This window comes from Podarcis bocagei (genome assembly GCF_964188305.1).
Source record: "Podarcis bocagei genome assembly, chromosome: 2".
NCBI classification, from domain to species: Eukaryota; Metazoa; Chordata; class Lepidosauria; order Squamata; family Lacertidae; genus Podarcis; species Podarcis bocagei.
In genome coordinates, this window is record NC_138126.1 from 17,534,494 (window position 1) to 17,592,387 (window position 57,894).

The following is a 57,894-nucleotide window of genomic DNA, read 5'->3' on the forward strand; positions in this document are numbered from 1 at the left end:
TACAGTGGTACCTCGGGTTACATACGCTTCAGGTTACATACGCTTCAGGTTACAGACCCTAACCCAGAAATAGTACCTCGGGTGAAGAACTTTGCTTCAGGATGAGAACACAAATCGTGCTCCGGTGGCACGGCGGCAGCAGGAGGCCCCATTAGCTAAAGTGGTGCTTCAGGTTAAGAACAGTTTCAGGTTAAGAACGGACCTTCGGAATGAATTAAGTACTTAACCTGAGGTACCACTGTATGTGGAAATTCCAATGTTGCAACAGGATCGCAGACACAAAAAAAACACATACAGCTCATGATCAGTGATTCTATACTTCTAGTATTATTATTATTTTTTGCATCAGTCCACAAAAAGTTCTGCCCATGGGCAAATGGGCACCAGCTCCAACTTTCCGTGAGCTCTTTCCTCCACGAAAAGATTGGCGTGCCGGTGTGGCAACAGAGCCAGATTTAGGGGGGTGCGGGTCGTTTCCCCACACAGGCCGACGAGCCAAGGGGGTGCAAAACTGGGAAGATCCACAATTGAGAAGATCCACTAGGGGGCGCCACATTTTGGCCTCACGCAGGTTGCCATATTACGAAAGATTTTCCAAGTCCGCCCCTGGTGGCAAGTCCACAGCCTTGCCAGCATTGGTGTTAGCGTCAGGCCAATCCATCTCTCCCGCTATGGGGCTGCATACATCCTAAACAGTCCGCCGGAGGAAGTTCAGGAAGAAGGTCTTCGTCTTTGGTTCCTCCTCTCCTAGACGGGCCTCCTCTCCAAAGAACGAAAGGCAAATATGGCTGGTTTACACAGGCCCGTTGGGTTGGTGTCTGTCAGGCTGTGACAAGGTTTGGTAAAGCAGGGAGCGGAGGAATCTGGGATATGAGTCCTTCTCCATCAGGCCGTATATGCGTCTCTGAGCCTGTTCGAAGCACGAACGAGTGGGTAGCAAAATGTTCCGATTTGTGATGTCTCTGGTCTGGCAGTCAAGGTTCACCTGCAAACATGAGATGGAAGTGGTCAGGTTACATGCCAGGAAATGGTTATTGCTACAGCGATTTAAACAATGCCTAGCACACAGGGAACCAGGCAGAGGGCTTTCTTGGTAGTGGCGCCCACCCTGTGGAATGCCCTCCCATCAGATGTCAAGGAAATAAACAACTATCTGACTTTTAGAAGACATCTGAAGGCAGCCCTGTTTAGGGAAGCATTTAAGGTTTGGTGTTTTATCGTGTCTTTAATATTTTGTTATGGGTCGCGGGTGGCGCTGTGGGTTAAACCACTGAGCTTAGGACTTGCCAATCAGAAGGTCGGCGGTTCGAATCCCCGCGACGGGGTGAGCTCCTGTTGCTTGGTCCCTGCTCCTGCCAACCAAGCAGTTCAAAAGCACATAAAAAAGTGCATGTAGATAAATAGGTACCGCTCCGGCGGGAAGGTAAACAGCGTTTCCGTGCGCTGCTCTGGTTCGCCAGAAGCGGCTTAGTCATGCTGGCCACATGACCCGGAAGCTGTACACCGGCTCCCTCAGCCAATAAAGCGAGATGAGCGCTGCAACCCCAGAGTCAGTCACGACTGGACCTAATGGTCAGGGGTCCCTTTACCTTTACCTTTAATATTCTGTTGGGAGCCACCCAAAGTGGCTTGGGACACCCAGCCAGATGGGCAGGGTGTAAATAATAATAATAATAATAATAATAATAATAATAATAATAATAATAATAATAATAATAATTCAGTCATAGCTGCAGGGGAGAATTGGAGCACTGAAAACAGGCGTCTGTGGGTCGGGATGGAGAGGCATGGCCAAAACGGCAGTAGGATACCAAAGGTAGCGTCAAGCAGGGAGTTGGGAAAAATAAAAATAAATTACTAGGTCCGGATTAACTCATAGGCAAAGTGCAGTGTAAAGCAGAGGTGGAGAACTGGCAGGAAGATGATTTGGTGACTTGGGTCACATCCAACACCATACAGTCAAACCACATGACTTCCCCCCCAGATGACGATGATACGTTCATATTCCACCTCACGGTGGTATACACCCTTCTCCTCCTCTTCATTTTTTCCTCACAACGACCCTGTGAGGGAGGAGAGATAGTGACTGGCCCAAGGTCACTCAGTAGGCTACTTGGATGAGTGGAGGTTCAAACCCTGGTCTCCCAGGTCCTAGTCCAGGACTTTACCCACACCATTACAGTGTAGGGCCGGCGCAAGGTGAGGCGACCGCCTCAGGTGACAGAGTTCTGCGGCACAGCAGATCCCGATGCCAATCTTTCTCCCCCACTCTTGTTCCTGACGCAGAACTTCCCTGACCCTTTCTTCCCTGGCGCAGAGGTGGGGGGTGCCATGTCAAGGTCTGCTTCAGGTGGCGAAATGTCTTGGGCCAACCCCTGGTTAAGAAAACCTCACCCATCCCTCTGCCTCCACCTCAGAAAAGAAGACCAGTTCATTCAAAAGGCATTTTGGGTGAGGATAGTTTTGGAAGCGTGCTTATCGAGCCCAGTTCTCTTACCTCTTTGGGGGCATGGATGGTGACGTATTGGTCATAGATCTTCTTGGCGCTGTCCTGGAGTTTGTCGCAGCCTCGCAGCTTCCGGTAGTCTTCACACGCTAGCCAGAAATCCAAATTCTCTTCGCTGAACTCTGACTTGAGGAAAGCGTGGAAGACAGACCGTCCATCTGCAGGGAAGAGGGATGGAGGAGTCAGGGGTTTCCCCTCAAAGAATCCAAATTATTTTATTGGAATAAAGGGTGCAAATGCTTTAGCTGAGATTTCGGCATTGCAGCAGGCTGGACTGGATTACCCTTTAGGTTCCCTTCCAGCTCTACAATTCCACGATTCTATGAAATTTCTGTACATACCGTATTTTTTGCTATATAAGACGCACCTTTTCCCTCCTAAAAAGTAAGGGGAAATGTGTGTGCATCTTATGGAGCGAATGCAGGCTGCGTTGCTTTCGCTGAAGCCAGAACAGCAAGAGGGATTGCTATGCAGCAATCCCTCTTCCTGTTCTGGCTTCAGGGATAGGAGTGCAAAGCCTCTTCAACAACATTTGATTCAGAATATTTTTTTTCTTGTTTTCCTGCTCTAAAAACTAGGTGCGTCTTGTGGTCAGGGGAGTCTTATAGAGCGAAAAATACGGTAATTGTTTTCTGCTTCGGATTTTCAGCTCTTGTTTCTTGGAAAGGTAAAATGGGAGGAATAGTATTTCTATGTGGATAAAGGGTAGTAGGCAAATGTAATCAATAATAATTTTATTAATTTAATAATAATAATAATAATAATAATAATAATAATAATAATAATAATAATAATAATAATAGTATAACATAATATGCTGTGGCAGCTTTTCTAAAGACTTTTAGTGGTTCTGAACCACACACTTACATGGATGAAGCAGTAACTTTTCCAGAGATTCAGCCCATTCTTGCGCCTCCTCAGGAGTCGGCCTATAAGAGAGAAAGTGTCTGAGCAACTGGGAACCAGCTGCCCTCTGAGCCCAGAAGCAATTTGGCCAGAGTTGCATAAGGCCTCCCAGGTCCTACTCTTCACAGCATGGACTGGGGAACCTGTGGCATTCTGGATGTTGTTGGACTACAGATCCCATCTTGCCTCGCCACAGGTTGGTGGTAGCTGCACTAAAGGAACGCTGATACAGTGGTGCCCCGCAAGACGAATGCCTCGCAAGCCGAAAAACTTGCTAGACGAAAGGGTTTTGCGGTTTTTGAGCTGCTTCGCAAGACGAATTTCCCTATGGGCTTGCTTCGCAAGACGAAAACGTCTTGCGTTTTTTGCAAGTTTGTTTCCTTTTTCTTAACACCGTTAATACAGTTGCGACTTGACTTCGAGGAGCAACTCATAGAACGCGGTGTGGTAGCCTTTTTTGAGGTTTTTGGTGATTTTTGAAGCTTTCCCAAAACTTTTCTGACACCGTGCTTCGCAAGACGAAAAATTCGCTAGACGAAAAAACTCGCGGAACGAATTAATTTTGTCTTGCGAGGCACCACTGTATTCTTCTGTGAACTCCTGTGGCGCCTTCAGAGGGGAACTTCAGGGCACAGGTCCAGAATCCCACTTGGCAAAATAACCAGGAATGACCCTAAACGCAGCAGAGCCGGCTTGCTGCACTGTGAGGCAAGGGAAGTAATGCGTATTGCTGTCTCAAGAGAGCCGCTCCTCTTAAGATCATTAAGCCATGGGCCATTTTTGATAACTGCACCACAGCTCAAATCTCCGTCTCTATCCGGCCAACCCATAATTCTACTAGATTCACTCGCAGAAATCAGGCAGATAATCAACAACATCGAGACGAACACACATTCCCTGCACCGTGGACCACTCTTAAAAGAGATTTGGCCCCAGACCAGATCTAAATGGCCTATAGCTCTTCCTGGAAGAAGAGGTTAAGTGGACGGGTTAACAAGAAGGATTAAAAATTAAAAACGAAAAACAATGTGATTCATTGCTGGCTTATTACAAATATATTTTCCCCATTACTAATCCATCTCCTCCCCACGCCCCTCCACCTCTTGATTTAAAAAACGCCTTCCTTTGCCATTTCCGTCCAGGTACTTAGTAGGAGGACTAAGAGCTTTCCATGGAATCATAGACTTGCAGGGTTACACCCTGTTATGCAGGACCGGTCAAGTTGTGCAGATGCCCGATGATTGTCTTCCAAAGCAACTTCCCTATTCTGAACTTAAAAATGGAAAGCGTAATGCCGGTGGTCAACAAAAGAGGCTTAAAGATGCTCTCAAGACAAATCTAAAAAAATGTAGTATAAACACCAACAACTGGGAAACACTGGCCTGCGAGTGCTCCAGCTGGAGAACAGCCTTTACCAAAGGTGTCATGGGCTTTGAAGATGCTCAAAATCAGGACGAAAGGGAGGAGGAGGAGGAGGAGGAGGAGGAGGAGGAGGAGGAGGAGGAGGAGGAAGAAGAAGAAGAAGAAGAAGAAGAAGAAGAAGAAGAAGAAGAAGAAGAAGAAGAAGAGTAGTAGCTTGGATTTGACATCCCCCTTTATCACTACCCGAAGGAGTCTCAAAGCGGCTAACATTCTCCTTTCCCTTCCTCCCCCACAACAAACACTCTGTGAGGTGAGTGAGGCTGAGAGACTTCAGAGAAGTGTGTCTAGCCCAAGGTCGCCCAGCAGCTGCATGTGGAGGAGCGGGGAAGCGAACCCAGTTCACCAGATTACGACTCTACTGCTCTTAACCACTATACCACACTGGGGAGAAATGTGCTAAGAGGAAAGCACGCTTGGCAAACCCTCACCGCGATCAACTCCCGCCTGGAAACCTATGTGCCCACTGTGGAAGGACGTGTGGATCCAGAATCGGCCTCCACAGTCACTTACGGACTCAGTATTAAAACTGCGTTCATGGAAGACAATCTTACTCTGCTACCAGCACTGGTGATGCAATGGTGTACACCTGGGGCAGCAGGTTAGTCTAGGGGGACGGGCTAGTTTGCACAGCTCTGTCCTGCAACAGAGGGGAGTAGTCCAGGGAGGGGCTTCTGAGAACAAGCCAGGGCTGCTACTACTGTCCTGGCCCAACATCTCCCACATCTCTTCGTCTAATGGTAGGGCCTGCCCTGACAGAGATACAGAATAATAACTGTATGGTCCACTGAAGCCTCACCCCCCCCCTCACAAACACACACACACACAAATTCTTGTTAGAATAAGAAAGCTAAATTACCTTAGGGATTGAATTTCATTACCCCCTGAGCTCCATAACCTTAGGAAGTTTCTTTTATTTTTCCTCCTTTTGAAAAGAAAGAAAGAAAGAAAAAGTAAATCAAATGCAAAGACAGAGTGGAAGCCAACCTTCAGATAGGTGTGGGGTCTGCCCCCCCGGGGGGGGGTATTCTGCAACACATCATTGATGCAACAAGAGTGCATTAGTGGTGCATTTATCCTGGCCCATCTGCACATAGTTGCTCTGCGGTGCTCCTCTGATGTTAGTGTCCAGGGAGCCACTCCTGAGCTTCTGTGCAACAAAAGCAGGTTGTGGGAAACAAACCAGAACATTGGCTACAAAAAGTTACAGGATTGCATCAGGAAGCTATGGGCCATGCACCAACTGGAAAAGAAGTAGTAAGTCCAACCCAAGACATTTTCAGGCAACGAACAGTATTGAAAGCTGGAGCAGATGAGCCATTGGCCTGATCCTGTTCTTATCTCAGTAAGTCCTACAAAGTAGATCTACAGTATTACCCCCATTTTCCACATGTAAGGCAAGATTTGAACTTTATCAGAAATAGGTGTTAGAATCTCTTTAGCATTCTATAGCACCTTTCCCTGCAGAAGTGCCTCAGTAGATACCGTATTTTTCGCCCTATAGGACGCACTTTCCCCCCTCCAAAAATGAAGGGGAAATGTGTGTGCGTCCTATGGGGCGAATGCAGGCTTTCGCTGAAGCTTGGAGAGCGAGAGGGGTCGGTGTGCACCGACCCCTCTCGCTCTCCAGGCTTCAGGAAGCTATCCGCAAGCCTTGGGAGCCCGGCGCGACTTCCTGCCGGGCTCCCTAGGCTTGCAGATAGCAGCCTGTTCTGGGGGCTGGGGTCGGGGGAAGCTCGGGCTTCCCCCGTCCCAGCCCCGTGCCTGGGGGGGGGAAATAATTTTTTTTCTTTATTCCCCCCCCCAAAAAAAACTAGGTGTGCCCTATGGGCCGGTGCGCCCTATAGGGCGAAAAATACGGTACGTTCTTTTGGTCATCTTTACAAGAACCTTGAAAGGCAGGCTGCTAGCATTTATCGTTGCCGTATTACAGACCTGGGGGCTCGGGGATTGTTGTCTGCATTTGTTCTGTCTTGAGAGACAATGGACTGTGCCTACAGGAGGTGAAGCCAATCTGCTGCCTTAGCATCACCAAAGTGACCTTCCCTGGGGCGCAAGCCAGGGCAGCGTGTCTGGAGTTCTTGGGCTGCCCAGATGACAAGACTCCCCTCTTGGCCTTGCTGATGTGGTCCAAAGGAAAGCAGAGCAACAACATTTTGCTCTGTATTTGATTTTGATATTTGGTTGGAAGCCGACCAGAGTGGCTGGGGAGACCCAGACAGATGGGCAGGGTATAAATAATGAATTATTATTATAAATTATGATAACATTTGGCACCAACTTGGCTGCAGGAGTTGCCGGAAGGAGGCTTACAAGGCACCATCTAACAGTCTTAGGGACTCTGCTCTGAATTTGTGTAAGATTTACTCTTTAGTCTTTTCTTCTCCTGAAGATCTCCCACAAAGCAGTGGAGGTTTAAGAAGATCATCATCATCATCACCATATAATAATAATAAAATTTTAATTATATCCCGCCCTCCCCAGCTGAAGCTGGGCTCAGAGTGGCTAACAATAAAAGTAACACATCATTCTAAAATCAATTCATTCTAAAATCAATTCAAAATCAAATTAATGGCATCCATTGGGCTAGAGTTCTGTGAGGATCACCAAAGGAGGGAGTCAGGCTGCGCCCTGACCAAAGGCCTGGTGGAACAGCTCTGTATTGCAGGCCCTGCGGAAAGATGTCAAGTCCCGAAGGGCCCTAGTCTCTTGTGACAGAGCGTTCCACCAGATTGGGGCCACAGCCGAAAAAGCCCTGGCTCTGGTTGAGGCCAGCCTAACCTCCCTGTGGCCTGGGACCTCCAAGGCCATCATGGTTTTCCTTCTCCTAGATGGGCTACCTTCCCAGGTTGATGAACCCCATATGCCACTCACTTCCCCTCTACAGCACATGCAGAAACGGCCTTCTTGACCACTGGACCCACTATTGGGTCCCGTTTGCTCAATCCGCTGGAGCCCTAACTCACCAAGGGTTGAAGGCCCATTGGCTGCCTTCACCTGGTTTGCCGGCCAGATGAAATTCTGCAGGCTCAGGAATACAGTTGTACCTCGGTTCTCGAATGGAATCCGTTCCGGAAGTCCGTTCGACTTCCGAAAACGTTTGAAAAGCAAGGTGTGGCTTCCGATTGGCTGCAGGAGCTTCCTGCACTCAATCGGAAGCTGTGGAAGCTGTGACGGATGTTCAGCTTCCAAAAAAACGTTCGTAAACTGGAACACTCATTTCCGGGTTTGTGGCGTTCGGGAGCTGAAACGTTCGAGTCGTAAGGCGTTTGAGAACCAAGGTATGACTGTAGTACAGCTACCCAGCAAGTCGAAGGAGGAGGTGAGATTTAAACGAGGATCTGGCAGATTCTAGCTCTGCTTTTAGCTACTCAACTCACCGGCGGCGTTTTTGCCTCTGTTGTGCCTGGCAGTTGCTGTCACCTTCTGATCCCAGATCCGATTCCACACTTGACGCCAGAGACTGAAACACAGAAACAAGAGTTCAAGTTCTGTGATGCCCCAAGAGACCCAGGGTCCCACAACCACTTCCAGAGGCCAGGGGATTTTATGCCACTCCCTGAATTTCACTGAATTCAGGGCTAGAGTCACCTCACCTTACGCACAGGGCCCTCTTTATATCTTGAGATATAAAGCCCAGACATGACTGGGAGTGGCCGCCGAGACCATATAACATCAGTCCTGAAAAACCTACATTGGCTCCCAGTACGTTTCCGAGCACAATTCAAAGTGTTGGTGCTGACCTTTGAAGCCCTCAATGGCCTCAGCCTAGTATACTTGAAGGAGTGTCTCCACCCTTATCGTTCAGCCCAGACACTGAGGTCCAGCGCCAACAGATGGATGGCGGCCAACAGATTGAGGTTCAATCCTGACAAGACAGAATACTGTTTTGGGGGGACAGGGGGCGGCGGGTGTGGGGGATTACCTGGTCCTGAATGGGGTAACTCTGCCCCTGAAGGACCAGGTGCGCAGCCTGGGAGTCATTTTGGACTCACAGTGTCCATGGAGACGCAGGTTAATTCTGTGTCCAGGGCAGCTGTCTACCAGCTCCATCTGGTACGCAGGCTGAGACCCTACCTGCCCGCGGACTGTCTCGCCAGAGTGGTGCATGCTCTGGTTATCTCCGGCTTGGACTACTGCAATGCACTCTACGTGGGGCTACCTTTGAAGGTGACCCGGAAACTGCAATTAATCCAGAATGCGGCAGCTAGACTGGTGACTGGTTGTGGCCACCGGGACCACATAACACCGGTTCTGAGAGATTTGCATTGGCTCCCAGTACGTTTCCGAGCACAATTCAAAGTGTTGGTGCTGACCTTTAAAGCCCTAAATGGCCTCGGTCCTGTATACCTAAAGGAGCGTTTCCACCCCCATCATTCAGCCCGGACACTGAGGTCCAGCACTGAGGGCCTTCTGGCGGTTCCCTCATTGCGAGAAGTGAGGTTACAGGGAACCAGGCAGAGGGCCTTCTCGGTAGTGGCACCCACTCTGTGGAATGCCCACCCATCAGATGTCAAGGACATAAACAACTATCTGACTTTTAGAAGACATCTGAAAGCAACCCTGTTTAGGGAAGTCTTTAATGTTAGAAGTTTTTATTCTGTTGTTAGTGTTCGGTTGGGAGCCGTCCAGAGTGGCTGGGGAAACCCAGCTAGATGGGCGGGATATACATATCATGATTATTATTTAGGTTCTCAAAACATTTAAAGGGGGGGGGAATGGGCCCTCTGTAAAGGTCATCCAAGACAATTCTCCTTAATATATAAATGTTGTTACAGTGGTACCTCTGGTTAAGAACTTAATTCATTCTGGAGGTCTGTTCTTAACCTGAAACTGTTCTTAACCTGAGCTACCACTTTAGCTAATGGGGACTCCCGCTGCCGCCGTGCGATTTCTGTTCTCATCTTGATGTAAAGTTTTTAACCCGAGGTACTACTTCCGGGTTAGCTGAGTCTGTAACCTGAAGCGTTTGAAACCCGAGGTTCTACTGTATTGATTATTATTATTCAATCAGTGAGTCACTTAACTCACAAGAGGTTTCAAAGACCCATCCCCTCACAGTACTCTCAGCCACAGGAGTCAGTTAAGCTACAATGGCATCAGCAAACCTACTAGACAAAGGTCTTTGCCTCTCAGATCCTTTGCATCACTTATTAGTCTCTGGTCCCTCTCTAGAGAACCCAGGAGACCAGGCTCCCAGGCCCTTTGGCATAACCCTTCCTTGGTAATGAATTATCAGCTTTCTATTTCGCCTTGGGATGTGCTTTTCTGTCTCGTTCTCTCTTTTTTTTTCACTGCAGGAAATTCCAGAGATTAAAACCATTGGGAACAAAGACACTAAAATATTTATACAACCCAGCTAAAATAAAATAAAATCTGGGCTCGCAGTTTCTCCTGGAAGTGGTGTGCGGTGGCAGGTGAGTTTGTGGAAAGAAGAAAGATGGACGTTAAGCAACAAGTAAGAGGACCTTAAAGTCCATGAATAGTCATAGTTTAGAGGTCCCGGGCCCTAAGGAAGTCAGACTATCCTCCACCAGGGCCTTTTCAGTGATGGCTCCGACCTGGTGGAATTCTCTGAGACAGAGCTATTCCGCCTGGCCTTTAATTTGAACTTAGTCTGATCTTTTATTCCACTTCCTTCCTTCCCTCCTCCCCTTTTTATGATCCCGCTCTGGGATCCCACAGCTAATTCTCCCCTGGTCTCCTCACTGGCGCAAATAGGACTAATTTAGCCAGCTAGCCCTGTTGATCATCTAATGTCTATTGGATGGATTGCCCCCCTAAATTGATTTTTGAATTCTGAATTTATTGTTCTTCACGTTTTATACTGCACTTTATGCTGTTTTTTGTTGCATCAATTAAGTGTTTTAAATTTGTTGTTAGCCGCCCTGAGCCCGGTTTTCTGAACTGGGAAGGGCAGGGTATACATAAAAATTTATTATTATTATTATTATTATTATTATTATTATTATTATTATTATTATTAACAAAAGGGCAGTGAAGTGCGAGGAGGAGTAATGGCCGCCCACTGACTTTGTTGGACCCTCCGAAGAGATTCCTCAAGTGCTGCTTGGCCGCCGCAACTCTCCCTCTGAGGCGTCGCTCTTTCCTCAAAGACTTGGGGGACGGCAAGCTCCACCCGCTTCCTGTTTTGTCCACCACCTCGGTCTCCCCTGGGCATGGCACCCCCTTTTGGTCCAGGCGGCCCTCGCTGCGGGATCGCCACACCCCTCCGGGGTCTTGCAGGGGGATCTGGAGGCAGGTGGACACTTCTTCGCCCTCCAAGAGGATGCTGGGAGGGGAGGGTTTGTCCTGACTGGAAGCCTCCTGGTCACCCCCAGACTCCGACTCCTCGAAGCTCTGGTGCCTCCTTCGGAGGGTGCTCCTGTGCCAAGGGAAAAAATCGCAGTCTACCAGGCAGCCTTCGGAGCCACATTTCTGCAAGGGGCTTAGCATCTGTGAGAGAGAGAGAGAGCAAGAGAGAGAGAGAGAAATTATGGCTATTTTGGTTTAAATGTCCAGTAGCCCAACTACTTGGGACACGGGTGGCGCTGTGAGTTAAACCACAGAGCCTAGGACTTGCCGATCAAAAGGTCGGCGGTTCGAATCCCCGTGACGGAGTGAGCTCCCGTTGCTCGGTCCCTGCTCCTGCCAACCTAGCAGTTCGAAAGCACACCAGTGCAAGTAGATAAATAGGTACTGCTCCAGCGGGAAGGTAAACGGCGTTTCCGTGCGCTGCTCTGGTTCGCCAGAAGCGGCTTAGTTATGGTGGCCACATGACCCGGAAGCTGTACGCTGGCTCCCTCGACCAGTAAAGCGAGATGAGCGCCGCAACACCAGAGTCGGTCACGACTGGACTTAATGATCAGTGGTCCCTTTACCTTCACCTAGCCCAACTACTAACCTACAAGCAGCTCAGCCGGCCTGCTTTTATAGGCAGCCGGCGGACAACATTGTAACAACAACAACCCAGGGTTTCCTGCCTAAATTAACTGATGTGGACCTGAGTGAAAACTATATACACGATACCCCTGGTGGCCAGGGTCAGAACTTCAACACATAACATAACCAGCCCTACAAAGAGGTGAGCTAGGGAAGAAGAGTTTGGATGGAGAACGGTTGAGAAAACTGAGGGGAAAGGGGAGAAGGACGAAGGATAGTATAAGCAATTTCAGAGAATTCTATGGTATCATCATCATCATTATTTATTGAGTTTATAGACCGCCCTATACCCAGGGGTCTCACAGAATAAAATCAAGATACAAAACCACAAAATACCTAATAAAAACAACAACCCAATAGCTGCGTCCCATGACACTAGGACCCTTCAGGATTTAACCTCCTTCCGCAGGGCCTGTAAGACAGAGCTCTCTTCTTTTTGCCACAGGGCCCCTGTGAACTCCGGAGGATGATGGGAAGTTCCTACAGAGTGCCAGGGGCACGTCAAGTCTTCACACTCTCTAGATCGCCAGGCTAATGGCCAGTCAGAAAAAGATGTTATTTTGAGCCACTCAAAATTTTGAGCCACCCAGGCTCTGAGCACCTTCCTCTCTTCACTTAAGCTACAATCCAATGCCTAATTTCCTGGGAGTAATCCCCGCTGGAATCGGTGGGGATTACTTTTGAGGAAATGCGCAGAGCGTTGCGCTGTCAGACAATGGCCTGCAGGGATCCCATCCATTTGCTCTCAAGCTGGGAATCTCTCCAAGGCAGAAAATATCTGAGAGAAGCTCATTAAAGAATTATCTGGCCGGGACTTGGCATCAATGATGGAAAGGCATGTGGGGATGAATTGTATTCCTCTTGGTCATGGGTAGGCAAACTAAGGCCTGGGGGCCAGATCCGGCCCAATTGCCTTCTAAATCCAGCCCGTGGACGGTTCGGGAATCAGTGTGTTTTTAAATGAGTAGAATGTATCCTTTTATTTAAAATGCATCTCTGGGTTATTTGTGGGGCCTGCCTGGTGTTTTTACATGAGTAGAATGTGTGCTTTTATTTAAAATGCACCTCTGGATTATTTGTGGGGCATAGGAATTCGTTCATTTCCCCCTCCAAAATATAGTCTGCCCCCCCCACAAGGTCTGGGGGACAGTGGAGCGGCCCCCTGCTGAAACAGTTTGCTGACCCCTGCTCTTGGTCCACCCACCCTTTATTACCATCGCTTTCCAGAATATCACCTACGTCATAGGCAACAGTACTGAACAGCAACAGGGAAGGCTGGTCGGTTAAGCTAAATAGGGGTGGTGCCCCACCAACCTTAGCCTGGGCTCCCACCTGCCTGCCATCTTACAACCAGTCACGGGGGTGACAACAATCCCATGACTGCAATCATAGCTCAGGAATTCTAACATCCACTGCCTGTTTTCTCCTCCTCCTTCAACTCAGGATTGCCCTTGCAGAACATAGCAGGGAGCAGGTGGAAGAGAATTCAGCTCTTCCTTGACTCCACCAACTGCCCAAACGGAACCAGTCACCAGAAGTTAGGCCAAAGAAAGGGGATAAGATCAAGGCCGGCCGCCTGTGGAAGATGCTTCATGGCCAAGCAGGCATTTGATCTGGAATCATTCCAAACCATCACTCCCTCCAATCTTCATCCAATCTAGTTTCTGGCCTGGTTTTTGCCCGTGAAACAACATCGGTTGTCCTGACAGATAACCAAGGCTAGGACAAGGACCTCAAATCTTTAAGCAGGGGCCTTACCCAGACATCCTGTTTCCGGACCATTCGCCCCGATTTGCCAGCACAAAATTCACACAGAGGTTAAAAAGCAATGCTATTTTTTTGTTTGCGTGCAGGTTACATGACACTGAGCGATGTCATGGTTGCCCAACGCTTTCAAGGGCATCTTCCCACACTTTTCTGACCACAAAAATCCCGCCATTCCAGTTTGTTTTGGAGGCGGGCAGGCAAACTTCTTTCAAACTGCATTAAGATGAGTCTGGCCATTGGTCCACCTAGCCTACACTGGCTGGCAGAGGCTCTTCAGAATTTCTAGCTGGGATCTCTCACAGCTTTTCCTGTAGATACCAGGGATTGAACCTAGAATCTTCCATATGCAAAGCCAGATACTCTGCTGGTGAGCTATGTCCCTTACATTCCTCCAAATGCTATAGCTTGAATTTGCTGGTATATGATGGAATCATACCAGCAAAACAGTGAAGGAACCAGCCAGACCATCTCTGTGGAGAGTTGAAGCCAGTTCTCAATACAATCCAAATAACTTTATTGTACTAGACATTGGAGGGACACGGGTGGCGCTGTGGGTTAAACCACAGAGCCTAGGACTTGCCAATCAGAAGGTCGGTGGTTCGAATCCCCACGACAGGGCGAGCTCCCGTTGCTCGGTCCCTGCTCCTGCCCACCTAGCAGTTTGAAAGCACGTCAAAGTGCAAGTAGATAAATAGGTACTGCTCCGGTGGGAAGGTATACAGCGTTTCCATGCACTGCTCTGGTTCGCCAGAAGCGGCTTAGTCATGCTGGCCACATGACCCGGAAGCTGTCTGCAGACAAACGCCGCCTCCCTCGGCCAATAAAGTGAGATGAGCACCGCAACCCCAGAGTCGGTCACAACTGGACCTAATGGTCAGGGGTCCCTTTACTAGTCATTGGCCATGACAAATGTGAACCAAAAATGAATACAGTAGATGCTTGGGTTGCGAACATGATCAGTGTGGGATGCACGTTTGCAACCTGCAGCAGCGCGTCTGCGCTAGTGCGGGTTGCAATTCGGCATTTCTGCGCATGCGCAAAGTGTGATTTAACACTTCTGCGCATGCGCAACCCCCGCAACCTGGAAGTAACCTGTTCTGGTACTTCCGGGTTTCAGCGGGTCCGTAACCCAAAAAAGCGCAACCTGAAGCGTCTGTAACCCGAGTTATGACTGTACAAGCAAAATGGGGTCGAAGCTGGTTAAAGCATACTTCAGGGCAGGACTGGGGAACCCTTTTGGACCTGGGGCCCAGATTTTTATCTGCCCTCACCCCACTGACCAACTTTGACAGGTGGACTGGACAACTCGCCTTGTAATCGTGTGATGCCGTTAAGAGACCACATGATTGACAGATCTGATGTCACACCCACCTGCCAGAATCCCTTGCATGGGGTTCCCAGTGACATAGCCAGGCCATAGCTGTCAACGTTTCCCTTTTTTAAAAAGGGAAATTCCCTTATTCCGAATAGGATTCCTCGCAAGAAAGTTGACAGCTATGAGCCAGGCCCATGCTTTGCAAGCCTCCTTTCCACCTCCAATGGTGAGTGGGCAGGTAAGGAATGCTATAAATCCTACAAATAAATCCTACAGATAAATAGGTTTTGTCATAAACTTCCAGGCTCTTCTACAGCAGAACCTGAAGCGTTGCCGCATGGCTCCGCATGGCTACGCTCCCACCCCAATTAATGTGGTGGTGGTGGGCATTCAGTGAATGGTATGACGTCATTATTCTGCAAGTTCCCCTGCTCTCCCCTCTTTCTCTCCAAACTCAACTTCACTGGTTGCTATTGCAGGACAGTGTGGCGGTTGTGTTATACCTTTAGTAACCCTACACTTTACAGAACAAGGCAGGGGACACAGCCTCTTCCAGACAGCCTGTTTATGGAGCGTGCATTTGGATTTCAAAAGCCGCTTCGCGGTAAAAAGAGCCCCAAACCCACATTAATTGCACAACCTGATGATTATCAGCTTGTAGTCAGAGAGAGATAGGTTTTTTCCACTGGCAGCAGCAACACTGTGGAACGTCTTCCCTGCCAATAACCAGGAGACTTCATCTGTTTAGGACATAGCAGTTTGGACAGGCACACCTCCCCCCCCCCCCGATTTCCTGAACCTCTTGCGTTTTATTGCTTTTAATGGCTGTTCTAACTCTTTTTATTGTTTGCTATTTTTATGGGCTTATTTTATTGTACGTTTTAATGGCAGATCTTTTTCTTTTTTTATGTTCAGATGAAATTGCTTAACTGCGTATTTTCATTATGTGCGTTTATATTATCTGCCAGTTTTTCTTCTTGTTTAAATAAAAATATAACACACACACACACACACACACACACACACACACACACACACACCTACACACCTTCTACCTGTAAAACTGTAGAGAGCTGCCACAGCTTTGGGGGTGCTTTTTGGGAGAGCTCTCATCTTGTCCCCTCTGCTTATGGCTGCAGCTGCATCCTGTACTGTGGGCACAGCAGTCGAGCCAAATTGACATTTCTGGTGCTGTGCTTGCACCAGGCTGAACTATCTCCTGTCAGCCCCCCTCTCAGTAACCAGGAGTGACGCACAGCATTGAGAAGCCGGAAGATCAACGCAGCCTCACCAGCAGTATCCCACTGGTGTCGCCCCACTGACTGCTACTATGCTTATCTTACTGTTGAGGTGGCCAACAGTGTGAGTGTCTAGATTGGCAGAAATGACTGGCAGAATCTGAGACCAGGGGAAAGGGACGGTGGAAGAAGACTGGAAGAAATTTAAGAGCTATCTTAAGAAACATTGTAAAATTAATGAGTGTTAGTGATATGGCTTTAGAAATTAAGTGGTTTACAGCTGTAAAGATTAAGTTAAAAGAAAAGTAAGGTTAACAATTAGACAAAATTAAGGGTGAGGATTTGCTGAATTAAATATTTGAAATTGGAATGCAGAAAGGGGAGGTATGAGGAGGTCGGTGAAGTAAGTTTTAAGAAAAGAAGGTTTTGAAATTATACTTGTTTTTTCTTGTTTGTGTTTTTTTTGTATTGTTGTGTTTGATTATATAATTTGTGAAATTCCAATAAATATCTTTGCTTCTGAAAAAAAACAAACAAACCAGTGTGAGTGTTTAAAAAATTCCCATTGGTCTGCCCTCTGTAGCCTTCCTGGGTGTGCGGGAGAGAAACCCTCCCATCAGACTTTTTCAGATCAGGAAGCGCAGGCACCTGGGGAGGCTGCTGAACGCTGGAGAAATGTTTAGTTGGAAGGGAGAAACACACCTGCACCTTCAGCTCCCTCACCAAAACAAACTAAGTTCAAGACCCCACCCCTCACACAAGTAATAAAGAAACACTAAAGCTGGAATTAAGATTGCCGGAAGAAATATCAACAACCTCAGATATGCAGATGACACAACTTTGATGGCAGAAAGTGAGGAGGAATTAAAGAACCTTTTATTGAGGGTGAAAGAGGAGAGCGCAAAATATGGTCTGAAGCTCAACATCAAAAAAACTAAGATCATGGCCACTGGTCCCATCAACTCCTGGCAAATAGAAGGGGAAGAAATGGAGGCAGTGAGAGATTTTACTTTCCTGGGCTCCATGATCACTGCAGATGGTGACAGCAGTCACGAAATTAAAAGACGCCTGCTCCTTGGGAGAAAGGCGATGGCAAACCTAGACAGTATCTTAAAAAGCAGAGACATCACCTTGCCAACAAAGGTCCGTATAGTTAAAGCCATGGTTTTCCCAGTAGTGGTGTATGGAAGTGAGAGCTGGACCATAAAGAAGGCTGATCGCCGAAGAATTGATGCTTTTGAATTATGGTGCTGGAGAAGACTCTTGAGAGTCCCATGGACTGCAAGAAGATCAAACCTATCCATTCTTAAGGAAATCAGCCCTGAGTGCTCACTCGAAGGACAGATCGTGAAAGTGATGCTCCAGTATTTTGGCCACCTCATGAGAAGAGAAGACTCCCTGGAAAAGACCCTGATGTTGGGAACGATGGAGGGCACAAGGAGAAGCGGACGACAGAGGACGAGATGGTTGGACAGTGTTCTCAAAGCTACCAGCATGAGTTTGACCAAACTGCGGGAGGCAGTGGAAGACAGGAGTGCCTGGCGTGCTCTGGTCCATGGGGTCACAAAGAGTCGGACACGACTAAATGACTAAACAACAACAACAAATTAATCCTCAAGCGCCCTGAGAAAGGGGAAATAGAAGCCTCTTTCACAGGGAAATTGGATTCTTTCTGAGGGGTGCCCTGGGGACTTTAAAAGAGAGCAGCTTATAAAAACCAGATCAAATTCAAATGGAATCCAAAGTCTCCTCTCTTGCTTATGATGCCTCAGAGAATGGCTGCCAGATCATAAATGGGCATTATGGTTTGACTCGGTAGCAGGAAGCCGTATATGCTCGTGTCCTGGAGCCTCCATTTTGGCCAACTGAAGTCAGGAATGTTTTCCCGCCTCCTTTTAATCCTCTTGTTTGATTTCCATCATTCTTTAAGTGCAGCACGGACAGGCTCAGCTTGCGAGACCTTTCAGATGTGGTGGACTGATTTAGTGGAGAGGAAACTTTTAAATGTCGATGGTACTCTTGGTCTCTCATACACCCTCAAACACAAACAAACATGCCCGCCTGCCCTGTGTTGAGTTCCTTCTGGAAGATTCTTTGGGTGAAAGATTTGCTCACCTTTTGGCAAGGGGACTAAGTATTGGCCCTGGTGGGAGAGAATTTTTACCTCAGGTCAAATTTTACCAGATTAACTGTTCGCAGTGTATGTACAGTTGTACCTCGGCTCCCAAACGCCTTGGGAGTCAAAAGTTCTGTCTCCAGAACGATCAAAAACCGGAAGCGAGTATTCCGGTTTTCAAACTTTTTTTGGAAGCTGAATGTCCGGCGTGGCTTCCACTATTGTTTCCAGTGTGCCTGCGCAATCGGAAACCAATCGGAAGCCACGCCTTGGTTTCCAAACGTTTCGGAATTTGAACAGACTTCCGGAACAGATTCTGTTCGAGTTCCAAAGTACGGCTGTATATGTACATTATTATCATTTTATTACAGTATTATTATTATTTCCATTTAGTACCACCTTTCACCATCACGTCCCAAGGCAGGTTGCAGAGATTTAGAATTCCATATTAAAAACAGTTAAAGCAAATTACGGCCACAGAAATGGAATGTGTCTTGGAAACCCCCCCCCCCAAAAAAAAAAAACCTAAGGCGGAGAGGTGTGTCTTCTTCAGCATAGAGCGGAAACAAAATAATAAAGGTTCCAGATGCAATTCTGTGGGGAGGGAGTCCCACAATATTGGGGCCACCAACACCTGAACTGTTCTGGGTGGGGGAACCACTAAGATGGCCGCCTTGGACCAAGTGCGTCTACTCTATAGGGAAGGAGGGGTCTTTCAGATATTTAGGGCCCTATGTCATTTAGGGCTTTAAACAATAATGTGACGGCAGAGGGAAGGTATTGGCCTGACCTCTGGTCACCTGTGTCATACTGAGACAGGCAGGAGAAGGGGTGAGTAGGAGGAGGAAGAGACGACACAGTGGAAACACACTGGGTTGGCTCTGCTGGTGTTTTGCACCACACTAACCTCATGGCTGCCTGACCCCTCCTGTTCCCCATCCCTGTATACAGCAGCGACATGAGCAATGGGAGGTCAAATGAACGACTGCCCACACAGCCATATGCTATTGCATGTGTGGGAAATACACACACGAGTGTGCGCACACACAGACAACATTGCTTCCAATAGGATGTCCAACGCACACAAAAACACCATGGGAGATACCTATCCACCAACAGAATGAAGAACCGTTTGTGAAATAAGACGGTTCTTGTGGCACTGCAGTCTAAACCACTAAGCCTAGGGCTTGCCGATCGGAAGGTTGGTGGTTCGAATCTCTGTGACGGGGTGAGCTCCCATAGCTCAGTCCTTGCTCCTGCCAACCTAGCAGTTCAAAAGCACGTCAAAGTGCAAGTAGATAATTAGGTACCGCTCCGGCGGGAAGGTAAACGGCGTTTACATGTGCTGCTCTGGTTCTCCAGAAGCGGCTTAGTCATGCTGGCCACATGACCTGGAAGCTGTCTGTGGACAAACGCCGGCTCCCTTAGCCAGTGAAGAGAGATGAGCGCTGCAACCCCAGAGTCATCCGCAACTGGACTTAACGGTCAGGGGTCCCTTTACCTTTAACTATGCAACCTTTGGAAGACAACTAAAGGCAGCCCTTTTTAGGCAAGGTTTTTTTTTTAAAAAAAAATGCTTAATGTTTTATTATGGTTTCCTATATGTTGGAAGCCACCCAGAGTGACTGGGGCAACCCAGTCAGATGGGCAGGGTAATAATAATAATAATAATAATAATAATAATAATAATAATAATAATACATAACAACAACAACCACCAGGGGTTTTTTCAGGGGGAACCTACAGGAATTGAGTTCTGGCACCTCTTTTTCTAGAAAAATAGCACTAATAATAATAATAATAATAATAATAATAATAATAATAATAATAATAATATACTTCTCTCCCCTGCCCCCATGGCAACACCTGTGCCCCACAATCTGCTCCTGACTCTCAGGAGCAATTTTAAGGAGGCACATGGGGTGAGATCCTAAGAAAATAAGATAAAGCGAGTCCTGTTCCCGCAGCGTCCTATTCTCACAGTGACCCGCAAGCAGAACAGCAGCTCAACAGCTCCTCTCCATGCTTCTGCGGTTTCCAGCAACTGGTATTCGGAAACATATTGCCTCTGACAGTGAAAGGGGGAAGTCCCATTGCACAGGCAGACTTCCACTCAGGCAATGTTGGCTGTCGTTCCATGATATTTACATATCCATTCATTATATTTATTAGCTGCCGGATAATGTCACTAGGTAATATAAATGCAAAACTAAGTAAAAGAGTGTGTACATATATACAGTGGTACCTCAGGTTACATACGCTTCAGGTTACATACGCTTCAGGTTACAGACTCCACTAACCCAGAAATAGTACCTCGGGTTAAGAACTTTGCTTCAGGATGAGAACAGAAATCGTGCAGCAGCAGCGCAGCGGCAGCAGGAGGCCCCATTAGCTAAAGTGGTGCTTCAGGTTAAGAACAGTTTCAGGTTAAGTACGGTCCTCCGGAACGAATTAAGTACTTAACCTGAGGTAACACTGTACACACACACACACACACACACACAAAACAGCAGTTAATACAGTATACATCATCCACACGAAAAGCCAAACCAGCACAAAAGAATAAAGGAATTGCCAACTTACCACAACTTAAGTTTACAGATCAGAAAAGCTAAAAGTTGAAAAGTTAAAAAGCACCCTCTCACCTGCTATTACACAACAAAGGTAATGTTTTAAAATGAGTGTACAGTGGTACCTCGGGTTAAGAACTTAATTTGTTCCGGAGGTCCGTTCTTAACCTGAAACCGTTCTTAACCTGAGGCACCACTTTAGTTAATGGGACCTCCTGCTGCTGCCATGCGATTTCTGTTCTCATCCTGAGGTAAAGTTCTTAACCTGAGGTACTATTTCTGGGTTAGCGGAGTCTGTAACCTGAAGCGTCTGTAACCCGAGGTACCACTGTAATAAAAAAAATATTTAAAACAGTTATGCAAAAGCTAATGAAATGCCTGAGGAAAGTGTTCCGCAACCAGGGAGCCGCCCCTGTAAAGGCCTCAGACGCCATTTGGAGGAACAGCAGGATACAGAATCATAGAATTCGAATCACAGAGTTGTGGACTTGGAAGGGACCCTGAGGGTCATCCAGTCCAACCCCCTGCAACGCAGGAATCTTTTGCCCATTGTGGGGCTCAAACGCACGACCCGGAAAATAAGACCCTCATGCTCTACTGACTGAGCTACCTGGGCAAATAAATAAATGTAACAAATAAATAAACGCAGCACAGACCACTCGCTCCTGGAATCCGCTCTATATGGCAAAGAGCTAGACTTCATTGGTAGAGGGCAGAATTTGGTAAATGCCTATCCGTTCCTTTCCCCGCAGAGTTCACAACAATGTGCAACTAGCCCAAGGTCATGCCTGACAGTGGATTTGAACCCAAGTCTCCCCCGTCCTAGACCAAACTATACATACTGCAGGTCCTCGCATGCAGAAGATGCGAATGGGTCTTGGGCGGACCCTGCCTGAGACCTTGGAGACACACACAGACACACACATATTGGTGGGAAGGTGTTGCCATCCCCTATACAGTCATAAAGGTAAAGGTAAAGGTAAAGGGACCCCTGACCATTAGGTCCAGTCGTGACCGACTCTGGGGTTGCGGCGCTCATCTCGCTTTATTGGCCGAGGGAGCCGGCGTACAGCTTCCAGGTCATGTGGCCAGCATGACTAAGCCGCTTCTGGAGAACCAGAGCAGCGCACGGAAACACAGTTTACCTTCCCGTTTACCCCCTATTTAACTACTTGCACTTTGATGTGCTTTTGAACTGCTAGGTTGGCAGGAGCAGGGACTGAGCAACGGGAGCTCACTCCGTCATGGGGATTCGAACCGCCAACCTTCTGATCAGCAAGTCCTAGGCTCTGTGGTTTAACCCACAGCGCCACCCTTTATACAGTCATAACTTGGGTTAAATATGCTTCAGGTTGAGTGTTTTCAGGTTACGCTCCGCGGTGACCCGGAAGTAACGGAATGCGTTACTTCCGGGTTTTGCCACTTGCGCATGCACAGATGCTCAAAACGACATCACACGCATGCGCAGAAGTGGCGAATCACAACCCGCATGTGCGCAAACGCGGGTTGCATTCGCTTCTGGTTGCGAACGGGACTCCGGAACGGATCCTGTTCACATCCAGATGTACCACTGTAACATGCAGCTTGGCTCACTTGCTTGAGTCGCCTGCGCAGAGTCCTGCCCCATAGCCATCTGTCTGTGGTGCACCTGTTCGCAACTTATGGCACCCTGGTTTGCCAGGCACACGGCACACTGGTTTGCCATGTCTTGGAGGACTTAGGTGGCGCCCCCGCCCTCCCCAAGCGGGTTGGGTTGGCAAATCCGTGGCTGGAAAGTAATCACTGGTAATAAACAGATGCGCATTCCGCATTCTGCCATGGCTTTTCCTCTTCCTCGTCCCCTCGCCTTTCTGGGACAAGCCAGCCTTCTGTCGCTACAGGGAAAGAAGAGTTAATGCATGTGTGTACCCCACGGGACAGCAAAAGGTCAGGGACGGAGTTTCTGGCTTATGTCTCTGCCGAGACGTAAATCATGCGCTTGCAGAAAAGTCGAAGCAGGGAAGGGAGAAGCCCAGCGCTGGTGCCCCACAAGCCTGCCTGCCCTCTCTCCTTCCCATAGCTGTCAACGTTTCCCTTTTTTAAAAGGGAAATTCCCTTATTCCAAATAGGATTCCTTGCATGAAAAGGGAAAAGTTGACAGCTATGCTCCTTCCCTGTCTTCGTCCAGTGCGCATGGGCACACAGCCCACTGCCAAACTGGCCCAGTCCTCTCTCCCCATCCCTAGAGGCTCTCTCCCCAGAGCCACTCATTTCGTCCATCCGTCCATCCACCCTGAAAGGTCGAGGAATGTCCGGAACATCAACAACCAAGGGGGCCATCTGAAGGGACTGCGATAGAAGAGGCTTTTCCTTTGCAGCAAACTTGGGCATGGGCACATCAGCCGGCTGGGACACAGCAAGGATGGGAGACGAGGAGGGTGAGGACTGAGAGAGGGAGAAAAACAGCCCCCACCCCTCCAGTTTCATACCCTTCAACATTTCTCCGATGAAAATATGGGCATCCTATTCCATAATTATAATAATGATATTAAATTTGTTGTTATCCATCTCTCTTGGTTGCCTCACCCACTCTGGGCAGCTTCAAACATATATAAAAACATAATAAAACATTAAACGTGGTTTTTTTGTGTGAAAAACAAATACTTCTCTATACAGTGGTACCTCGGGTTAAGTACTTAATTTGTTCTGGAGGTCTGTACTTAACCTGAAACTGTTCTTAACCTGAAGCACCACTTTAGCTAATGGGGCCTCCTGCTGCCGCCGGAGCACGATTTCTGTTCTCATCCTGAAGCAAAGTTCTTAACCTGAGGTAATATTTCTGCGGAGTCTGTAACCTGAAGCGTATGTAACCCGAGGTACCACTGTACAGGGCTGCTTTCAGATGTCTTTTTCTTTGCTTTCCTGCACTCCTTGATAATAAATATGATAAATAACATACTCTCCAACATTTCTCCGATGAAAATAGGGACACCCTACTCCATAACAATAATAGTAATTATAATAATTTTATGATTTATACTCCACCCATGTGACTGGGTTGCCCCAGTCGCTCTGGGCAGCTTCCAACAAACAAAAACATAATAAAACATTTTTTAAAAATTCCCTATACAGGGCTGTCTTCAGATGTCTTCTAAAGGTTGCCTAGTTACTTATCGCTTTGGCTCAGGGGTTGCATAACTGCAAACCCTCCAACATTTCTCCAGTGAAAACAGGGACGTCCTAAGGAAAAGCGGGACATTCCAGGATCAAATCAGAAACCGGGACAGTTTCCAGGGCTGTCCTTGGAAAATAGGGATACTTGGAGGGTCTGCAATTTGTGGGGAGCAAGGATTGCACCCACAACCTGTACCTTCCAGGAACAATAGTTTCGGGCAAGCTTTTTTTTCTAGCTGGGCAGAAAGGTCTAGCTGGGCCTTAGGTGTTCGTTTTTCCGGATTTGCAACTGGGTGCTACTATTCAAGGTGTTGCTCTTATTATATAAGGCACTTAATAACTTGAGAACAGTTTACTTGAGATCGCCTTGCCCCACACATGCCCAACCAACTGCTTCAGTTGGCGGGATTGGCACTACTGGAGGTGCCTACATAATATTTTTCCGTAAATTTCTGAACTGCCCTTCATCCGAAGATCGTAGTGCAGTTTACAATATGAAAGCACAAAAATATGCAGGATAATAGCAAACATAAATGCTAAGTCCCCCCTCCCAATAGTAGCCGTTCTGCTTTTGTAAGTGTGGCAACGACTGGGCTTTGGAACTCCCTGCCACTTGATATTAAGCAGACAGCTTCGCCGTACCCTTCTCGCACCAGCTAAAAGCACTCCTGTTTAGACAAGTCTACCCAGAGGATTAGAAAGTTGAGGTAATTTTAATCCGCTTTAGTATTTTAAGTTTTGTACGTTTTAAACTAAGGCTTCCTTTCCTTGTTTTATCTTTTCGTAAACCACTTTGAGGGTTGTTGGGGTTTTTTTTTTTTTGGTGTGTTTTTTTAAACAATCAAGTGGTGTGTAAATTTTCTGGAATAAATAAATATTCTGGGGAGGGGGGGTACTGGGTCACGGAGATTTAAGAAGGGAAGCTAGATGTGTCTCTGACAGCAAAGGGTTTTTAATTATTTTTTTTAAAAAAAGAGTATTCAAAGTGCTACAGCTGCCATCCTAAATCAAATAGGATATCCTTCTGAGTAAACGTGGCTAAGATTGTGCTGTTAACAGGATTTGCTGTGGCTCAGGTATGGACCACAATAAATCATTTGCCTCTCCAAGTGCTGGAAGATTTCCACCCCACCCCCCGCCGCCGCCCACTCCTAGGCAAAAAAAGAATGAGGAAACTGATTCAATAAAGATAATCAAAGTGTACTGGCACTGCGTGCCTGCCATATATTTACAAAACACAAAAAGCATGCGCCCCCTTTCCAAAGAACCGTAGTTCACTCCCCACAGAGCTGCTATTCCCACCACCCTTAACAAAACTACAGTTCCCAGCCTGGGGGGTGGGTGGGGCAGGTTTTGCCTTAAATGCGCTGTGTAGACAAAGCCTCCCTGTCCGTCTCTCTCTGACTTACATGGAGAACAGTGAGGCAACTGATTCCCTCCAGACAAAGTATACAGAGAGTCAGCAAGAGAGAGCAATTGATTGAATCAGGTGGAGAGAAAGAAGAAAAGACAGAGAAATAAAGAAACAGGCTGGCACTGGCTTTTCCTGCTCACCTTTCTGTCTCTCGCTCGTCTGCAGTCTTTCCCTCTTCCTTTCTTTCTCTCTTCCCCACTCTTCCCCTCCTCTTCTGGGCCACAGGAGCCGCCAAACCTCCGCCAGCTAGTTCCTTTGCAGCTCTGAACAGCCTAGTGCTCACGTCAGCTCCTCCCTCAATGCTCAATGGGAGTGGCAGAGTGTGTGTGTGTGTGTGTGTGTGTGTGTGTGTGTGTGTGTGTGTGTGTGTGTGTGTGTGTGTGTGACCCTGGGCCTTTGGCAGTGCAAAAGTAAAGCGTGACATCACGAGGCACTCCCCAGAGATTTGCGGTGGCTGAACGGGGCACAAGTGTGTCATCAGGCAACGGAAGTGTTGCAGAGTTAAGCACCACCTGCGGCTCAAGCCTAGTCACTTTCTCCAAGTGCCTCTGGAGAACTGTGTGTATCAGGTCGGGGGGGGGGAGGACAACAAAATCTCCCCATCTTGGGGGGGAAAGCTGGGGCAACTCGATCTCTGCCTGTTGCTCAGCTGCTCAAAGACACATTACTTGCTTACAGTGCAGGCTGGACCATTAGGGTGAAGGGGGGGCACGGCCCCACCAACCTCGGTCCAGTATACCTGAAGGAGCGTCTCCACCCCCATCGTTCTGCCCGGACACTGAGGTCCAGCACCGAGGGCCTTCTGGCAGTTCCCTCGCTGCGAGAAGCCAAGTTACAGGGAACCAGGCAGAGGGCCTTCTCGGTGGTGGCACCCGCCCTGTGGAACACCCTCCCACCAGATGTCAAAGAGAAAAATTACTACAGTGGTGCCTCGCAAGACAAAATTAATTTGTTCCGCAAGTTTTTTCTTCTTGCGAGTTTTTCGTCTTGCGAAGCACGGTTTCCCATAGGAATGCATTGAAAATCAATCAATGCGTTCCTATGGAGACCGTCCGGGGACAGAGGGGAAGCGCCGTGCGCCTTCCCCTCTGTCCCCTCTTTTGAAGCAAGGGGCGGAGGGGAGAAGATCGCTTCTCCCCGTTGCAGCCCCTTGGTTCAAAAGGGGTCCGGGGACAGAGGGGAATGGCCGCGCGCCTTCCCCTCTGTCCCCGGAGATTGCGGGGCAAGCTTCGTTTTGCGAAGCAAGCCCATAGGGAAATTCGTCTTGCGAAGCAACTCGAAAACGAAAAAACCTTTCGTCTTGCGAGTTTTTCGTCTTGCGAGGCGTTCGTCTTGCGGGGCACCACTGTACCAAACTTTTAGAAGACATCTAAAGGCAGCCCTTTTTAGGGAAGCTTTTAATGTTTAATAGGTTATTGTATTTTAGTGTTTTGTTGGAAGCTGTCCAGAGTGGCTGGGGGGACCCAGCCAGATGGGTGGGGTATAAATAATAAATTATTATTATTATTATTATTATTATTATTATTAACCTCAGCCAACCCCCACCTGCCAGCCTTTGTATTTTTCCCCCCACCAGCTACCGGCCTCCTCCTGTTTAGTCTCGTTGCGATTTCTTATGGAACTTGGCAGGATGGAGACAAGGCTTCGTCTGGCTTCATCTGTCTGTCATCATGGTCTGGCTGGATGCAGAGGAATGCTGGGAGGCACCAGTTGGGGGACCCCCAAGGGAAGAGGACTTAGAGCCCAGGGAGAGGTGGTGGATTGATGATGAGTGGTCAGAGCAAGAAGAGGGAGCACACTGGGAAGAGGAAGGTTGGAAGCTGAAAAGGCAACAGGGTTTAGTGAGCAGGGAGAGTCTGTAGCAGAGAGCAGTCCAGAATCAGAGGCAGGAGAGGAGATGGGCCAGGAGACAGGATGATGGAGGCAGGCTGCTGAAGAAGCCAGGGGGTCTCTTCCTCCCACCGTGACCAGCTCCCTTCCCCTCTGGTCTCCCAGAACACGCAGAGGAATGAAGACGGTGGAGCAAAGAGAGACAAGATGGAGGAGCCTCAGATTGCTGGGGAAGGACCAGTGGGGGTGGCAGGAGTCGGACCTTCAGTCCTTGCAAGTGCCTCATTGGGGCAAGACCTACTGGGAAGAGTTGCTGTCATCACAGCGCCTGAGCAGTTTTGGTTTCTTTGAATAAAGAGTTAACGTCACAGAGACCAGGTGTTTCATTGCTGACTTGCTCCTGGTACTGCCGATGGCTCTGGCGCCCTCTGCTGTTGGCCTCCTGGCCTTCTTCCCTCCCAGTCCTAATGGGTACCCTCTATCACTGCCTGCATCTGATGGGTAAGGGCAATGAGGACAAGGTCCCTGGGCCTTTTGTAATAGTTGTGTCAAAACAAGGGAGCTACTGTATGAGCCAAAATCCTTCCCCGCCTCAACCCCCACTGGATTGCCATACCAGGAAAATATGCACTTCCTGAAGCTCTGCTCATGGTGACACATGTGCCCAAGAGCAACTTATTGCAGATACCCGAAGGGAATTCCATAGCTGATCTGAGCAGCGCATGACTCAGGTTGTGATGTGATATTTGTTGAGGGGCAGAAGAGCAGGTAGGAAACGTCACAGGAGCTGATCCTGCCACATCCCAGTCTTTTGAGCAGCGAAGTGAGGGCCTCACCTCAAGGAACTCAGGGCAGGAAGTAGGAATTTAAACCAAGAATTTGCCTGCTCACCGTTAGGTTGCCCAGGTGCGGAAGAGGACACAATTCCTGCACCTTTAATAGCTGTGTTGAATTTCAGTGAGAAGAGCTTCCGCTTTAAGGACATCAGAAGAAAAAGTACGAATCATTTCAATGTTTTTGATGGCGGCTTGGAGGCTTTCTTACAATCTGTCAATATATAAATATGAATAAATAAATAAGAAGAGCTGTCCTGGATCAGGCCAAGCACTCATCTCATCTCATCTGGCATCCTGTTCTCATCCCCTCTTGGGGGAGTCCTTTTCATAACTTAAGTCTGCACAGTGTAAAGGAGTACATTCTTTTTCTATCCCGAATGTCCCAATATTTCACCTTCATTGGATGCTTATAAGTTCTGAGAGAGGGAGAGGGGCTTTTTCAGGCCCATGTCCTCCATGCCATAATTTTATACAGTTCTATCATGTCATCTAAAGTATTGCACTTGGGCAAAAAAAATGAGAGGCACAAATACGAGATGGGGGACACCTGGCTTGAGAGCAGTACATGTGAAAAGGATCTAGGAGTCTTGGTTGACCACAAACTTGACATGAGCCAACAGTGTGACGCGGCAGCTAAAAAAGCCAATGGAATTCTGGGCCTCATCAATAGGAGTATAGCATCTAGATCAAGGGAAGTAATAGTGCCACTGTATTCTGCTCTGGTCAGACCTCACCTGGAGTACTGTGTCCAGTTCTGGGCACCACAATTCAAGAAGGACACTGACAAACTGGAACGTGTCCAGAGGAGGGCAACCAAAATGGTCAAAGGCCTGGAAACGATGCCTTATGAGGAACGGCTAAGGGAGTTGGGCATGTTTAGCCTGGAGAAGAGGAGGTTAAGGGGTGATATGATAGCCATGTTCAAATATATAAAAGGATGTCACATAAAGGAGGGAGAAAGGTTGTTTTCTGCTGCTCCAGAGAAGCGGACACGGAGCAATGGATCCAAACTACAAGAAAGAAGATTCCACCTAAAGATTAGGAAGAACTTCCTGACAGTAAGAGCTGTTTGACAGTGGAATTTGCTGCCAAGGAGTGTGGTGGAGTCTCTTACTTTGGAGGTCTTTAAGCAGAGGCTTGACAACCATATGTCAGGAGTGCTCTGATGGTGTTTCCTGCTTGGCAGGGGGTTGGACTCGATGGCCCTTGTGGTCTCTTCCAACTCTATGATTCTATGATTCTATTCTATGATTCTGTGATTCTCCTACTCGCCTTTCCTCAAAATTAAAAAGCCCTGTTTTAATTGTTCAAACCTGCGTTTCCACTGTGCCCTTGAATCCTTCCTGCAAAATACTGACAGAGAAGAATTGTGGGGTGGGGGCTCTCAGGAGGATGCCCCCCAGCATTGGTGTCTTCCATTTGTTTATTTTTGGATTTCTTCTTCTTCTTCTTCTTCATCTGCGATCACTCGTAGCCGAGTAAGATTGTCTTCCATGAACACGGTTTAACAATGAATTTGTAAGTGACTGTGGAGGCCAATTCTGGACCCACACGTCCTTCCACAGTGGGGACATTGGTTTCCAGGCGGGAGTTGATCACGGTGTGGATTTGCCAAGCGTGCCTTCCTCCTAGCACGTTTCTCCCTTGCGTCCTGAGTTCGAGTGTCTTCAAAGCCCATGACACCTCTGATAAAGGCTGTTCTCCAACTGGAGCGCTCGCTGGCCAGTGTTTCCCAGTTGTCAGTGTTTATATTTTTTAAGATTTGCCTTGAGACAGTCTTTAAACCTCTTTTGTTGACCACCAGCATTACGCTTTCCATTTTTAAGTTCGGAACAGAGTAGTTGCTTTGGACTACAAATCCCATCACCCCTGACCATTGGCCATGCTGGCTGGGTACGATGGGATTTGTAGTCCAAAACATCCAGAGGGCGAAGAAGGCTGGACTAGATAGTGTTGGGCAAGAGGGACTAATGTTGCAGCTCAGAATGACCTAGTCAGTAACTCTCACAGGTCTTTGGATTGGCAGAGAATGGCAGAAGCTCCCGTGTCAGTCCGTGTCATGCAAATCTTCTACGAGACAAACATTTGAAGATGTTCTTTGTCCCAGGAAGAGAGCAATATAGCTAATCACAGGTAATATCCTCGGTATCTGAAGCTGTGTACATAGACTATGTTTGCAGACAGTACAATAAAGCCACGGTGTTCCCCTTTTTCTGCAGTGGAATGCCATCTCTGTGGAACTGGTTCTGCAGACTTTTGCAGCACTTCTGGCTGTTTGCTGGGAAACCCAGAACTGTCCCCAAGAAGCATAACCAGATGTGCCATAGATGTACCATGTACATATCCTTTTCTGGGATTGTTGCAGCGGGCTCCGCATGCTTTTGAGTGGCACATTGCGGAAATTGCCATCACACAAGACAGTTAAGGGAAACTTTGGCAGTGCAGCAGCACATTTCTGTTTTGCCTGATAAATGCAGACCCTATTTTCCAGGGACAATCCTGGATTTCCAGAAGCCATCCCAGTTTCTGATTTGACCCAGGAACATCCTGCTTTTCCTTAGGACATCCCTACGTTCATGAAATGTTGGAGGGTATGGAGTTATGCGACTCCTGACCATCTGAAGGCAGCCCTGTATAGGGAAGGTTTTTAGAAAATGTTTTTATATACAGTGGTACCTCGGGTTACAGACACTTCAAGTTACAGACTCCACTAACCCAGAAATAGTACCTCAGGTTAAGAACTTTGCTTCAGGATGAGAACAGAAATTGTGAAGCGGCAGCGTGGCGGCAGCAGGAGGGCCCATTCGCTAAAGTGGTGCTTCAGGTTAAGAACAGTTTCAGGTTAAGAGCGGACCTCCGGAATGAATTAAGTTCTTAACCTAAGGTACCACTGTATGCTGGAAGTCGCCCAGAGTGGTTGGGGCAGCCCAGTCAGATGGGTGTGGTATAAGTATTATTATTATTATTATTATTATTATTATTATTATTACTACTACTACTACTACTACTACTACTACTACTACTACTACTTTTCCTCGGTAGAAAGCCTTCTCGGTAGTGGTGCCCTCCCTGTGGAATGCCCTCCCGTCAGATGTCAAGGAGATAAAGAACTACATAACTTTTAGAAGACATCTGAAGTCAGCCCTGTATTGGGAAGTTTTTAAATGTTTGATGTTTTATTTATAATGTTTCGATACATGCTGTAAGCCGCACAGAATGGCTGGGGAAACCCAGCCAGATGGGCGGGGTATAATTAATAATAATAATAATAATAATAATAATAATAATAATAATAATAATAATATTGAATAGGGCATCCCTGTTTTCATCGGAGAAATGTTGGAGGGTATGTAAATATGGCTTTCTCGGTTATGGTTGTGCTGTTATTTTTCCCCTCCTCTCTCTTCCCTCCTTATAAAAAAACAAAACAGCTTTCATCTTCATAGGACGTTTAGAACTGCATCAGGATTTCCATAAAGAGCCTCAAAGAGCAATTAGGCAGGCACCATGTAAACAAAACGATTGTTTAGAATCATAACGATAACAACATCATAATTATTATTTATATTCTCCCAACTGCGCTGCTATGGCTACATGAAGCCGTTTGAGGCTGGGGAGTATGTGTGTGTTTGTGGGAGATGAGGCACGGGATGATATTTGTGTTCATAGAATTGTGCTAAATCCCAGAGTTGTCATCTGTTACTGCAAGAAGCCACAAGCCTCACTGTTTTTGTGTGCATTTTAAAATTTTATTTCCAAGAGAGCTGGCGGTTTTGCGAACATTTCTAACCTCCCACCCCACAAGCAGCCTTGAGTTCATGCCCCATGGAATGAGGAAGTCAGGCGTTGTGTAACAAGACAAGTTGGGGCTTGTTTGTGTGAATACCGACATATTTCTTGACAAGAGACTGCATTCTCGCCCCCTTCCAGCCACCCTTTGGCAGTTGCGTGGCGGGCCAGAACTCAACCAGTAAAGCTTGCCTCCGCACAACCTCTCCATGCAAAGGACATACCTTACCTGGTGCCTCGGGTTAAGTACTTAATTCGTTCCGGAGGTCCGTTCTTAACCTGAAACTGTTCTTAACCTGAAGTACCACTTTAGCTAATCGGGCCTCCTGCTGCCGCCACACAATTTCTGTTCTCATCTTGAAGCAAAGTTCTTAACCTGAGGTAATATTTCTGGGTTAGTGGAGTCTGCAACCTGAAGCGTATGTAACCTGAAGCGTATGTAACCTGAGGTACCACTGTAACGCTTCCGGACGCCAGTTGCTTGAGACCACAGGAGGAGACAGTGTTCTCTGTGCCCAGAACCTACGCTTCCCACAAGCTCATGTGGAAATGCAGAGAACGGAACGTAAGATTGGGAAATTGGAGGAGCTGAGAGAGGAACGGCGTTTGCCCCGTTTGCCCATCCTTAGCAGCCAGAGGAAAGGGAAACGGCGCCTGCTCTGCCACAGCTCCCGGCGACAAGGCTTCAGAAACTCAAGGGATATGCATCCTTCACAAAGGCACTGCTCTGCTTGCCTCCATTGTTCAGTCCCTTTGGGGTGTGTTGCAAAACCATTCAGCAGAAGCAGGCTGTGACGGCCTTGCCTTCTGACGTGGGCTGGTTTCCAGGAATACCTTACAAACACATATCTCATCCCTCTTCTGCCAGCACACTGACTGACTCCCTCTTGTCTCCGGGGCAGCGTTCGACCTAGCAGGAAGTCTGAGCAGATTTGGTTTGTGAGACCGGCGTTCCCAAGAGAGAGGTGCTCCCTCTTCCCTCCCTTCCAGGGGCGCCGACTTGGCCCCCCAGGTCAAAAGGCCTCGGTCCTGTATACCTGAAGGAGCGTCTCCACCCTCATCATCCAGCCCGGACACTGAGGTTCAGCGCCAAGGGCATTCTGGCGGTTCCCTCGCTGCAAGAAGTGAGGTTACAGGGAAGCAGGCAGAGGGCCTTCTCAGTGGTGGCACCCGCCCTGTGGAACGCCCTCTCACCAGATGTCAAGGAAATAAACAACTACCTGACTTTTAGAAGAAATAAACAACTACCTCGGTGGTGGTGCCTGCTGTTAAGTCGTGGGTGAACATATCAGACGACACAGCGATTCTTCAAACAGCTCTTGTTTATTCACAGGCCAGAACAGAACTGAACTGAAGGGTTCAGCCAGCCTGCTTATATAGAGCTCTGCTACAACGCAACTGTAACAACTTTCTGTAACTATCCAATCACTGAACATCACTTTCAATCCCTTATTTGCATATGTGGACCTGAGTGAAAACTATCTACAGTATTCCCCTGCTGGCACAGGGTGAGAACTTCAGTACATAACACCTGCCCTGTGGAACGCCCTCCCATCAGATGTCAAGGCAATAAACAACTATTTTACTTTTAAAAGACAACTGAAGGCGGCCCTGTTTAGGGAAGTTTTTAATGTCCGATGCTGTATTTTTTTAAATATTCGGTTGGAAGCCACCCAGAGTGGCTGGGGAAACCCAGCCAGATAGGTGGGGTATAAATAATAAATTATTATAATATTATTATTATGGGTGCCCAAAGGCACTTGCGACATGTCACGGCATCATGACACCTCATTACATTGGTGGCGGCGCAGTGGCACTTCCGGGGGCCTCACTGGGCCTCAGAGGTTATGTCTGAAGCCTCGCAAGACCTCTGACACAACTTCCAGTTTCTACCGGAAGTCGCTTCTGAGGCTTCACAAAGCCTCAGAGGTTGCGTCGGAGTCCCATAGTATTGGTGCTGAGCACCCACAAAATCTTTTTTGTGGGTACCCTGGTACCCAGGGCCCCCTAGAGTTGGTGCCAGTGCTCCCTTTGCAATCTCTGTTGTTGCAAAGCCAAGCCCGTTGCATGTTTCTCCGAGGGGCAGATAAACACCACAAAGGAAACCTTGACTGTTCCATTGCAGGCCCCTTAAAGGTGCATTCGTTATGCCACATAGTGCTCATATACTTCTTTCCCTCTTTGTCGTTATTAATATTTCCAAAACTTAAACACAACATACCACAAAATGTCCTGGCGCTGTGGGTTAAACCACAGAGCCTAGGATTTGCTGATCAGAAGGTTGGCGGTTCAAATCCCTGCGACGGTGTGAGCTCCCATTGCTCGGTCCCTGCTCCTGCCAGCCTAGCAGTTCGAAAGCACATCAAGTGCAAGTAGATAAATAGGTACCGCTCTGGCGGGAAGGTAAACAGTGTTTTCGTGCGCTTTTCTGGTTCGCCAAAAGCGGCTTAGTCATGCTGGCCACATGACCCGGAAGCTGTACGCCGGCTCCCTTGGCCAATATTTGTCATAGACCAAATGGAGCAAACAGCACGCAGCCCTAGTGGTGGGAGGAAAAAACCCTTAAATAAGAGACATGGGGGAAGGATTAATGGACTTCAATGTCTGTACACTAATGCGCAAAGCATGGAAATAAACAAGATGAGCTTGAGCTCTTGGTACAGCAAACTAAATATGACATAATAGGCATCACTGAAACCTGGTGGGATAAGTCCCACGATTGGAATGTAATAATGGGGGGATACAATCTATTTCGGAGAAACAGACCAGACAAGAAAGGAGGAGGAGTGGCGTTATATGTCTGGGATGTGTATACCTGTGAAGAGATCCAAGATTTAGAACCTCAAAGCCAAAGTGAGAGCATTTGGATCAAAATTAAGGGAGAGAAGAATAACAGAGACCTCATTGTGGGAGTTTACTATAGATCCCCAAGCCAAACGGAGGACATAGATGATGCCTTCCTGGAACAGATGGCCAAGCATGCAAAAGGAAGGGAGATAGTAGTAATGGGGGACTTCAATTACCCGGATATTTGTTGGATGTCAAACTCAGCCAAGAGCATAAGGTCAAACAGATTCCTCACTGGCCTTGCAGACAACTTCATTGTCCAGAAAGTGGGAGAAGCAACAAGAGGAACAGCCATTTTAGATCTGGTCCTAACCAATGTTGATGAGCTGGTTAGTGGGGTAGAAGTGGAAGGATCATTAGGCGCGAGTGATCATGCTCTTCTGAAGTTTACTATACAGCGGAAAGGAGCAGCCAAGCATACTAGGACTCAATTTCTTGACTTTAAGAAAGCCGACTTCATAAAACTTAGGGAAGTGCTGGGTGAGATCCCATGGACAGTAATACTAAAAGGAAAGGGAGTTCATGATGGCTGGGAGTTTGTTAAGAGGGAGATAGTAAAAGCACAACGTCAGGCAATACCAATGAGACGGAAACATGGAAGGTGCCTAAAAAAGCCAGGGTGGCTATCTAAAGAACTTTTAACTGAGTTAAGATTAAAAAAGGATGTGTACAAAAAATGGAAAAGGGGGGAACCACCAAAGAGGAATTCAAACAAATAGCCAGCACGTGTAGACACAAAGTCAAAAAAGCTAAAGCACAGAATGAACTCCGGCTTGCTAGAGAGGTTAAAAGCAACAAAAAAGGCTTTTATGGGTATGTTCGTAGCAAAAGGAAGAACAAAGAAACAGTGGGGTCACTCAGAGGAGAAGATGGTGAAATGCAAACAGGGGACACAGAAAGAGCTGAACTCCTCAATGCCTTCTTTGCCTCAGTCTTCTCCAATAAAGAAAACAATGCCCGACCTGAAGAATTTGGAGCAAATGATTCAGCAAAGGAAACACAGCCCAGAATAACTAAGGAGATAGTACAAGAATACTTGGCTAGTTTAGATGTATTCAAGTCTCCAGGGCCAGATGAACTGCATCCAAGAGTATTAAAAGAACTGGCAGATGTGATCTCAGAACCACTGGCAGTCATCTTTGAGAATTCCTGGAGAACAGGCGAAGTCCCGGCAGACTGGAGGAGGGCAAATGTTGTCCCTATTTTCAAAAAGGGGGAAAGAGAGGACCCAAATAATTACCGCCCAGTCAGTCTGACATCAATACCAGGGAAGATTCTGGAGCAGATCATTAAGAAAACAGTCTGTGAACACCTAGAAAGGAATGCTGTGATCACCAATAGTCAGCATGGATTTCTGAAAAATAAGTCATGTCAGACTAACCTGATCTCGTTTTTTGACAGAATTACAAGCCTGGTAGATGAAGGGAACTCAGTGGATATAGCCTACCTTGATTTCAGTAAGGCATTTGACAAGGTGCCTCATGATATTCTTGTTAAGAAGCTGGTAAAATGCGGTCTTGACTATGCTACCACTCAGTGGATTTGTAACTGGCTGACTGACCGAACCCAAAGGGTGCTCATCAATGGTTCCTCTTCATCCTGGAGAAGAGTGACTAGTGGGGTGCCACAGGGTTCTGTCTTGGGCCCGGTCTTATTCAACATCTTTATCAACGACTTGGATGATGGACTCAAGGGCATCCTGATCAAATTTGCAGATGACACCAAACTGGGAGGGGTGGCTAACACCCCAGAGGACAGGATCACACTTCAAAACGACCTTGACAGATTAGAAAACTGGGCCAAAACAAACAAGATGAACTTTAACAGGGAGAAATGTAAAGTATTGCACTTGGGCAAAAAAAATGAGAGGCACAAATACAAGATGGGTGACACCTGGCTTGAGAGCAGTACATGTGAAAAGGATCTAGGAGTCTTGGTTGACCACAAACTTGACATGAGCCAACAGTGTGACGCGGCAGCTAAAAAAGCCAATGCAATTCTGGGCCTCATCAATAGGAGTATAGCATCTAGATCAAGGGAAGTAATAGTGCCACTGTATTCTGCTCTGGTCAGACCTCACCTGGAGTACTGTGTCCAGTTCTGGGCACCACAATTCAAGAAGGACACTGACAAACTGGAACGTGTCCAGAAGAGGGCAACCAAAATGGTCAAAGGCCTGGAAACGATGCCTTATGAGGAACGGCTAAGGGAGCTGGGCATGTTTAGCCTGGAGAAGAGAAGGTTAAGGGGTGATATGATAGCCATGTTCAAATATATAAAAGGATGTCATATAGAGGAGGGAGAAAGGTTGTTTTCTGCTGCTCCAGAGAAGCGGACACGGAGCAATGGATCCAAACTACAAGAAAGAAGATTCCACCTAAACATTAGGAAGAACTTCCTGACAGTAAGAGCTGTTCGACAGTGGAATTTGCTGCCAAGGAGTGTGGTGGAGTCTCCTGCTTTGGAGGTCTTTAAGCAGAGGCTTGACAACCATATGTCAGGAGTGCTCTGATGGTGTTTCCTGCTTGGCAGGGGGTTGGACTCGATGGCCCTTGTGGTCTCTTCCAACTCTATGATTCTATGATTCTATGATTCTAAAGCAAGATGAGTGCCGCAACCCCAGAGTCAGTCACGACTAGACCTAATGGTTAGGGGTCCCTTTACCTTATAAAAAACTGGTATCCTTCCCCTCTGCCTTTCCACACCCTGAGCCCCTTACCCCAGGGGTCCCCAAACTAAGGCCCGAGGGCCGGATAAGGCCTGAGGGACTCGTTTATCCGGCCTGCGGCGACCCCTGCCGCCTGCTGCCGCTGCCTGCTCTTACCGTCACTGCGCGCCCCAACATAGCTGTCAACTTTTCCCTTTTCTTGAGAGGAATCCTATTCGGAATAAGGGAATTTCCCTTTGAAAAAGGGAAACGTTGACAGCTATGCACCCAAAATAGCTTGTGCGCATGCGCAAGCGTTATGTGCACATGCGCAAATGTTATTTCCGGTGCTCCTCTGACCTGGAAGTGCACCAGAAATAACATGTACGCACAGGTATGGGCACACACTCCCCCACTCTCCGGCCCGCCGCTTTATCAGCACTGGAGACACCAGCCCGAGGCGCAGTAAGTTTGCTGACCCCTGCCTTACCCCATTGCTTAAGGCCACTCCCCATGCCAGTCTCCCTCCCCCTTGCCCCCAGTGAATAGCTTCCCACTTCCAGATTCTTTTGCATTTGGATCGATCTCATCATCTGTTTTCCTCAGGGCCTTGCAGAGCCAGGTAGAGGCCCGGGCCAGGTAGATAATGTTGCCCCCCTTTTTTTTACCTGGGGGATAACTGAGGTCTTATAAATAAGTAAGTGTCAGGGGTTCAGGGACAGAGGCACAGGTAAGGGGGGAGATGGAGAGCGATGGGGAAGAATCCCAGGACAGTGAGGAAGAGGATGACAATGACGTGAGGTCTTCCATGAGTCTCTCAAGTGAATCGGAGGATTCCCAGAAGGGGGCGCCCCTGGTCAAGCCGAGGGGGGTCACAGGGGGGACTTGTCAGGAGCAGGGAAGCAGCAGGGAAACCCCGAGTGGGAGTGGGAGATCGGGGTCGGCTTCCCAGGAGGAACGGAGTGAGAAGAGTGGAGTTCCCAGTGTGACACACGGAGCAGAGCAGGAAGGAGACAGGGGAAGGAGATCGGGGCAGAACGTCCTGCCGGAAGGGGCGGAGAGTAGTACAGGGAGTAGTATAACTGTCAAAAGGAAGGTCAGGGGTAGCGAACGCGCGCCAAGTTCAAATGTGGAGGCGCGCGGAAATGCAGAGAGCCCGGAGGAGGAGCCTGGCCCCAAAGCACGAAGGAGGGGGGAGCAGGCGTCTGAGGAATCCGCGTCGGGGGAAAGCAGGAGGGAAGGAACCCAGGGGGGCAGGAAGACCCTGCGGAAAAGAAAGGACAGGAAGAGGTGGGCTAGCACAAGCCTCTTAAGCTGGTGTAGAGTCGGGACCGACTCAGAGGGGACTTCAAACGTCTAGGCTAAGAGACGCGGGGCTGCGCGCCTCGGTTGTGGAACCAATAATGAACTGCAATAAACATCCTTGTATATAAGAAGAGATTGGCGTTGGTCTTTTGTGAGCTGAGACCTGAGGCAGCCCTGACAGTAAGTATATAAATAATTTTCATGAAAGTTATGCTGACAAATGATTTTATTTCAAGGATTGAACTGTATCTGCATATACAGTGGTGCCTCGCAAGACGAAAAGAATTCGTTCCGCGAGTCTTTTCGTCTTGCGATGTTTTTCGTCTTGCGAAGCACGGTCCGTCGCAACTGCAACTCTTCAAGCGGCTTTTTTAAAAAAAAGCGCAAGACGTTTTCGTCTTGCGAACCAAGCCCATAGGGAAATTCGTCTAGCGAAGCAACGCAAAACCGAAAAACCCTTTCGTCTAGCGAGTTTTTCGTCTTGCGAGGCATTTGTCTTGTGGGGCACCACTGTAAAGACAAAATGGAAAATATAGGTAAATATATTTTCCGAGGCCCCCTTTGGAATCAGAGGCCCGGGCCAAGTGGCCCATTCCCCCCCCCCCCCGTCTGGGCCTGGGCTGGAGGATCTTCTGAATGGAGCGAGCGAGAGGCAGTCCTTTGCCTGCCTATAGCTGCCTGGCTGGAAATATTAATGATGGATGTAAACACTTATCTGCTCTTCTCAAAGCAGGGAGAAGGCAGACAGCATTGGGCCTTGTCAGATGAGTTGAGGATGGACTGAAATATGCTGCCGAGATAGGGAGGGGGTGGGAAGAGGAAGGGGGAGCCTTTTGTTTTTGGGGCCTTTCAAGGACAGCCTTCCATATTGATTGAAAAATGCCGCCGCCTTTTGTCCGTCCCAAGGTTGCTATTGGAAACGGAGCCGAGAACGACCCAGACCTTCCTTTGTGCTGAAGCCTTTGAAAGTGACTGTTTAAAGATAGCTGTTGCAGGGGATGTAAGAGGCGGTGTTATAAGAATTCTAAGGTCTCAAATATAAAATAAACGCTCATAAATGCACAATGCAAGCACATGCAGAAGTATATAAACCACGTATCTGAAATAGTTCAGGAGAGCAATCCTGAAGCCATTTTGACTCTCCCAAATTGACCTCAAATATTTCTCTGCAAGGAGGAATGAAATGGGGAGATGAGCTTTCCAAATGTCTTTGGACTGTAATTGCTTACACCTCCCATTTCAGATGCAGTCTGGCAAGAATCTGTTAAGGTGAGCAAACTATCAATATGTGTAAGAGATTCAGGAACGAAGTATCTCAAAGGAATGGCCAGGCTAGCCAGAAAATGCAATCAAGTAAGGCATTATCAGGTATCCTGGCAGACAGGAGAGAAACAACACTCTCAAATTTCTGCTGGAGACCGCCTCCTTCTGTGATGTGTGTATGATGTTTAGGGGGGTGGTCTTGGGCTACAGGGTGGGCAATTTCAAAAGTCTATATAAGGGCTTAAAGTGGTAAGGACCTAACAGAAGCAGAAGACATCAAGAAGAGGTGGCAAGAATACACAGAGGAATTATACCAGAAAGATATGGATGTCTCGTACACCCCAGGTAGTGTGGTTGCTGACCTTGAGCCAGACATCCTGGAAAGTGAAGTCAAATGGGCCTTAGAAAGCACTGCAAATAACAAGGCCAGTGGAAGTGATGGTATTCCAGCTGAACTATTTAAAATTTTAAAAGATGATGCTGTTAAGGTGCTACACTCAATATGCCAGCAAATTTGGAAAACTCAGCAGTGGCCAGAAGATTGGAGAAGATCAGTCTACATCCCAATCCCAAAGAAGGGCAGTGCCAAAGAAAGCTCCAACTACCGCACAATTGCACTCATTTCACACGCTAGCAAGGTTATGCTTAAAATTCTACAAGGAGGGCTCAAGCAGTATGTGGATCGAGAACTCCCAGAAGTGCAAGCTGGATTTAGAAGAGGCAGAGGAACCAGAGACCAAATTGCAAACATGCGCTGGATTGTGGAGAAAGCTAGAGAGTTCCAGAAAGACATCTACTTCTGCTTCATTGACTATGCAAAAGCCTTTGACTGTGTCGACCACAGCAAACTATGGCAAGTTCTTAAAGAAATGGGAGTGCCTGATCACCTCATCTGTCTCCTGAGAAATCTCTATGTGGGACAAGAAGCTACAGTTAGAACTGGATATGGAACAACTGATTGGTTCAAAATTGGGAAAGGAATACAACAAGGCTGTATATTGTCTCCCTGCTTATTTAACTTATATGCAGAATTCATCATGTGAAAGGTGGGCTGAATGAATCCCAAGACGGAATTAAGATTGCCGGAAGAAATATCAACAACCTCAGATATGCAGATGACACAACCTTGATGGCAGAAAGTGAGGAGGAATTAAAGAACCTTTTAATAAGGGTGAAAGAGGAGAGCGCAAAATATGGTCTGAAGCTCAACATCAAAAAAATGGAGATCATGGCCACTGGTCCCATCACCTCCTGGCAAATAGAAGGGGAAGAAATGGAGGCAGTGAGAGATTTTACTTTCTTGGGCTCCATGATCACTGCAGATGGTGACAGCAGCCACGAAATTAAAAGATGCCTGCTTCTTGGGAGAAGGGCAATGACAGACCTAGACAGCATCTTGAGAAGTAGAGACGTCACCTTGCCAACAAAAGTCCATATATTTAAAGCCATGGTTTTCCCAGTAGTGATGTATGGAAGTGAGAGCTGGACCATAAAGAAGGCTGATCGCCGAAGAATTGATGCTTTTGAATTATGGTGCTGGAGAAGACTCTTGAGAGTCCCATGGACTGCAAGAAGATCAAATGCACCCATTCTTAAGGAAATCAGCCCTGAGTGCTCACTGGAAGGACAGATCATGAAGCTGAGGCTCCAATACTTTGGCCACATGAGAAGAGAAGACTCCCTGGAGAAGACACTGATGCTGGGAACGATGGAGGGCACAAGGAGAAGGGGGCGACAGAGGACGAGATGTTTGGATAGTGTTTTCGAGGTTACCAGCATGAGTTTGACCAAACTGTGGGAGGTAGTGGAGGACAGAGGTGCCTGGCGTGCTCTGGTCCATGGGGTCACGAAGAGTCGGACACAACTAAGCGACTAAACAACAACAACAAATATAAGGGCTTGCGCACCATTGTTCTGGATTCCTTCTCCCTCCTGCGTGTGGTGAGTGGGGACCCTGTTGCAACAGTTTAATAAAGATCAGGCTTACTAGCCGCTTTGCTTCTCAACATATATACTCTGGTTGGCCTCTGTTATTTTCTCCTACTGATAGAGAACCTACAAAAGGACTCTATATGGGCTCCGGAATACCCCATAAGGGAGAGGGAGCAATGTTTTCTTATAACAGCATGGAGAGAAATAGGGGAGGTTTATTCCCCCCCCCAACCCCCAATTCAGGCCTGACAACTGCTCTTTTCTTTCCTCTTCTTCACAATAAACTTTCTCTGTGCCTTTAAACAGCAGATACTTAAACAGCAGACCCTTTAGCAACAATGATCCTGAGTTCAGGCGTTGCATAGGGATCTTTAGTAGCAGCAGCTTCCACCCTACACACATACATTTATTTTCTTCCTTCTTGCTTTCTCTCTAAAATGTCCAAGGCGGCATGCACAGTTCTCCTCACATTTTATCCTCTAAACAGCTCTGTGAGGTAGGTTTAGCTGAGAGGTTAAAGTGATTGCCCTCCCTGATGTTTTCTTTATTTACCTATTTGTCTAATTTATATACAGTGGTACCTCAGGTTACTATGGTCTGTAGCTCAACATCAAAAAAATGAAGATCACGGCCACTGGGCCCATCACCTCCTGCCAAATAGAAGGGGAAGAAATGGAGGCAGTGAGAGATTTTACTTTCTTGGCTCCATGATCACTGCAGATGGTGACAGCAGCCACAAAATTAAAAGACACCTGCTTCTTGGGAGAAAAGCGATGGCAAACCTAGACAGCATCTTAAAAAGCAGAGACATCACCTTGCCAACAAAGGTCCATATAGTTAAAGCCATGGTTTTCCCAGTAGTGATGTATGGAAGTGAGAGCTGGACCATCAAGAAGGCTGATTGCTGAAGAACTGACGCTTTTGAATTATGGTGCTGGAGGAGACTCTTGAGAGTCCCATGGACTGCAAGAAGATCAAACTCAGCCAAGAGCATAAGGTCAAACAGATTCCTCACTGGCCTTGCAGACAACTTCATTGTCCAGAAAGTGGGAGAAGCAACAAGAGGAACAGCCATTTTAGATCTGGTCCTAACCAATGTTGATGAGCTGGTTAGTGGGGTAGAAGTGGAAGGATCATTAGGCGCGAGTGATCATGCTCTTCTGAAGTTTACTATACAGCGGAAAGGAGCAGCCAAGCATACTAGGACTCAATTTCTTGACTTTAAGAAAGCCGACTTCATAAAACTTAGGGAAGTGCTGGGTGAGATCCCATGGACAGTAATACTAAAAGGAAAGGGAGTTCATGATGGCTGGGAGTTTGTTAAGAGGGAGATAGTAAAAGCACAACGTCAGGCAATACCAATGAGACGGAAACATGGAAGGTGCCTAAAGAAGCCAGGGTGGCTATCTAAAGAACTTTTAACCGAGTTAAGATTAAAAAAGGATGTGTACAAAAAATGGAAAAGGGGGGAAACCACCAAAAAGGAATTCAAACAAATAGCCAGCACGTGTAGACACAAAGTCAGAAAAGCTAAAGCACAGAATTAACTCAGGCTTGCTAGAGAGGTTAAAAGCAACAAAAAAGGCTTTTATGGGTATGTTCATAGCAAAAGGAAGAACAAAGAAACAGTGGGGTCACTCAGAGGAGAAGATGGTGAAATACAAACAGGGGACACAGAAAGGGCTGAACTCCTCAATGCCTTCTTTGCCTCAGTCTTCTCCGATAAAGAAAACAATGCCCGACCTGAAGAATTTGGAGCAAATGATTCAGCAAAGGAAACACAGCCCAGAATAACTAAGGAGATAGTACAAGAATACTTGGCTAGTTTAGATGTATTCAAGTCTCCAGGGCCAGATGAACTGCATCCAAGAGTATTAAAAGAACTGGCAGATGTGATCTCAGAACCACTGGCAGTCATCTTTGAGAATTCCTGGAGAACAGGCGAAGTCCCGGCAGACTGGAGGAGGGCAAATGTCCCTGTTTTCAAAAAGGGGAAAAGAGAGGACCCAAATAATTACCGCCCAGTCAGTCTGACATCAATACCAGGGAAGATTCTGGAGCAGATCATTAAGAAAACAGTCTGTGAGCACCTAGAAAGGAATGCTGTGATCACCAATAGTCAGCATGGATTTCTGAAAAATAAGTCATGTCAGACTAACTTGATCTCGTTTTTTGACAGAATTACAAGCCTGGTAGATGAAGGGAACTCAGTGGATATAGCCTACCTTGATTTCAGTAAGGCATTTGACAAGGTGCCCCATGATATTCTTGTAAAGAAGCTGGTAAAATGCGGTGTTGACTATGCTACCACTCAGTGGATTTGTAACTGGCTGACTGACCGAACCCAAAGGGTGCTCATCAATGGTTCCTCTTCATCCTGGAGAAGAGTGACTAGTGGGGTGCCACAGGGTTCTGTCTTGGGCCCGGTCTTATTCAACATCTTTATCAACGACTTGGATGATGGACTCAAGGGCATCCTGATCAAATTTGCAGATGACACCAAACTGGGAGGGGTGGCTAACACCCCAGAGGACAGGATCACACTTCAAAACGACCTTGACAGATTAGAAAACTGGGCCAAAACAAACAAGATGAATTTTAACAGGGAGAAATGTAAAGTATTGCACTTGGGCAAAAAAAATGAGAGGCACAAATACAAGATGGGGAACACCTGGCTTGAGAGCAGTACATGTGAAAAGGATCTAGGAGTCTTGGTTGACCACAAACTTGACATGAGCCAACAGTGTGACGTGGCAGCTAAAAAAGCCAATGCAATTCTGGGCCTCATCAATAGGAGTATAGCATCTAGATCAAGGGAAGTAATAGTGCCACTGTATTCTGCTCTGGTCAGACCTCACCTGGAGTACTGTGTCCAGTTCTGGGCACCACAATTCAAGAAGGACACTGACAAACTGGAACGTGTCCAGAGGAGGGCAACCAAAATGGTCAAAGGCCTGGAAACGATGCCTTATGAGGAACGGCTAAGGGAGCTGGGCATGTTTAGCCTGGAGAAGAGGAGGTTAAGGGGTGATATGATAGCCATGTTCAAATATATAAAAGGATGTCACATAGAGCAGTGTTTCCCAACCACTGTTCCGCAGCACACTAGTGTGCCGCGAGATGTTGCCTGGTGTGCCGCGGGAAAAATTAAAAAATTCGAAAGATTTTTTTTTTAAAGTCAAATATTCGATTGGGGCACCGTCATTAGATGACCCCTGGGGTTCCCTCCCTCCCTCCCGCTCTGCGCGTCCCTCCTCCTCCTCCTCCGGGGAGGCCCTTCCTGGCTCTCGGCCAAGGCTTGGCGGCTGCCACTCACTCACTCGCTCGCCCACCCGTCCCTCCATCCCTGCACCCGGCCTCTCCCCCTCCGTCCCCAGCGCGGGGGCTGCCGGGATCCGTAGTCCCCTCGCCCTTGGGCTCCGCGCCCACGCGGGGTGCGCAAACTACGTTTCCCAGCGTGGCCTGGCGGGCCGGGCGTTTTGTTTGAAGCGCTCTTCTCCCGGCCATGGAATGAGCGCAGCGGCGGCGGCCGGGCGGGCAGGGGCTCTTCCGCGCAGACCTCGCGCAGCCTGCCTGCGCCCCCGCGGAGATCGGGCGGCAGGATGGAGCCCGGGGATCCCCGCGGCGGCGGAGCGGCGGCGGCGGAGGCTGCCCCCCAGGTAGGGCTGCGTCGGGGTTTTTTTTATTTTTGCAATGCTGCATCCGCGCCGGAGGGGACGCATCGGACCGCGGGGAGACCCCTTGGCGGGCGTGCAAGGCAATGCGTGTGTGCAGGCGTTGCATGGAGTGCAGTGCAATGCAATGGCAACGCGGCGCCCTGCATGCATGCATGCAACTTCCACCGGCGCTCCGGACTTGGCAGGTGAGGGGGGTCCCCAGTGGGCGGCAGAGAGAGCCGGGAGGGCGAAGGGGAGCCGGGGGGAGCAGCGCTGCTCCCTGAGCCGAGCCCGGGGGGAAACTTCGGCGTCGTTGCGCCGGGTGTTGGAAGTGGAGGCTGGCGGGGGCCCCTCACCTGCAAAACCTGGTCGCCTCTCATATATTTCGTGCATTGCATTCATCGCCCGCTTTCTCCTCCAAGGAGCTCCCGGGGGCGCGTGTGGTTCTCCCCGTGTTATCCTCGCAACAACAGCCCTGCGAGGTGGGTCAGGCGAGTGGCCCAAGGGAGCACCCAGGGATTGTCCTGGCCAGGTGGGGTGATTTGAACCCTGCTCTCTGCCCGGTCTTCGTCCTCATTTAGCCCCCACATGTGCATGACTGTGCATGACTGAGGTTTTCCCCCCTCGTCTTGGCTATGGTGTGAGTCTGTGCTGTTAATTAATGGGGTTCTGCCTTCGGAGAAGATGAGCCAGCCCTCAAGGAGGTGATTATGTAATTTGCTAGCAATTCATGTCCCTCCCGGCGTGACGCTGCGCGCTGACGTCACGGGGCTGTAATGGTGGTGTGCCTCGAGATTTTTTTCATGAAACAAGTGTGCCTTTGCCCAAAAAAGGTTGGGAAACACTGACATAGAGGAGGGAGAAAGGTTGTTTTCTGCTGCTCCAGAGAAGCGGACACGGAGCAATGGATCCAAACTACAAGAAAGAAGATTCCACCTAAAGATTAGGAAGAACTTCCTGACAGTAAGAGCTGTTTGACAGTGGAATTTGCTGCCAAGGAGTGTGGTGGAGTCTCCTGCTTTGGAGGTCTTTAAGCAGAGGCTTGACAACCATATGTCAGGAATGCTCTGATGGTGTTTCCTGCTTGGCAGGGGGTTGGACTCGATGGCCCTTGTGGTCTCTTCCAACTCTATGATTCTATGATTCTGTGATATCCATTCTGAAGGAAATCAGCCCTGAGTGCTCACTGGAAGGACAGATCGTGAAGCTGAGGCTCCAATACTTTGGCCACCTCATGAGAAGAGAAGACTCCCTGGAAAAGACCCTGATGTTGGGAAAGATGGAGGGCACAAGGAGAAGGGGACGACAGAGGACGAGATGGTTGGACAGTGTTCTCGAAGCTACGAACATGAGTTTGACCAAACTGCGGGAGGTAGTGGAAGACAGGAGTGCCTGGCGTGCTCTGGTCCATGGGGTCATGAAGAGTCGGACACGACTGAACGACTAAACAACAACAACCACTGAGCCTACAGCCCTCCACCCAAAGTCAGGATTTCCCTCAAAGAATCCTGGGAACTGTTGTTGGTTGAAGGTGGTGGGAACTGTAGCATTGCGAGGTATGTCCTAAAAAACTCCCAGAGCACCCTGAATGAACTACAGTTCTCAGCATTCTTTTGGGGGAGCCAAGGATGTTAAAGTAGCATAAGAGTGTTTTGAGTATGTGGTGCGGATGCAACAGGACGTACGGTCCCGTATATAAATTCTATGATTCTATGATATCCATTCTGAAGGAAATCAGCCCTGAGTGCTCACTGGAAGGACAGATCGTGAAGCTGAGGCTCCAATACTTTGGCCACCTCATGAGAAGAGAAGACTCCCTGGAAAAGACCCTGATGCTGGGAAAGATGGAGGGCACAAGGAGAAGGGGACGACAGAGGACGAGATGGTTGGACAGTGTTCTCGAAGCTACGAACATGAGTTTGACCAAACTGCGGGAGGTAGTGGAAGACAGGAGTGCCTGGCGTGCTCTGGTCCATGGGGTCATGAAGAGTCGGACACGACTGAACGACTAAACAACAACAACCACTGAGCCTACAGCCCTCCACCCAAAGTCAGGATTTCCCTCAAAGAATCCTGGGAACTGTTGTTGGTTGAAGGTGGTGGGAACTGTAGCATTGCGAGGTATGTCCTAAAAAACTCCCAGAGCACCCTGAATGAACTACAGTTCTCAGCATTCTTTTGGGGGAGCCAAGGATGTTAAAGTAGCATAAGAGTGTTTTGAGTATGTGGTGCGGATGCAACAGGACGTACGGTCCCGTATATAAATTCTATGATTCTATGATATCCATTCTGAAGGAAATCAGCCCTGAGTGCTCACTGGAAGGACAGATCGTGAAGCTGAGGCTCCAATACTTTGGCCACCTCATGAGAAGAGAAGACTCCCTGGAAAAGACCCTGATGTTGGGAAAGATGGAGGGCACAAGGAGAAGGGGACGACAGAGGACGAGATGGTTGGACAGTGTTCTCGAAGCTACGAACATGAGTTTGACCAAACTGCGGGAGGTAGTGGAAGACAGGAGTGCCTGGCGTGCTCTGGTCCATGGGGTCATGAAGAGTCGGACACGACTGAACGACTAAACAACAACAACCACTGAGCCTACAGCCCTCCACCCAAAGTCAGGATTTCCCTCAAAGAATCCTGGGAACTGTTGTTGGTTGAAGGTGGTGGGAACTGTAGCATTGCGAGGTATGTCCTAAAAAACTCCCAGAGCACCCTGAATGAACTACAGTTCTCAGCATTCTTTTGGGGGAGCCAAGGATGTTAAAGTAGCATAAGAGTGTTTTGAGTATGTGGTGCGGATGCAACAGGACGTACGGTCCCGTATATAAATTCTATGATTCTATGATATCCATTCTGAAGGAAATCAGCCCTGAGTGCTCACTGGAAGGACAGATCGTGAAGCTGAGGCTCCAATACTTTGGCCACCTCATGAGAAGAGAAGACTCCCTGGAAAAGACCCTGATGCTGGGAAAGATGGAGGGCACCCGAGGTACCACTGTACAGTACTGCCTTTCTCCCCAGGTGGTTAACCATTTTAAAGAACTAAGACAATATGTAAGATGGCAGACGGGCAATAGTCTGACTGGAGGAGGACCTGGCACGTGGTACGCTTCTTCATTCAGAAATATTGTGGTGTTTTGTTTTGCTTTTTTAACGTTTCACGCATATATGTAAGTTTCATCACTGGGTTTTTAAAAGACCAGGCCCCTGTTGATGCTTCGCCTTTGCCTCTTGCGCCAGAGAGCCGTGTGAGGGGAAATGGGCTCACCATGTAACCGCTGCAGGAAGCAGAACGGCCAGGAAAGGAAGGAGCTGTTGCCTCACGTCTCCGCTCTAATGGCTGAAAAAAGCCCAAGTCCCGCTTGATCTAGTGGAGTTTTTGCCAACCTGGTGCTATGCAGATGTGTTGGCTGGGGGCTGATGGGAGTTGTAGTCCCATGGATGGATGGATGGATGGATGGCGGCCAACAGATTGAGGTTCAATCCTGACAAGACAGAATACTGTTTTGGGGGGACAGGGGGCGGCGGGTGTGGGGGATTACCTGGTCCTGAATGGGGTAACTCTGCCCCTGAAGGACCAGGTGCGCAGCCTGGGAGTCATTTTGGACTCACAGTGTCCATGGAGACGCAGGTTAATTCTGTGTCCAGGGCAGCTGTCTACCAGCTCCATCTGGTACGCAGGCTGAGACCCTACCTGCCCGCGGACTGTCTCGCCAGAGTGGTGCATGCTCTGGTTATCTCCGGCTTGGACTACTGCAATGCACTCTACGTGGGGCTACCTTTGAAGGTGACCCGGAAACTGCAATTAATCCAGAATGCGGCAGCTAGACTGGTGACTGGTTGTGGCCACCGGGACCACATAACACCGGTTCTGAGAGATTTGCATTGGCTCCCAGTACGTTTCCGAGCACAATTCAAAGTGTTGGTGCTGACCTTTAAAGCCCTAAATGGCCTCGGTCCTGTATACCTAAAGGAGCGTTTCCACCCCCATCATTCAGCCCGGACACTGAGGTCCAGCACTGAGGGCCTTCTGGCGGTTCCCTCATTGCGAGAAGTGAGGTTACAGGGAACCAGACAGAGGGCCTTCTCGGTAGTGGTGCCCACCCTGTGGAACACCCTCCCTTCAGACGTGAAGTAAATAAGCAGCTATCCTATCTTTAAAAGACATCTGAAGGCAGCCCTGTAATTCTGGGACTGTCCCTGGGAAATAGGGACACTGGCTCCCTCCTTGCTGTCTTTCTGCTGGCAACAGGCTTTGGGGAACTGATTGCTTTTAAGGAAAGGGCTAGTGCTGTTCTTTCTTTCTTTCTTTCTTTCTTTCTTTCTTTCTTTCTTTCTTTCTTTCTTTCTTTCTCTCTCTCTCTCTCTCTCTCCCCCCCTCCCTCCCTCCCTCCCTCCCTCCCTTCCTTCCTTCCTTCCTGTTATGTACTGAAGTTTTCACCTTGGGCCAGCAGGGGGATACTGTAGATAGTTTTCACTCAGGTCCACATATGCAAATAAAGGATTGAAAGTGACGTTCAGTGACTGGCTAGTTACAGAAAGTGGTTACTGTTGCGTTGTAGTGGAGCTCTATATAAGCAGGCTGGCTGAACCCTTCAGCTCAGTTCTGGCCTGTGAATAAACAAGAGCTGTTTGAAGAATCGCTGTGTCGTCTGATATGTTCACCCACAACTTAACCCTTCCTTCCTTCCTTCCTTCCTTCCTTGATTCATTGCAATTGTTTGGAGCACTTGGATCAGCGCGGTAACCAAAAACAACGACCACATTTGTTTGTGACCTGCCCTGAGAAGCTTCACCCACAGCTTTCTGCCAATCAGCTTGCAGAAGGCAGAAAAGAAGGCTGGGTTGCTGCTTTTCCTAACCAAGGTGACCTCTCTTCTGACTTCAGTGTGTCAAAAGGGCATTGGCGTTAAGGTTCTGGAGATAGTCAAGCTATTTAAATTGAGTCGATTAATCAGGCAGATGATCAATGGGCTAAAAATCGTTTCATGGGCTGGAACAAAGACTTGGTGGGAAGGAGCTCTGTTGCTGACTGCAAAAGAAACTGAACCAGTAAGGGCAGATTTGACTTCCCACCCTCCATTATGCAACCTTCTGGAGTGTAGTAACAGCACGATGAAGCTGGTGAGACCTAGGAGTTGTTGCTAGGGTGGCCGGATGCGAAAGAGGACTCATGCACCTTGCAGAACAAGCTACACTTGCTGAAATCGCCGCTTCTGCAATGCTATTATAGGTGCACGAGGCCAACCGGTGCAGGGATGGCTCCCTATGGAGAGCCAGTGTGGTGTAGTGGTTAAGAGCGGTAGTCACGTAATCTGGGAAACCGGGTTCGCGTCTCCGCTCCTCCCCATGCAGCTGCTGGGTGACCTTGGGCTAGTCACACTTCTCTGAAGTCTCTCAGCCCCACTCACCTCACAGAGTGTTTGTTGTGGGGGAGGAAGGGAAAGGAGAATGTTAGCCGCTTTGAGACTCCTGAAGGGGAGTGAAAGGCGGGATATCAAATCCAAACTCTTCTTCTTCTTCTTCTATGCTACCGAAAAGCGCACTGTTCAGGCTCATACTTTGTCCAACCCACACTGAAAGCACACAACTTCTGTGGACCCTGAGCACTGTGGTTTGCTAAGCATGCTGAAAACTGTAGCTCTGTGAGGGGGGAATTACAGTTTCCAGGATACTTGGGGTGGAAGTTATGCACTTTTAATGTATTTTGTAGCTCTGCCCTCAATCTGTGGGCAAACTTTTTCACGGCATGTAAATATGCACTACAGTGGTACCTCGGGTTACAGATGCTTCAGGTTACAGATGCTTCAGGTTACAGACTCCGCTAGCCCAGAAATAGTACCTCGGGTTAAGAACTTTACCTCAGGATGAGAACTGAAATCGCGCGGCGGCAGCGGGAGGCCCCATTAGCTAAAGTGGTACCTCAGGTTAAGAACAGTTTCAGGTTAAGAACGGACCTCCAGAACGAATTAAGTTCTTATCCCAAGGTACCACTGTATAAGCCTTTAGATAATGCTGTTGCTAAAGGCGCAGGATCAAGGCCCGTTTTTTTAAAAAAGAGAGAATAAGTTGGTAACCTTCATTCTTCAACCCTGTTTTCATTCAAGTGGTGGGCGGTGCTTGCCCTAGCCTTTCTTGCCTTGTGTTGTCCCCACATAAACAGATCGAGGCTTAAGGGTGGAAGGATTGGAAAGAAAACGTTGGCAGATGCATCTTTGCTGCTGAGGACATTCTTTGCTGGATTCAAGCCCCTCCTTCACCTCCCACAATCTCAGCTGTCAGAATTAGAGAGAACTTCCTCATCACTCTCGATATCGTTCTGACAGTAGCTGCAAGTCTAAAGGTGAAGCTTGTTTGTAACATTTCCCTTTTCGATGATTAGATTAGGTCAAGCATTTATATGTCTAGAAGTGAGATTAGGCAGCAGGCATTACGTGCGTCAGGGTTAGGCAAAATACGATTTATGTGGGCGGGTTCAGGTGGAAAAGAGGGCGGGGCCCCAGCGCCTTTAATAGCTGTGCCAAAGAGGGGAATTCAGGCGTGTTTTGCCATGCCAGTCACATCCTCTGAAATTTTCTACACAACTATTAAAGGCCGTGTTTCTTTTTCCATCTGGTCTTCCTAAGTACAGCCTTACCTCGGGTTACAGATGCTTCAGGTTGTGTTTTTTTGGGTTGCGGACCGCTGAAACCCGGAAGTACCAGAACAGGTTACTTCCAGGTTTTGGCGGTCGCGCATTCACAGAAGTGTTAAATCACGCTTTGTGCATGCCTAGAGGTGCCAAATTGCAACCCAAATTGCAACCCATGCCTAGAGGTGCCAAATTGGGTTGAGGCAGGGGATTAGCTGTGGGAGGAGCTTATCAGAGTTTGTAGGGCAGCAGTTGAAGAAGGAGCAAAAAGGGTTTTCTTGTGTGTGTGTGTTTCTTGTGGCTGATTAGCTGTTTTCCCTGTGTAAAGGTCAGAGGGGGCAGGGTTTCTGTTGAGGCAGGGGATTAGCTGTGGGAGGAGCTTATCAGAGTTTGTAGGGCAGCGGCGCGCGCCTAGCGGCGCGTGCAGTTATATCCATCTTTTAGATTTAGGGGAGCTAGTCTCAAACGTTTGTTGGGGGAGACCTAGGGTTTTTTTTTTTTTGTGGGCGAAGTTATTTGTCCTGTCTTCAAGCTTTTTATGATGGAGGACCTCTGTAGCCACCCCCAACAACACGATCTCAAGCTGGAAGGGGAGGGAACAGCTGCAGTCGCCTGCGATTCCTGCGCAATGTTTGCCATCTTGCCAAAGGTTGCAGGCAGCTTCACCTGCAGCAATTGCATGTTGATTGCCCTTTTAAAAGACAAAGTCCAGCAACTGGAGGAACGTGTAGCTACGCTCCAAAGAATTAGAGAGCTGGAGCTCTTCTTGGAAGCAACAGAGCACACCGTCCCCACCAAGGAGGAGACAGGGGACTCCCCTGAGAAGGAGGCTAGTTCATCAACACAGGAGCCACATATATGGAGAAACGTGACTCAAAGAAGTAGGAGGCCCAGGGTTCACTCTGATTGTTTAGAAATACACAATCGCTTTGAGGTCCTCTCCCCTAGCATGGAAGACGAAGAGCAGACTCCATTTGAGGATCTCTCCCTCATTACAGTCGATCAGGTATATGAAGACAAGCAGCAAAGTCAGTCCTCAGGGAATGTGCAGGCGACCTTGGAACGGACAGCTCACGGAAGAACCCCGACCAAACCCAAGAGGAGGCGTGTAGTGGTGATAGGGGATTCCCTACTGAGGGGAACAGAAGCAGTGATCTGTGGGCCTGACAAGATGTCTCGGGAAGTGTGCTGTCTCCCCGGGGCTAAGATCCAAGATGTAACTGAACGACTGCAAGGAATCATAAAACCCACTGACAAATACCCCTTCCTCTTGGTTCATGTGGGAACCAATGACACTGCAAGCAATAGCCTCCAGAAGATCAAAAGAGACTACGAGGCTCTCGGCAGGAAATTGAAGCAACTAAATGCACAAATTGTCATCTCATCTGTCCTCCCAGTTGAACGACGTGGCCCAGGGAGAGAGGGGAAAATAGTGGAAGTGAACAGCTGGCTTCGCAAATGGTGTAAACAGGAACGGTTTGGATTCTTAGATCACGGACTGCAGTTTCTTGAAGATGGACTTCTGGCAAGTGATGGGCTGCACCTCACAACGGTTGGGAGGAATGTTTTTGCCAAAAATCTCAGAAACCTCATCAGGAGGGCTTTAAACTGACTAATGTGGGGGAGGGAGACAGTGCTCCTGAAGGTAGGAGTCTATCAATTAATGAAGATGATCATCCAAATGCCATAGACCAAATGGAGCAAACAGCACGCGGACCTAGTGGTGGGAGGAAAAAATCCTTAAATAAGAGACACGGGGGAATGATTAATGGACTTCAATGTCTGTACACTAATGCGCAAAGCATGGGAAATAAACAAGATGAGCTTGAGCTCTTGGTACAGCAAACTAAATATGACATAATAGGCATCACTGAAACCTGGTGGGATAAGTCCCACGATTGGAATGTAATAATGGGGGGATACAATCTATTTCAGAGAAACAGACCAGACAAGAAAGGAGGAGGAGTGGCGTTATATGTCAGGGATGTGTATACCTGTGAAGAGATCCAAGATTTAGAACCTCAAAGCCAATGTGAGAGCATTTGGGTCAAAATTAAGGGAGAGAAGAATAACAGAGACCTCATTGTGGGAGTTTACTATAGATCCCCAAGCCAAACGGAGGACATAGATGATGCCTTCCTGGAACAGATGGCCAAGCATGCAAAAGGAAGGGAGATAGTAGTAATGGGGGACTTCAATTACCCGGATATTTGTTGGACGTCAAACTCAGCCAAGAGCATAAGGTCAAACAGATTCCTCACTGGCCTTGCAGACAACTTCATTGTCCAGAAAGTGGGAGAAGCAACAAGAGGAACAGCCATTTTAGATCTGGTCCTAACCAATGTTGATGACCTGGTTAGTGGGGTAGAAGTGGAAGGATCATTAGGCGCGAGAGATCATGCTCTTCTGAAGTTTACTATACAGCGGAAAGGAGCAGCCAAGCATACTAGGACTCAATTTCTTGACTTTAAGAAAGCCGACTTCATAAAACTTAGGGAAGTGCTGGGTGAGATCCCATGGACAGCAATACTAAAAGGAAAGGGAGTTCATGATGGCTGGGAGTTTGTTAAGAGGGAGATAGTAAAAGCACAACGTCAGGCAATACCAATGAGACGGAAACATGGAAGGTGCCTAAAGAAGCCAGGGTGGCTATCTAAAGAACTTTTAACTGAATTAAGATTAAAAAAGGATGTGTACAAAAAATGGAAAAGGGGGGAAACCACCAAAGAGGAATTCAAACAAATAGCCAGCACGTGTAGACACAAAGTCAAAAAAGCTAAAGCACAGAATGAACTCAGGCTTGCTAGAGAGGTTAAAAGCAACAAAAAAGGCTTTTATGGGTATGTTCGTAGCAAAAGGAAGAACAAAGAAACAGTGGGGTCACTCAGAGGAGAAGATGGTGAAATGCAAACAGGGGACACAGAAAGGGCTGAACTCCTCAATGCCTTCTTTGCCTCAGTCTTCTCCGATAAAGAAAACAATGCCCGACCTGAAGAATTTGGAGCAAATGATTCTGCAAAGGAAACACAGCCCAGAATAACTAAGGAGACAGTACAAGAATATTTGGCTAGTTTAGATGTATTCAAGTCTCCAGGGCCAGATGAACTGCATCCAAGAGTATTAAAAGAACTGGCAGATGTGATCTCAGAACCACTGGCAGTCATCTTCGAGAAATCCTGGAGAACAGGCGAAGTCCCGGCAGACTGGAGGAGGGCAAATGTTGTCCCTATTTTCAAAAAGGGGAAAAGAGAGGACCCAAATAATTACCGCCCAGTCAGTCTGACATCAATAGCAGGGAAGATTCTGGAGCAGATCATTAAGCAAACAGTCTGTGAGCACCTAGAAAGGAATGCTGTGATCACCAATAGTCAGCATGGATTTCTGAAAAATAAGTCATGTCAGACTAACCTGATCTCATTTTTTGACAGAATTACAAGCCTGGTAGATGAAGGGAACTCAGTGGATATAGCCTACCTTGATTTCAGTAAGGCATTTGACAAGGTGCCCCATGATATTCTTGTAAAGAAGCTGGTAAAATGTGGTCTTGACTCTGCTACCACTCAGTGGATTTGTAACTGGCTGACTGACCGAACCCAAAGGGTGCTCATCAATGGTTCCTCTTCATCCTGGAGAAGAGTGACTAGTGGGGTGCCACAGGGTTCTGTCTTGGGCCCGGTCTTATTTAACATCTTTATCAACGACTTGGATGATGGACTCAAGGGCATCCTGATCAAATTTGCAGATGACACCAAACTGGGAGGGGTGGCTAACACCCCAGAGGACAGGATCACACTTCAAAACGACCTTGACAGATTAGAGAACTGGGCAAAAACAAACAAAATGAATTTTAACAGGGAGAAATGTAAAGTATTGCACTTGGGCAAAAAAAATGAGAGGCACAAATACAAGATGGGTGACACCTGGCTTGAGAGCAGTACATGTGAAAAGGATCTAGGAGTCTTGGTTGACCACAAACTTGACATGAGCCAACAGTGTGACGCGGCAGCTAAAAAAGCCAATGCAATTCTGGGCTGCATCAATAGGAGTATAGCATCTAGATCAAGGGAAGTAATAGTGCCACTGTATTCTGCTCTGGTCAGACCACACCTGGAGTACTGTGTCCAGTTCTGGGCACCACAATTCAAGAAGGACACTGACAAACTGGAACGTGTCCAGAGGAGGGCAACCAAAATGGTCAAAGGCCTGGAAACGATGCCTTATGAGGAACGGCTAAGGGAGCTGGGCATGTTTAGCCTGGAGAAGAGGAGGTTAAGGGGTGATATGATAGTCATGTTCAAATATATAAAAGGATGTCACATAGAGGAGGGAGAAAGGTTGTTTTCTGCTGCTCCAGAGAAGCGGACACGGAGCAATGGATCCAAACTACAAGAAAGAAGATTCCACCTAAACATTAGGAAGAACTTCCTGACAGTAAGAGCTGTTCGACAGTGGAATTTGCTGCCAAGGAGTGTGGTGGAGTCTCCTACTTTGGAGGTCTTTAAGCAGAGGCTTGACAACCATATGTCAGGAGTGCTCTGATGGTGTTTCCTGCTTGGCAGGGGGTTGGACTCGATGGCCCTTGTGGTCTCTTCCAACTCTATGATTCTATGATTCTATGATTCTATGATTCTATGAACCCGTGTGTGTGCAGAAGCGCCGCTGCAGGTTGCAAGTGCTGCGGGTTGTGAATGTGCATCCCTCACGGATCACGTACACAGCCCAAGCATCCACTGTACAGTGGTACCTCTGGTTAAGAACTTAATTCGTTCTGGGGGTCCGTTCTTACTGAAACGGTTCTTAACCTGAGGTACCACTTTAGCTAATGGGGCTTCCCACCACTGCCGTGCCACCGGAGCATGATTTCTGTTCTCATCCTGAAGCAAAGTTCTTAACCCGAGGTACTATTTCTGGGTTAGCGGAGTCTGTAACCTGAAGCATCTGTAACCTGAAGCTGAGGTATGACTGTACAGTATTACTTGATTCCACAGCTATGTAGATTCACACACACACCCCCGGAACAGTGGGTGGATGATCCTGTTCGGAGTCTACAACAAGGAAGGGAAGTCTGTGGCCCCTCCAAATGTTTGTTGGACTGTAACTCCTATAATCTCTGTCTGTTAGTCATGCAGTTTAGGGCTGCTGGGAGCTATGGCCCAAGAGCAATTCTGTACCAGGCTACCCGATAGCTCTCCTTCGCACTGAACAGACCTGTAAGATCACTTAGATCACCTGCCAGTGAAACTACTGGCAGCACCACACCTTATCGTATATCATGGGGCGGTGATCCTAAAGCTGGCTTTTCCAGCTGTGCACTGCATACCCTCCAACATTTCACCTTTGAAAATAGTCTATTAGGATTACCAAATGATATTACCGCACTGGTGTGGCAGGAGAGAATGGCAAGTATGGAGGGAAGATTCAAGGACCATCGAAGAAACCGTGTCATATGGCATAGTACAGTGGTACCTTGGTTCTCAAACGCCTTGGTACTCAAACAACTTGGAATCCAAACACTGCAAACCCAGAAGTACGGTAAGTGTTCCAGTTTGCAAACTCTTCTCAGAAGCTGAACGTTCTCCGTTTTGAGTGTTACACTTCCAATTTGAGTGCCACACTTCCATTTTGAGTGTTACGCTGAGGTCTGTCTGTTTTTGTTATTTATTTTGTGTTTTTGTTTTTGAGGGTCTTTTTGTTTTGTTTTTGTGACTGTGTGGAACCCAGTTCAGCTACTGTTTCATTGATTGATTGTGTGACTGCAGTACATTGTTTATTGCTTTCATTTTATGGATTGATGGTCTCGTTAGTAAAATT

The 57,894-nt window shown here is 47.9% G+C and overlaps 1 protein-coding gene across 1 annotated transcript; it reads right to left on the reverse strand.

The window, feature by feature from the left end:
* Window positions 1-304: 304 nt before the first annotated feature.
* LOC308581009 (regulator of G-protein signaling 3-like) lies at window positions 305-25,648 on the reverse strand. Its single transcript, XM_081183431.1, has 7 exons — window positions 25,487-25,648; window positions 10,865-11,287; window positions 8,212-8,294; window positions 5,691-5,756; window positions 3,374-3,435; window positions 2,498-2,664; window positions 305-985 (listed from the first exon to the last, which is right to left on the reverse strand). The coding sequence occupies exons 2-7, from the start codon at window positions 11,285-11,287 to the stop codon at window positions 794-796; spliced, it is 993 nt and encodes a 330-aa protein (XP_081039557.1). The 5' UTR covers window positions 25,487-25,648; the 3' UTR covers window positions 305-793.
* Window positions 25,649-57,894: the final 32,246 nt, after the last annotated feature.

Bases quoted from the DNA above. Each gene is read 5' to 3' on its own strand.
- LOC308581009 (XM_081183431.1), bottom strand. From the start codon at position 11,287: ATGCTAAGCCCCTTGCAGAAATGTGGCTCCGAAGGCTGCCTGGTAGAC. The intron at 8,295-10,864 runs GTCAGTGGGCGG...TCTGTGTTTCAG, and splicing joins TCTTCGGAGGGTCCAACAAA to TCTCTGGCGTCAAGTGTGGA. The intron at 2,665-3,373 runs GTAAGTGTGTGG...TCTTCCCTGCAG, and splicing joins AAAGTTACTGCTTCATCCAT to ATGGACGGTCTGTCTTCCAC.